This window comes from Amia ocellicauda, chromosome 12 (assembly GCF_036373705.1).
Source record: "Amia ocellicauda isolate fAmiCal2 chromosome 12, fAmiCal2.hap1, whole genome shotgun sequence".
NCBI lineage: Eukaryota > Metazoa > Chordata > Actinopteri > Amiiformes > Amiidae > Amia > Amia ocellicauda.
Genome location: NC_089861.1, coordinates 24,566,521 through 24,626,152, shown reverse-complemented (window position 1 = coordinate 24,626,152; position 59,632 = coordinate 24,566,521). Strand labels below are relative to the sequence as shown.

Here is a 59,632-nt window from a genome sequence, read left to right as displayed (position 1 = left end):
CCGTGCAGCTTGGACAGGAAGGACAGGTAGATGAGCTGCAGCAGCGCCACCAGCAGCAGGGCGCTCAGCACGACTTTAAACACAGAGCACTTTTTGGAGAAAGGCATCCCCGGATTACTGGATGGGCTCTACAGGCCGCCTGAGGTCGCATTCATTGCATGCATTATGTCCACAACACGCCGCCCCCTCCCGCCTCTCCTCTCGCCCGGTCAGCTCAACCCACCGTCCATTTTAAACGCGGGCTCCAGCTGCAGGCGGTGGGTCCCCGGACGGACTGGTGGCTGGACGGACAGCATGTTTTGGGTGTAAATATTACTTCGTGCGAGCGTCCGCAGCCCTCAGCCACTCCATCACATCAGCGGCGCGGCGAGGGCGCATGTCTGCGTGTTGTGCTTCTGCTTCTACCGTAGTGTGGATGATACGCACACATCAGACATGCACCGGGAGTCTAGCCTACAAAAGCAACATGGTTTCGTTTGTAAAGAGTTGTGGGATGTGTTTGTATCTGTCGTGAATTATCTCCCTTTTCGTGACACGTTGAAAAGAATACGGTTTCCAGTCGAGAGGAGCCTTTAGAAACAGACACAGTACCGCACGCAATAAATGCAGGTGCGCATTTAGGGAGTTATTACGGTACTGGAGCCAGGCTGTTGTGAGAGAGTGACTGCGCATGTCGGCCGGGAGGAGTTTCTGCAGCATCAGTCGTCAAAAATAAAAACCCACACGAAAGATTATAAAGATGGTATAATTCTTACAGTTAACACGAAACAAAATGCAAGCGAAAACATTTTGCGCAAATACAGCGACAGTTGTGGTGGACATGGGTTTATGATTCCTAAGTGGGAACTGAACGCATCCCATTTCAGAGAGCAGGATACGTTGTTTCGAAGAAGTAGGAAATAAGCACTCCGTAATCGCCAGCTGTATTTTCAACACATTAAAAAGAAATATCATGATACATGTATAAATATATATGTAAATGCAGGCCTACACACGCAATCCGCAGTTGAAAGGCTTGTTTGCAGGCGAGCTCAGCACGGACGAGGTGGCCGAGTGGTTAAGGCGATGGACTGCTAATCCATTGTGCTCTGCACGCGTGGGTTCGAATCCCATCCTCGTCGGGTTGCTTTTTAAAACATAATGATTCTATTATTAAATAATAGAATTAAATATTAAATTAAATTGGGAAAAAAATCATTTTCTTTTGTTGAAGTTGTTAAAATGAAAGAGAATCCCTGTAATGAACCGCACCCTTGAATCTAGTGTATGTAGCAGCTGTTTCATTGCCTCCGCAGGTCGCTGTGGCCTGGTGACACAGTGTTGATTTAGTGTTACTCAGTTTATGATTGTTGTTTTGTTTTGTTCCTGGGTAGTAAGTGTTATTTCCTAATTGCTTATGCCTCAAAAGTATAGAAAATGGCTCTTATTCACCACAAACTTTGCTTTTGTGACCAGGACAGTGATATTTTGAAATGTACCTATTTCCAATGTGAAAATGGGTGAATGTGTGTCAGAAAAAAACATCACATGCATCCAAATCAACATGTATTTATACTAAAGTAATACAAAACACTTAGAAGTGAGTAGTTTTTCGAAATTCATGATTATACTGTATTTACATGTTAATTCGGATTCATGTTTTTTTCTGAATTTATGTGAACGAAAAGACACAAATTCGCCCGTTTTCTCATTGGAAATAGTTACATTTCAAAATATCACTGTCCTGGTCACAAAATCAAAGTTTGTGGGGAACAATAGTCATTTTCTATACTTCTGAGGCATAAGCAATTAGGAAATAACACTTATTACCCAGGAACAAAAAGCGTGTTACATATTGTTATTATTGTTATATTTCAGAAAGCTGATTTTCAGGGCCAGATTCATCTCGACTCAGAGGAAAGGTTACTATTATTATTATTTTCTTAGCAGAAGCTCTTATCCAGCACAACATACAAACTATAAGAGAAATACTAAAGTGCAATACAGTATAAAATGTTATGTTAATGAGATAGGGGGAAGTAACATTTTATAGATAAATGAACAATCTTAATTTTTTCCACTGTTTTGTTTTTCCCTTTCTGGAAATGATGCGACTGCTGCCAGCATCTCACTAGCATATGGACGTTTTTCTCACATTTTGAATACTGTTGAACTGGATCTGTAAATCCATAAAAAAAAATGAACTGGCAAAATAACTCCACATGTGAAGTTGGACGGCCGATATCTGGGTTAAATGTGGTGAAATAGCAGCCCCAGAATATCCTGTCCTTGCCTGCTGTGCCAAATGCATCAACAGCCACCAGCTCTTTGACCCACTGATTTTAGGGTGACTGATAAAACAAGCCCCCATGGAAGATCAGCAGGCGCAGCACTAGAGGCAACTAGCAGAACCAGGGCCTAGACTGGAGGAGTGACGTAATGCTGGCAGCAAAAGGTGCTATACTAAATAGCCGCTGAATTGAGGAAGGGAGTGGGGGCTCTGGTTCGCCATTTGCACCCGGTAACTTCACTTCTGCCCCACTGGCTCATGGGATTGGGCTCTAAAAGACAACAGTGTCGGGGATCATGCTTCACTCCAGTCAGAGTCTGCAGATTTGGTCATGCCCTCCATCTGTAAAATCGTAGTGGCACCCTACAATCTGTGGCTAAAGATCCTGTGAACGCTCGAATTGAGCTGCTGGAGACGCAGGACACCACACAGAGATCTCTACCAATGTCTTTTGCCTCGGGAACCTATACAAAGGGTGTTGCAAGTGACTCAATAAGCCAACCGCTTCAACAGTACAAGCGTTTAGTTCGTTTTTTTTTATTCATAAATCAAAAAAAGAAAAAAAAAAACATAAAAAATTCTCTACACACAGATACAGTAACGACACGGCGAACTTCGCTCTCTGTTGTGGCCCGTCTAAAACGTTCCGCTCAGCCCTCTCTTCCGGCGCCAGGGACCCTAGGAGACCAGGACCCCGGCCCCTCCCTTGGCCCCGCCCCCTTCGCTCTCTGGGTTGGACGCCGCCGCTTTCCCCGCCCCTTCCTCCTCGCCGACCATTCGGATGTTGTAGCGTTCCCGGTACTCGTTCAGCTCCCGCCCCTTGGTCTGCATCTGTGTGTTGAGCGACTCCACTATCCTGGAGATCTGAGAGAGAGAGAGAGGGGGAGGGAGAGGTTTGAGGCGTCTCCAGGGTCCACGCCACGGGAAACAGTTTTGGTTTCTACACAAAGACTTGTAAAACTAGTCACTTTTATTTATTTTACATATATATATTACTAGTAGGCTAAACTGTGTCGGTTTTTGCCTTCCAGGTCTTTTTCCTCCACAGCACGAGAGCAAGTAGCGGCAGTAAATTCGAGGCCCGGCTGCCCGGCCTGAGCCTCGATCCATCGTAAAACATCGAGCACGCATGTGGCTCCTTGGCCGGCTTGCGGCACAATTTATTGCAGTTTGAGTTGGAAACAAGTAAAATGAAAAACGTTATGTCATAGTTTTGGAACCCAGTATCATATTTTAACATTTTATTTAAAACTCAGTGTTGTGTATTGACCAGAAACAAAAACAACACACATTACAATAAAATACACCACTTTATATCCCCCCCCTTCAATTTTACCACCAACATACTTTAATGTAAGGTAATAACTATTATTTTTCTTAGCAAACACCCTCACCCAGGCCAACTTCCAGCTGTCACAGAAACACATTTCAAAGAGGGACAGAATCTAATAAATGCGATCAGAGCCCAGTCAAATCAGATCAGCTCCAGCGAGCACCGCACACAGCAGAGCCCCCTCCTTGGTCTGAGCTGGGCACGGTGGGGCAGGAAGGGGTGTCCACATTACAGAAGCAGCGTCAGTGAAGTGCTAAACATGTCTTTTTGTAAAACATCTGACGCAAAGCACACGCATTGTTTTGTATTGATCTTCTAGTTCGTTTCTTCAGGTCACCTGTCATGCATCCGTTTACGTCCTGATTGGAACGCCCGTTCACAGTAAACTACACACGTGCTGATTTCTACTCTCGTCTCAGGTCTTTATATTTGATTATATATATATATATATATATATATGTGTGTGTGTGTGTGTGTGTGTGTGCTATACATTAATACACATCAACCAACATTTCTGGGACTGGTGGAAGCATCCGTGTCCAAAAAACAGCAGCTCTTGCCCTCGGATACAAATTTCAATACAGGGGTGGACACAATCATTTAAGTTCTGGTGGCACGTTAGCTTTTCGGATGTGCACTTTTTTGCAGATTTTCTCCCCTGCCTCCCGCAATCGCAGTAGTGGTGGAAAGTGAGTGTTCAAACTACCAGGGTGGTGACAGCCTAGGGCATTTACACATCAATATCCATCTTTCCACCATGGGAAATGACCTTGGTTAGCACTTCACATTTGTGGTTAGTTTTAGGTTATATATTCCTACTGTCACGACCCCTTCCCTGAAATTCTAGAACTCGTGCCAAAACCTTTATTTCTACCTCAACTGAAGTTTCATATAATGAAGGTTTCAGTGGCTCTTTCACCTAGGCCTTACTGTTCACAGCAGAGGGGCGTCTCGGCCTCTGCTAGCACTTGAGAAGCTGTTTTTTTGTTGTCGTTGTTGCGTTTTCATTTCCTGCGTCCTCACCTGTTCTTTGTTGCTCTCCAGCGCTGGCAGCACCTCTTTCACCGTCCTCTCCACCAGCACCCCCCCCACCAGCCGATAGCACTTCCGTGAGGGGTCCACCTCCTGCAAGGTCTCGATCACCAGGCTGTGGGGGGAGAAGCGAGCTGAGCAAGAGAGACATTGACACACACCCACTGACACACAGAGAGACACAGAAAGACAAAATACACACAAACACAGCGAGATACAGACTAACACACACCCACTGCCACACAGAGACACAAAATAAACGCACAATAACACAGACGCACAGTGACGCACAGAGACAGTACCTGTGCTCATTAATTTCCATCTCTAGTTCGGCGGCTTTGGAGGCCATGCTGCGCTGCTCCTGCCGCATGCGCTGGAAGCCAGCCACCACCTGCCAGAGAGACAAGTTAGCAAAGGCTGCACACCCCAGGGTGCCCCCCTGCCCTGGATCAGAGCAGGAGAGAGGGCACCAGAGTGTGGGCTCTACAGGGCGTGGCACCCACAACCAGGGAGGATCGAGAGCGGTCTGAGAGAGAGACAGGCCCGGCGCACTGTGGGCCTCCCGCAGCGTCCGCAGCTCTGACCCGCCCACTGGGAGCTGGAGGGTGAGAGCGCAGACCCGACCCCAGACTGAACACCCGTGTTGGAACCCGAGAAGCAGGGGGTCGACACACAGCTAGAGGGGGCTGCTGTGGGAGGGGATTAAAACTAGAGCTCACTATTAAGGAGAGGGGACAAGGCGGTGCAGACCAGTACAGAAGCAGGACTGAACAGACAGACAGTCAGGGCAGGGCCCAGCTCACAACAGGCTGCAAACCTGCACCACTATACAGGACGGCCTGTACAGGAAGGCTACGAGGGAGGATGTCAGTTTATGCACTTGAAGGGGAAAACTAACCCAAAAAAGTGAATTATTATAGTGGCAAAACCAAAGGGTAGGGGGGTTGAACGGTTCATTTGCTCCTTACAGGCTTTGCCAGGTCCGATGTCTTATTCTGCCACCTATTCAACATATGTGGTCATTTTGCGTCTGGCGTTACGTTACCAGTGCATTACAGTGCAGAATGCTACATCGGTTTTTAAATTACAAATACCAACCATTACAGTATCGAGATTTGGCGAGACTGTCTTTACGAGGGCGATCAAAGCTGTCGTGAATATCAGCGGAATCTCTGCAGCACATCCGCGTTTCCACGGCTCAGATGTGGACCCAAAACGCCGCAAAGTTATGAACCCGCTGCTCTCCGGACCTGCCCGGCCCCGGCGGTGCGCAGCCCTGGCGTGCCCGCTCAGAAGCAGCATAAACACAGGCATTTCTCCCTGACGTCTCCGGCCGCCTAGTGCTCGCTTTATCATTACTGCAGTTTATTTTAAATCTCTAAAGTGCTTAAATTACGACCGAGCCAAGCATTCCGGCACTGCCCCTGCAGCAGGAGTAGGGCACGGATACGATTACCCCCTGCGCTGCTGCCCAAGCAAATCACGGCGCTGGAGGCGTGCGGGAGGGCAGTGACAGTTAGACCGGGGGGAATGGCAGTCATTTCTGCCCCTGTTCTCGGACCTCCCGCTCTTAACCTGCTGGATGCACTGGTGGGGTGGAGTTTACCTGCTCGGCCGAGGGGCCGGACTGCTTCCCCCCGGCGCTGTTGCTTTTACTCGCCGCCGTGCCGCTGCTGCTACTGCTCGCTGCCATCTTGGAATGGGAGCTCCCTCTGCGAGGACCCCTTCTTACTACACCGGGCTGGCCGCTCGGCTGCCTGCCAGACAACAATGAAACACCGCTGTTTTGGATTGACGGTTTTGCGATGAAAATCAAACGAGAGAGAGAGAGAGAAATAATGTTTTAAAATCAACAGGTATTTTCCACTGTATTTACTGACTTATATATTGGCGTTATTGATTTGATGTGTATCGATTGTATGAATACACCCAATATTAATATATTATTATTAGGAATATATTTCAGCAGGCGGATCGATTACGCAGTTTCGTCAATGCGTAGGGCGAGTAATCAGGGATTTCATCTACCCCTGAACATAGATACATGTCATAATAGACAACCAACTCCAAACAGGCGACATACTGAGACTCCACTTCAATGCCCGCCTATGTGCGGACAGGGTTATCCTTGGGATCCCCTACCGTCAGAGCTGGAGTCAGTCGAGTGTATTAATAATACGAGTTAATGCGATCTTGACCATTTACCAAGAGACGTAGGGGAAATACACTCGTTTAAACCATGAAGCTTAAAAGCCCGATATTGATATACGCACAGTGACAGTGTGTGAGCTGTCATATGCGAATACCGGACACGCGTTTGCAGGTTAGTTTTCAGGAAAATGTTCTTTAGGGTCAAAGTGCGTTTTTGTTGTAGGCGATAAACCCTGCCTGCGCATCATCGCTGTGTCGGTGTTTCGGGTCAATGCTGTGGCGCTGGCCGCTCTGGAGCCGAGTGCGGTCCTTCTCCGGGGGACACTTGGGACACATCTGGCTGTCTGGGAGGAGAGGCCCCGGTGAGCAGCACAGGTAAACCCTCAGCTAAGCGAGCCTCCGCGGCACTGGCCTGTTCTGTTGTTTTGTCAGGTTGTAGTCTCCTCCCTTTTATGCTTTGCCATGCACTCTCCTCTGAGAGGTCTCAGGACGGGTCCCGAAGCCCTCTCTAATCCGTGATGTGTATACATTTGTTTTTACAGACGGCTTTTGGGTTGTTGTTTAACTGGGTCATCTGTATGCATGTTTTCGCAGTAGACAGAACCCCAACTTTAGCCAAGGCCAACATTTTAAACTCCAGTCAAACTTTTTTAGAACCAGTAGGAATGATGTCCCAGCTCTAGAGGTCCAATTTTTCTAGCCCAAGCCTAGAGAGGTCCGAGAGCTAGTCCTAAGCCCAGCCCAAACTCCACATTTAATTTTAATGTAGGATTTAGTTGAATTTAGACCATCCTTCAATGTAATCTTAACTGTTAAACTTTGGCCTAGACCTGTAATACAGAAATAATTAATATAAATATAACATTTGTTCCCAGGATGTCCTCCTCCAATCCTGTGGCAGCGCTGTGTCAGGTGACCGCCACACCGGACAAGGAGGCCAATTTCGAGTCCTGCAGTGGGTTGGTGGAGCAGGCCCGGGAAGGCGGGGCTTGCATGGCCTTCCTCCCCGAGGGCTTCGACTTCATCGGCTCGAGTCGCGAGGAGACGCTGCGGCTGTCCGAGACGCTGGAGGGAGAGACGATCGGGCGCTACGCACAGCTGGCCAGGTGTGTGCACTCCCTGTCCGTTGTGCCCGCCTGTAAAAGCCTGCGTTCTGGATCTCCCGGCGCCAGGGCCAGTTGATCGGTCCATGAGCGTGTCTGTATTAAACCTCAGCTTGTGAAGCTAGTGAGCATCTAAATGTCTACCCTTTTACCAGTCAGCGAGCGATTGTGTGGTCAATAACCTCCTCCTGCCTCTCTCTCTCTCGCTGTCTCTTTCAGGAAGCTGGGGGTCTGGCTGTCCCTGGGGGGGTTTCACGAGCGAGGGCATGACTGGGAGAGCGACCGACGCATCTACAACAGTCATGTGATCATCAATGACCAGGGTACTGCCTGCAGAACACCACACTTACTCTTTACATTCATATAATTGGGGAGGGGAAGGAGAGGAGAGGTGATGCACACTGTTCCTCCCAAGAACAGAGGCTCAGCCAGTGTCCCTTTCCCAGGGTGCATTGCTTCAGTATACAGGAAGTGCCACCTATTTGACGTGGAGCTGCCAGGAAGAGGCGTGTCCCTGAAAGAGAGTGCCTTCACCATTCCAGGACCCCGCATCGTCCCCCCAGTACAGACCCCCCTCGGCAAGGTGGGCTACAATATTATCTTCATTATTATTATAATTATAGTGTATGGTAAACATGATATATAATTATATTGTACTATGCTATTATTATTATACAGCTGTGGAAAAAATTGAGACCACTCCAATTTCAGAAATCAATGTTCAGTGGTCTCTTTTTCCAGAGCTGTATACGTGTCTGTTTACTGTGTAGAATAAGCATTATTGTATAACTATAGATTATAATCGAGGAGCCACATACAACAGTTTATGGAGTTTAGTAGTCTCTCTCCCAACACAGACAACTCCACAGATCCTCCATCTAAACAAGATGGTCAACGCCACCTTTTCTTCCATCTTGCATTATGGGAATGCGTGGTTTCTCAAGTGTGTATCTGATTATTACGTAGGTGGGACTGGGTGTCTGCTATGACCTGCGCTTCCCGGAGCTGTCGCTGGCTCTCGTGCGGCAGGGTGCGGAGATTCTGACCTATCCCTCGGCCTTCACTGTGGCGACAGGAGCCGCCCACTGGGAGGTGAGCCGATCAAAATCCACAAAGTCTTTCCCAGTGGGGGCTGATGGCTGACCCAAGGCTCTTTGCCACTGTAAAACCGGATGCATTTTGCATGGTATTAAACATCACATATTTGCCGATATTCAGTCAGCGGCAGTTACTGCGCCTCACACAGTACTGTACATCTCTGCATGTGTGTGTCTCTGTGTATGTCTGTGTGCAGTTTCTGCGTGTGAGTGCATGTATGGGTGTGTGTGAGACAGTATGTGTGTGTGTATGCATTTGTTGTTCTTCATTTCTGTTTTTGTGTGTGTGACTGTGTGTGTATTCTTACATATGCCTTCATGTGGCGTGTGTATCCGCCAGGTGCTGCTGCGGGCGCGGGCCATCGAGACGCAGTGCTTCGTGCTGGCAGCCGCCCAGGTGGGCCGCCACCACGCCCACCGCGCCTCCTACGGCCACGCCCTGGCGGTGGACCCCTGGGGCGAGCTGGTTGGCCGCTGCGGGGGGGCAGAGCCGGGGCTGGCGCTGGTGGAGATCGACCTGCAGAAGCTGCGCAGCGTGAGGAGAGACATGCCAGTGCAGCAGCACAGGAGAGAGCACAGCCTGTATGACTGTCAGGACTGAGCCTGCATGCCCCCCCCTAGAGCCAGCGTGCCCCTCACAGAGCCAGTCATCCCCTGCAGTCAGCACTGGCAGACATTAAATGGATAAAAATACACACATGTAGCAGGTAGTCCAGTCCAGTCAGTGAGTCCAAGATCTTTTAAATATTTTATGGATGATTGTTTTTAAAACTATTTTAAAAATGAATCTTAATTGTTTTTAAAGATTTAGTTGTTTTTAAATCACTAATTGTTTAGGGGTTTTTTGGTTTCGTTTTGTTATATTCCTTTGTCAAATACATTGTCCGTTTTGGATTTAATTTTAAATGCATTGGATTTTTTTGTTTGTTTTTTATTTTTACCTTTTTAATTGTTTCTTTATTTTGTCCAATGCATTTTCAGTTATTTTCAATGTATTTGACTTTTATGTTGGTGAGCAGTTTTGCATTAATCACATTTGTTTTGTTGTTTTGGGCACGTTTATTTTGAAGTTAATTGTTTTGTTTTTTGCTAAAATCAAAGATTTTAAAAATTAAGTGATTTTAAGAATTGATTTTTAAAGATTTTAATCATAAGTATTAAAAAATTGAATTGTTTTTATTTATGAAATGTAAAATACTACACCAAATAAAACAGTCAGTGATTCACAAAGGACTCCCTGTAAGACGTTTTGGATAACGGTCTCCAAATGAGTAACTATTGAGCATTAATGAGAATAAAATATTATTACGAAGATAAAGTATCAATTCTACAGTCTTGATGGAACAACAGCAGGACGGACCTTTTCACACACATTTTCACTTGTGAAACATCAGTAAACATTACATTTAATAAATACTTAAATAAATGTTTTGTCATGGTATCTGTGGCTTCTCTGTGAATTGAGAGTTTTGGTAAATAAAAACCATTCAGTGCTTAAATCAGATCGGGGGCATTTACCTACATCTACAGTGCATTCTGTTGTAAAGGAAGATTGTCAGAATTATAAATCATGTACTATCAGTTTATAAGATACACGAGGGTGCTGCTGCATCTTTTTATTCGTATTATGCGAGTCATGTAAGGAGAATTGCAGACTCCTTGTGTGATTTGCCTATAGTTCATTGATACAGCGCCACTGGGGTCAGAAAGCCTTTCCCTGGGAGCCGTCGGGGAGACGACTGCAGGGGGCGCTAAGCGGCTTCCTCGCCGGTCGCCACAGAGCGGCCAGCCGGCACCGCAGCGCTCTGTGTCCGGGAAGTCAGCTGTCACCGCGGCCACCAAAACACCGACGAGGCGAGGGGGGTGCTGTTGTAAACGGGAACATGAGCCGCAAAAGGGGCCAGTTCTTCCCTGCCAACAGCGTCGAGGCGCCGGGTCCGCACCAGGGATTCGCCATGGACCCGAGCAGAACCGAGGGCTTCTCGGAACTGGAAGCCGAGCCGGAGGAGCTGCTGGTGGATATCACGGAGCACCTCGGCCGGAGCATCTCGCTGGTGCTGGAGACGGCGCTGCGCGACATCAGGAAGCTGGTGAACGCCAGGATCCGCGTCCTGAAGGTGGAGCTGCAGGAGAAGAGCACGGAGATCGACGTCCTCCGAGTGCGGCTGCAGGCGGCGGAGAGGGAGGCCCGGGCTCCGCGGGCGGGGGGCGGGGATGTCGGGATGGGGGGCCTCGCCAAACTCGCGTCCCGGCGGCCCGACTATGCGGGCAGTAAACACGGGGAGCACAAGCGGTTCCGGTCGGGCGCGCCTGCGGTGAAGAAGGAGAACATCAACGCGATCTGCGACTACCTGCGGAAGGACAAGGACGCCCGCGACGGCGACCCCGGCGTCAGCGACCCCTCCAGGGCGGACAGGGAGGGCGCGTCCGACCCCTCGGCTCCGCTGTGGACCGAGTCGAGCAGCGGCGGCGAGGAGCAGGAAGACGGCGAGGCGGCCCCGGCCACCGAGGAGCTGTTCAGCATGCTGCCCACCGACAGCAAGCGCCTGGAGGAGTACGAGTCGTGGATAGCTGGCATGGACTACGTGTCTGAGCTGCACCAAGGTAGCGTATAGCCTCAGCAGTGCACAGTACACTGCACAGACGTTAATGCATTGCAATGCAGGACAGTACACTACAATGCAGTGCAGTACATTGGAGCACACTACACGACCATGCACTATATATATATATATATATATATATATACACTCACCTAAAGGATTATTAGGAACACCTGTTCAATTTCTCATTAATGCAATTATCTAACCAACCAATCACATGGCAGTTGCTTCAATGCATTTAGGGGTGTGGTCCTGGTCAAGACAATCTCCTGAACTCCAAACTGAATGTCTGAATGGGAAAGAAAGGTGATTTAAGCAATTTTGAGCGTGGCATGGTTGTTGGTGCCAGACGGGCCGGTCTGAGTATTTCACAATCTGCTCAGTTACTGGGATTTTCACACACAACCATTTCTAGGGTTTACAAAGAATGGTGTGAAAAGGGAAAAACATCCAGTATGCGGCAGTCCTGTGGGCGAAAATGCCTTGTTGATGCTAGAGGTCAGAGGAGAATGGGCCGACTGATTCAAGCTGATAGAAGAGCAACTTTGACTGAAATAACCACTCGTTACAACCGAGGTATGCAGCAAAGCATTTGTGAAGCCACAACACGTACAACCGTGAGGCGGATGGGCTACAACAGCAGAAGACCCCACCGGGTACCACTCATCTCCACTACAAATAGGAAAAAGAGGCTACAATTTGCACAAGCTCACCAAAATTGGACAGTTGAAGACTGGAAAAATGTTGCCTGGTCTGATGAGTCTCGATTTCTGTTGAGACATTCAGATGGTAGAGTCAGAATTTGGCGTAAACAGAATGAGAACATGGATCCATCATGCCTTGTTACCACTGTGCAGGCTGGTGGTGGTGGTGTAATGGTGTGGGGGATGTTTTCTTGGCACACTTTAGGCCCCTTAGTGCCAATTGGGCATCGTTTAAATGCCACGGCCTACCTGAGCATTGTTTCTGACCATGTCCATCCCTTTATGACCACCATGTACCCATCCTCTGATGGCTACTTCCAGCAGGATAATGCACCAGGTCACAAAGGTCGAATCATTTCAAATTGGTTTCTTGAACATGACAATGAGTTCACTGTACTAAACTGGCCCCCACAGTCACCAGATCTCAACCCAATAGAGCATCTTTGGGATGTGGTGGAACGGGAGCTTCGTGCCCTGGATGTGCATCCCACAAATCTCCATCAACTGCAAGATGCTATCCTATCAATATGGGCCAACATTTCTAAAGAATGCTTTCAGCACCTTGTTGAATCAATGCCACGTAGAATTAAGGCAGTTCTGAAGGCGAAAGGGGGTCAAACACAGTATTAGTATGGTGTTCCTAATAATCCTTTAGGTGAGTGTGTATATATATATATATATATATATATATATATATATATATATTCCGAACTGTGCTGAATATGATCTGTAAATATTAAAAAAGAAAACCTCAGATTGTTCTCAACCACAGTGGTCCCCTCTAATGCTCCATGATGCGAGACAAAATATGTGATGTGCCATCTTTACCCAAATAAAGCAGTGAAGTGGTGGGTATTAATATTCACACACACATCTGATCCACCCTTCACTCTCCTTTGTCCTGTTGTCACCAGAGACTAGAACTCGCTTTGGCACTTTACAGCACTTCCCAGCACCGGTTTGAGAAGTCTTTCTGACTGTCCCTTGTGCAAACTCAGTTCCCCCCCTCCCTCCTCTCTCCCTCCCCTCTGTGTCAGGTGTGAAGCAGTTGAAGTGTGAAAGAAACTCTCACCAGTACGGCGAGGACGCAGTCGCGGGGCGGGACGACTCCCAGGTTGGGGGTGGGGGGCCGGGAGACCTGCTACTGCCCCCAGAATTCCCCTCTAAGAAGGAGAGTGGCGGGAGCCGGTTCGGGCCAGGGCAGGAGCTGGAGGGGGCCGGGGCAGGAGCGGACGGCAGGGGGGAGCCGGGGGAGAGAGCGGAGGGCGCGGATCAGACCGCCACAGGTGCGTGAAGGCGAGGGGCAGAGGTCAGCCACAGGCTTAACCTTCAAGGTGCAGATAAGATGGCCACAGCTGTCTCACACCTGTGACAACACTTGGTATAATGCAGCTGATTACTTATTTTTTTACATAATGATCTAATGTTTAATGATAACTGTCGATCTTATAAAACCTGTATATCACAGGCAACGTATTGTGTACACATGCACCGAAAGATACTGATTCATTTATTTGTGAGTGAATGCAGAAATGTGACACTCGTTATATAGACGTCATTTTCTAAATCAACCAGGCTTATCAATAAGAATAATACATACGCACAAATGCGGGCTCTCCCTGAACAGCACCGGCCTGGAGGTGAGGAGGAGAAGCAGCAAAAAACACATTCAGCGGCCCTAATTGCTCAAACGAGCAATTTTCCGAAAAAAAAAAAAAACAACAACCAGTGATTACTCCTTGTTGTTTGTTCTCCATTCTGTTTGTTCCGTCTTCCACACGTCTTTCTCTCTCTCACTCCAGCCCTGCCCTATCACGCCGACGCCTGCCTCTGCCCTCGCTGCGGAACCTTCTGCCCCAGCGCCGCGTTCCTGGGGGAGCACTTGAAGGCGGCGCACGGGGAGGACACGGGTGCCGGCCCGGGCAGGTCACCTCCGCCGACCAGAGCCAGGCCGCCCAGCAACGTGCTGGGCCGGGACCCGGGAGGGGAGGGGGAGGCGGGGAAAGGCGTGCCCGGGGAGAAGCAGCGAGGAGGAGGAGGGGGCAGGGGCGGGTACGAGTGCGCCGACTGTGGCCGGCGTTTTAATTACCTGGGCAACCTGCGGCAGCACCAGAGGATCCACACGGGGGAGAAGCCGTTCACCTGTGAGGAGTGCGGGGAGCGCTTCCGGCACGCCGCCCAGCTCAAGAGCCACCGCCTGAGCCACAGCGGCGCCCAGAGCCCCTTCTCCTGCCCCCAGTGCGGCAAGGGCTTCCCCGTGCTGTCCGGCCTCAAGAGGCACCAGCGCGTGCACACGGGGGAGAGCCCGTACCAGTGCGCGCAGTGCGGCCGCCGCTTCAAGGAGCTGGGCAACCTGTACACCCACCAGCGCATCCACAGCGGCGCCACCCCTTACCAGTGCGCCCAGTGCCAGCGGAGATTCAGACACCTGGGTACCTACAAGAGCCACCGCTGTGCCGCGGCCCAGAACCCGAGTCTGGTGCCCGCGGACATAGACTGACTTCCGCCCCCTACCACCGACGCAGCTCGAGTGGCTGCGGACATATTTTGGGACACTAACTGCCCCCACGATGGGCAGAGAGCTGAGAATGAGCATCGACACACGCGGATTCCACCTACACTGGTATCGTTTCTGTTTTTTTGTGTTTGCGAAAGGAGCTTGTCGCAAAAAAGGGGAGTACGAATCAGACAACGGCCGTAGAAGGTCACTTGAGAAGAGTCGAGCGCAGTGGAAGTGGGTTCAAATCCACGCTAGGCCCGGGAGATAGAGGCAGAAACACTACCCTAGAACTCCCTGTTTGGAGGAAGTGAAACTCTAGGGATACAAGGCTGGGTTCGCAGACCTAGATTATCTCTGGTCATAGTTTACTAGTCTACTTGGACATCGCTTTTGTGCGTCAGTATATTTTTTCCCATTGGGGAGGGGGAAGCATTAAAAAGGCAACACTAAACATGCTACACACGAGAATAGAAGGAGGAATGTTAAGATGGGTTTAAAATTGAATAGGGAACATACTGGCTGCTTTACTCTGCTGGCAGGAGGCCGTGTGTTCATGTGCTGCTGTCACGATCTGAAATCTTAGTCGATCCAGCCCTTGGAAATAAAGGGGAGGTTCCCATGCTGTACAGCACAGAACTAATCTTTTAAAGCTTTTGAACCTTTAACGATGCCAACATTTAAACTTTCTACATCGTGTGTCACAATGTTTTACAACATCGCGTCTCTAATCCATCGGATGTTATTTTCAGAAAACTTAAGTTCTTAAACATTAAACAGATCACTCTTAACCTATTACATAATAATGAAAACACTACATAGAGTAATTTCTGTTTGTGACAATAGCAAATCACAAGTTACAACTGTTGTTAAACCGCACATTTTACAATCTAAAATGTGTTAAAAATGGCGCAGTGATGTTTTTTATTTTTTAATTGACAGTGAACCTCCCCTTTAATAAAATCGGGGTCTGCATAACAATAACTGCATTCTACATACTGATTTTCTGACTAGTAAGTAGTGTGGTACGCAGTATGAAGATGAATGATTCAGTGTACTATATATGTCATGTGACCTCACGTGAAGCATGATGGGATGCAGTATTCATTGTAGCAAGCTCTGGTTGTATACGGCAATTTTGGCGAATGTAGCAAGCCATCAGGGTACTTTCACCATACGACACATTCATATACTATGTCCAATATGCATACTGCAAGCATACTACTGCAATGCTGGAATGTAGTACGTGTAGTGTGGTAGTATGTGATTTCGAATACAGCCTGCGTCACACAACACCTCACGCTATTGGCTGTGGCCCGATATTCCAGATCGCCTCGTTTTCCAGGCCTCCCTCCCACGCCCCCCCGAGAGAGGGACTGTGCTGTTACTGGACTCTGCTTGTGCTGCTGGTGTTGAGTGAGATTTTTCATTTTAGGAGGAACTGCAATTCTCCAGCGAATAAAGAAGCAGACAAAAGAAACGCCCTATGCTACCGGTGTCCCTCCCACATTGACTGGCCTTGCTAGGGAATACATAACAAGGTGTGAACTGCGTGTTTTCATATGGTTTGAAGATCCCCCCCCAAAAGAAACAACACCTTTTAGATGGAGAGTTCATTCTCCCAGCAAAAAACGGAGAGATCTGAAAACAAGAAACCACTCTTCCCACACACTTCACCCCCCCCCACTGATTTGATGACGATCCTTCAACGTCGGGAGAGGAGTGTGAAGTGTGTGGGAGTGGCTGTTCATGTTGTCCATGCTGTTTCGAGGGTCCCCCACAGCCAGACAGTTCGGACAGAGACGCACCGATGAGATTGCATCTGGCCTCTAAGATGTAGGTTTTGAAAACACACACGTTTCTGGCATCACAATTTAAATAATAATCATAATTACAGCAGCAGAAGGTCAAACACACTGAGCCAGGCCTAGAGCCGCCACAATAGGCCTGGAGTTTCAAAGATCTTCCCTGCGAAGCACAGCAAGGAAGCGTGCTCATCCTCTCTTGTGACGGTGACCTGTGTTCGTGCTGGATGCATACCTGCAGCTCACTAGGATACGGCAGGCTGTACTGACCAGGCACGGGCAATGCTGCCACCTTGTGGACCGCCTCCACCACTACCCCTGGGGGGACGGCAGAGACTGTCCCCTTGCCGAAGAGCTGGCTTTCATAAAGTTTATTCGTTTGGAAAGTGATTATAAGGTGGCAGGGTCTGGTGGTCAGCCTCAATTAAATGTTATTAATTATAAGTGTTATAATTGCACTGGCGTAGATGGAGTTGTTTGTAAAGCTGAATTGAAATAAAGTTTTTCTGGTTTGTACATTGTTGATCGGACTGCATCCACAAGCATCACGGAGATCCCTTACCTGTGTGGACTGTACCCACCCAGAGCACCCACACGCCACCCACGTCAAACGGCCGGCCACCCTCTTCAGGGCCCAGTTTATCAATCAATCAGACAGTCAATCAAAATTGTTTTGGGTATAGCATGCACTTCACACTTTTAAGACTAATCAGGTGGTGGTTAAAGCAGAGGTGCAGCCTTTTAATTTCAGATTGTTTTCTAAGACATTCACGACAGCGCAGAGGTGTCTGAGCTTATTAGTAAAGATAAATACATGAATGAATAATAAACTGGGTTTATTAAGTCATTGCATGTCTCCAGCTGGAATGATGAACCAGAGCCAACTGCTCCAAGACCGAGGGGGGAGGACAACACACAGACGCAGAGAGTCCCCACTACGGACACGGGGAGGGGTGTGCCTTTAAATAAAGTCCCGAGGTGCTTTAGACAGACACCTTTGAGCTAGAGCTGGTGCCTCTTAAGACAAACCAGGCCGGGGATTGCGGGTCTGTGGTCGCCATGGCAACCGCCTCACTTCCCCCTTTCGGTCGGTGTTGCATTGCGGGGAGCGGCGACGCCAAGCCAGGAGCACTGCCTGAACAGGGGGGTCCGGGAGAGACACCAGCACAACACAGAGGGACACAGGGACACAGAGAGAGAGACACACACACACATACTCACTCACGGGCAGCACACTACTGCAATGCAGCACTACACCTGTGCCAGTCCAGCCAGGCCACCTTACTGTCAGCTGGTTGAAATTGCCCTCCTTCTTCCCCCTCCCCCCATCCCAATTCACATGAGCAAAAAGCTTATCACATGTCAAAAATCTGATCCCATATATAATTCTAACCACAAGTAATCCATAATTAAAATCATAGGAAGAATACAATAAATACTAATACACCCCCACCACCACTCTAATACAAACAACACAGCTCTCCCAATCAGTCTCTCAGCTCCCCACCCCTCCTCTCCTCTCCTCCATCTCTCCTCTCCTCAGATCTCTCCATTGTTATCTCTCTCTTTGTGGTGGTTTAATGTAATTGGTGTTGTGGGGAAAGCAGAGTCCCCTGGCTGAGGGGTCTGAAGTGCGTGAGACGCAGCAGCTGAGCCTCGAACGTGTGTGTGTGTGTGTGAGAGAGAGAGAGTGTGTGAATCTGAGTCTGTATCAGTGTGAATGTGAGTGTCTCTGTGTGAGTGAGTGTCTGTATCAGTGTGTGTGTAGGTGTGTGAGTCTATGTGTCTGTGTGGTTGAGTGTGTCTATGAGTGTGGAGGTGTGTGAGTATGTGAATGAGTGTTTGTGTGTCTGTGAGTGTGTAAGTGTGTGAGTGGGTATGTATCTGTTTGTATGAGTTTGTCTAGTGACCCAGACTCCCAGTATGGACCCCATGTGGCGGTGAGCGTGCTGGCCTCGTGTCTGCCAATGTGGTCAGTGTATCGATTATGTGTCTCATAATTATTTTTACTTTTTTTTTTTTTTCTTCTTCTTTTGAGACGGACCTGGAAAAACGAACTTCAATCCATCTCTCTTCACTAGAGATACTTCAGCCCCCCTTTGCCAATCAATAGTCTTTTTAGCAGCGGAGGGGGGGTGGGGGCAGTGTTGACATCACACCGTCCGTCTCCGTGGGGTTATTATTTCTTGTAAGAACAGAAAAGCCAGATCGAGTGTGGTATTGACAAACTGCCGTGCCTCAGACGGGGCGAACGGCATTGAAATTCACTCCTGATCCCACACTGGCATTCGCTCTGATTAAGCTCCTCGGATCTCTTCTCCCCGACGGCCTGGCTCCTAATTGTTACTGTGCCTGAACTCTGTATGACCAATAAAAACAGACTCAATGATTGACAGCTACCTTCAGATCTCCCCCCTGCCCCTAATCCACTTCACTAGGTATTTTTCAGTTGGGTCTGATAAATAATACAATAAAACTGAAATCCTATCCCGGGAAATGGTTTATTCTCAGTCTCACGCGTCTGCTTTGGAAACGAATGCCAGATATACAGCTCCCTAGAGAGTCCTCCCTGGGGGGCATCCTGGACCCAGTGGAAATCGGTACCATGTTCAAAACACAAACTGATCAGGGGTGTCAGACTCCAGTCCTGGGGGGCAACAGTGTCTGCTGGTTTTTGTTCCAACAGAAGCTCCCAATTACTTAATCAATGTCATTATCGACACAGGCTTATCTACAGCATTCATATTTTATGTTCATAGCGGATACCTTACTGTTTGCTGATTACTCAAAATATTGAACCCACAGAACATTTCAGAGTCTGGAGAGGAGTGTTCAATTCATGCATTTGATGGTTAAATTAGACCAATTAAGGAGCCCAGACTTGGGCTGGAACAAAACCCAGCAGACACTGCGGCCCCCCATGACTGGAGTCTGACACACCTGGGTTGGATAGAGCAGTGGTTCTCAACCCTGGTCCCAGAGGACCCCCTACTACTTTGTTCCAACCAAGCTCTCAGTTACTTAATTGAACCCTTGATTTAATTAATAATTTGATTACATTTGACTTTTTAAATTGTGTTACTGGTAAAAAGTTGGTTCCTTAATAAGGTACAAATTTCCTTATACAATGTTATACTTAACTTAAAATCCTACTGTTTAAAATAATGAAAAGGCTATGATTTAGGAAATTATTAGCTAAATTAAGGGTGCAATTAAGTAATTAAGAGCTTGGTTGGAACAAAAACCAGCAGAGTAGGGTCTCCTCCAGCGCCAGGATTGAGAACCACTGAGATAGACAGACAGATAGACTGACGGTAAAGCAGGCAGGCAGACAGACAGGTGCTTTTTGCCAGACAGACTGACAACCAGACATAGTATCAGATTGACAGACAGATAGATAGATAGGCTGACGGCAAGGCAGACCAGTAGATAGATTTTACTATGAAATCAGCCCCCCGCCCGTGTTTGAGTCTCTACTGCACTGCATTACAGAGCTGGGAAGCATGGACTCCTGCGCAGACCATTTCTCTCCAGGAGAGGTCCTACCCACGCACTGCGGCCCAGCTCCAGCGCTCAGTGCAGGATTGAGCTGACCTTTCAGTCAGGGAGGCCACCCTGACACAAATGTCTCCTTGTTGCTAATTAGCTTAACGAGAACGGCCTGCGTTTATGGGGGCCAATTAAGAGTCTGAGCATTTACAGCTGAGCTCCAGGGGGAAATGCAGGGAATGAGTACCAGCTTAATACACCGACAGTCAGAGTACTGCTGCTGCCGCTGCTACTACTACTACTACTACTACTACTACTGTTACTACACCTACCACTACCTCAGCTACTTCCTTTAATACTAGTACCTCTACTACAACAACTACTACTGCTATTATTACTAATACTTCTGCCTCTACTACTGCTACTATTACTACTGCTACTCCTACTAATGCTACTACTGCTAATACTACCTCTGCTACAGCTACTATTACTACTACTAGTACTAATAATACTACTACTAATAATACTACTACCTGTACTACTGCTAGTCCCACTAATGCTACTACTGCTAATACTACCTATACTACTGCTACTGTTACTACATCTAAAACTACTACTGATAAACATCACCATCCTCCTCATCACCTGTCTACAACTAGTGTCAGTTTGCAGGGGAGTTTCTCTCCAGTCATGGCAGGGGATGGAGAGAGAGAAAGATGAGAATGACTCCTGACCAAAACCAAAGACTAATTACCTTGATGTGCAAAACCACCCAAGGAGGAGAGAGTGAGAGGGAGAGGGAGAGAGAGAGGGAGAAAGGGGAGAGGGGGGGAAAGGGGAGAGGGAGAGAGAGAGGGAGAGGGGAGAGGGAGAGGGAGAGAGGGGAGAGGGGGGAGGGGAGAGAGAGAGGGAGAGAGGGGGGGAGAGGGGAGAGGGAGAGAGAGGGAGAGAGAGAGGGGGAAGACGGGGCTGGACAGAGTCTCGTTGTGCATTCCGAACAGCCACTGTGGTTGCCAGGGTAACCATGCAAGCTCGGTAAGCTCGGCTGCAGCTGTGAAGTCCTCTCTCTCCCCTGCGCAGCGCCTGTTAATGGGGGCTCAATTCAACACGCACTGCAGTTTGGGGAGAGGAGGGGGGTTGAGGAGGGGGGTGACCGGCACCCCGATCCAGTCACAAATATATAATTTGCCAAAGGAAATTTAGGTCCATTTAGGAAACTGGAGAACCTGAGTGAGAGTCTTTGCCAGGGCCGTCTGGACTGCGGCACCCTGACTGGAAGCGCCCTGCTGCTCGGACAATGAGGACCAGACTGGAACCGGACGTTTGTGGACCACGAGCGCACCCTCAGACTGTGTGTAGTGGCTGTGTCCCATGTCCTTTTCATCTTTGGTGAGTCACAGATGCTCGCACCCCCCCATCGGTGATGGCCCCGGAGGTTTCCCAATGTGACATGAGGGCCACGACATCCTGTTGACAAGACCTGGAGTCACAGCAGTGAAGAGATACCATCAGCATCCCCCGAACTATGGTGGTTTCTATGTGTGAGGGGTGGGTTAACAAAATTCTTCCATCCCTCTTAGCCACAGAAGGCCTTTATTATTATTATTATTATTATTATTATTATTATTATTATTTACTCAGTGGACTCCAGAGGGTCGTGAGTTCAATCCCAAACAAAAGCATGTGCCAGGTCAGCGCAATCAATAGCCCCACAGCGAGACAAAAGCCAGCACCGGGAGAGTGTGGTGTTGAGTACACACATGCCGGCAGGGTCTCTGGAGGTTAATAGACCTCAGTCTCTGTGCTAAGCTCTTTCAGTATTCAAATCAGGCCACACGCCGGCTCCCCCAACCCTAGGGAGAGCAGCACTGGCCGGCCATCGGATTTGCTGACGAGATGGAGTGCGGAGACAATTACTCCACAGGATGGAAACAAATCTTGACACAGATGGTTTGTTGACCAGCAGCACCGGCGAATACAGGACTCCGTGAAATAGGGCACCGAAGCGGAATAAGGAAACTCCAGCAGAGTCCGTGGAGAAAACCTCTACACTTTCGTCACAGGCTTCTCTGTGAGTTTTAGTGGCACAACCCAAATACAGCCTCCCAGGTCGATGCTGGGCTGTACGGTCCCTCCTCCCCCACCCTGGGACCAGCAGCCTGTATTGATCATCACTAACACACGCTGACCTCTCCGTCACTGTCCTGCCCCGGGCTTGGCTCTCAAGGGGACCCCTGCCGTCCACGCTTCCCCTCTCATTGCACAAGACCCCAGGGAGACGGACATGGGGGTCACAGACTCAGTGCAGGTCAAAGACCCCACACCCTGGGGCAATCCGCAAGAAACACTCCCCAAAAGCATGGCACGATACGGTATAATCAAAATCTCCAGTAGAAGGATAAGCCCCTCTATCTCACTCTGTATCTTTCTCTTTCTCTCTCTCTAGCCCTCTCTCTTATGTTTCAAATTGGATTGTTGGATTGAACTATGTACAAATTCTTGTTTTTTGATAAATAAAGATGATTCTCCATTCTTCTCGCTGTTCTACCTTTTCCTCTCCCCTCTCTCTGTCGTCTGGCCTCCAGCACACGGAGGTGGGGTAGGGCAAAGCTCCAGACACCTGTACCAGAATTACAAACAGTACTTTGACAGCCAGAGCAAGAGAGAGACAGAGAGAGGGAGGGAGGAAGAGAGAGTGTGAGAGAAGGAGGAAAAAAAGAGTGTGAGAGAGGGAGAAGGACAGAGTGTGAGGGAGCGAGAGTGTGAGGGAGAGAGAAAGGATGGGAGAGAGAGAGAGGAGAGGGGGAGGGAGGATTTCGAGAATGCATTTATTAGAAGGCGTCCTTGGGAAAAAGGGAAAAAAATATAATAATAAACCTGTATTGCAACCATTCAGTCTTCAACAGCTCCTACCGGCACTTACACTCTCTCTCTCTTTCTCTCTCTCTCTCTCTCTCTCTCTCTCTCTCTCTCTCTCTCTCTCCATAGCCCTGCTCTGGCATTTCCAAGCTGATATGTTATAATCTGATTCACAAATCAATTAAGATGGAGTAGGAGAGAAGGGGCTGGGGGCTGGTTTGGGTTGGGAGTGCTAACCATATTCCTTGATGCTGTACAATTCCCAAGGCAGAGAGAGTGAGTGAGAAAGAGAGAGAGAGAGAGAGAGAGAGAGAGAGACGCACACGCGTACACATACACATACACACACACACAGCTCGGCACAACGCAAGGGAAGGAGCTCCAGGAACGACGCTGAACTCAACCGAGGGAAAACGTGAGTCTCAGAATTACAACAGAGGAGAGTGGGGGGGTGGGGTGGGGGGGATTTTGGGAGGGAGACCAAGAGAGTAACAGTTGTGAAGATTTTGTTTCTCTTTTTTCTTTTATCTCTTTCTCCTGCGCCTGACAGCGTAGAGACGTCCGCACCAGGGGAGGGGGAGTGTATTGGCTTCTTGTCTTTCTCCTCATCACTGCCTTCGAAAGGAATCGAACAAACCGCCGCACGTCTACAAAAGGCACATATCTCTATGTCTCTCTCTCCCTATATATATATATATATATATATATAGCTGTACTGTATCTATATCGGTGTCTAGATGTAGATGCTCGCATCTTTTTGCTGCCCAGGTGGTTGAGAAGGTGAGTAGCACAACTTGCCTACTTTTCGAGCTTCTTGTCTGCTAGATGGTAAAAAAAACCATTGATTTTACAGTGTAAGACTAAGCCAGAGACAGATTAAATAGGTACCAATATCAACAAAACTGATCTTGTTCTGTCTTTACATTTACTGTTTGCCTCGTCTTGATCTGAACACATTAAATGTGTTGCTGCTTCGAGATCAAGCTTCTCCTCCAATATAATTACAGGTATCATTTAAGGCCTAGCGGGGCACTTTTAACAGTGTATGTATTAATTTTGTGGAGGGTATTGGTTATTCCTGGGGGATACTGAAGCCCAGATATAATTTTGGCGTTCTTTTTTGGTTGTGGTGGCGTCGGGCAAGGAACCAAAAAACACAGTTACCGCCATTGGGCCATTTAGATTCAATGAAAAATAAATGTACACCATTATTCTCAAGCACTTTCTAAGTCATGTTAATTAGCACTCCGGTGGTGAGGGGGAGCGGGGGCCACAACACAAGCAAGTGACTGTGCCTCGGTCCATTCCCAGCAGCCCGCGGGCCAGGTCAGTATCGCCCTCTGTTGGACTGGGTTGGAGTTACGGAGTGGCACTTGGGATGAACTTGGGGTGAACTTGGGATCCTCTTCTGTCCCAAGTCCATCACCTCACAAGGCTCAGAGAGGACAGAAGACTAGCGCGCCCCCTGTCTCCCTTGGTCCCAGTTTACCTCAGCTGTAGACCTCAATGAAAGGAGAAAACATCAGTCCATGCAGGTCGAAATAATTTTTCCAGAGACAATAGCCCTACTTTGCTTGACACTGACTCGAACCCCAGACAACACCTCGGTTGGTGGAGGTGGGGAGAGGTTGGACAGAACAAATCAATCAGGAGACGCTCAGACCGTTCCACTGGGTGTGATGCCGGGAAGGATTTGCCAGGCCTCGCGGCAACAGCGGTCCCCCAGTCCCTTCTCGTCCTTGCAGATCTTGCAGACCTTGCAGAGGCATCCGAGAGAGAGAGAGAGACGGAGGGAGAGAGAGAAGCAAGGGATTAAGCATGACAGATTAGAAGAAAAATGTTAGTCAGCTAATATTGTTTATTTTCCTTTTGTTGTGTCCAACAGATGTACACATGCATGCACACACACACACAAACACGGACAGACACATCTCAAATCTGAATCCCCAGTGCGCCGTAGGGGATTAACTCTGCTCTGTGCTGCACCAGTGGTCAGTGCAAAAGTCCCTTATCTGAAGGCAGGTGGGGCAGCACCAAGCAACGCTGTTCAGACAGATACAGACGAGCAGGAGCTTAGACCCTGGACTGCAGGTTGGCTCCTGTCCCATCACTAGCCTGCATGTGACAGCGCAGTGTGCTGTAGCCTCTACATATATATCAATAAGCAAGGCCCACCTGCGTGCTAGGATCCTATCTGTGGACAGCTCAGAGCAAAGATTTATAAAAAAAAAATAGTATATATATACATTAAATAAAACGTAATAAGTTATGACACATTGGTGAATGCGATATTCATTCAATGGCGAACATTATATACAACTTGTGTTCTGGCACGAGTTACACAGAACTATGTTTCTGGTGTTGTTTGGTGCTGTAGTCTGCCAATGAAGTAGACTGATTTTCAATTTCAACTTGCAACTCCTACCACCACCAATCTCTGCCCAACAGTGGTCTTCGCCCAGCAGCTACCCGGGCAGAAGCATGGCCGTGAGTAGGAGGCAAAGCAAAGCTGACGTCCAGACACCAGGCCTAGGTGGAGACACTTCAGACCAGCCAGTCTGTGCCGCTGCTACATGCGTATCAATTTCTCAGGAGGGGGAGAGGAAGGCCTGCCGGTCCTTCAAACTGCCGTTTTTTTGTTTTTCTCTCTGGAGCTCGAGGTTGTTATGTAATTGTACTGCGGGAGGATCTACGGAACTGCAACCCCCACCCTGATCCCCCTCCTTCGATAAGCTGAACATCAACCCAGCCTACTCTCTTCTTCCCTATCTACCTACCTCCCTGGCAACAAAGCCCAAACCGACTCGGGCAAGCATGAATATTGAAAGGAGAGGGATTGGGATGCCACACTGAACCTGAAGTTTATTTTTCACCTCCCTCTCCCATTCTCTCTCTCTCTCTGTCTCTCTCTCTCTGTCTCTCTCTCCCTGGATCACAGAAAACTGGGGCCAGGAGGTTGCCACTGCAGAGAAACAATAATCCTGCCAGCGCCACACCCCTCCTCCTTCCCCCTCTCCACACAGGATCCTGGGTATGTATACAGAGGTTTGTGTGATTTGCTGCCTGTCTGTCTGTCTGTCTCTCTGTCTGATTGACTGCCAGGGCCTATCCATGTGTCCGCCGACACCATCTCTCCGTCTGTCTGGTTGTTATTCCTGAAGTCCCACATCTGAAAGTTCCTTCTCGTCCATTGCAAGTGTCCCTGTTCGTCTATGTGCTCCGAGACTTGTTGAACTTGTTGAAAGCGTGTATTTAGTGAGTTTCACTATGCTTGGGTCCAGTTATTTAGTTAGGTAGTTGATACCCCATTTCCACTGGCCACGTGTAAAATGTGCTTCTTGCAACCGATCACAATAAAACATGCCTCTATTTTTAAGATTTTAAGAGTTTTAAGTGAGTCTAAACAAGGGAAAGCTAAAAACCATGACATTTAAATTATTTTGAGAAAATTGTTGGGACATTTAATTTAAATCGAGGTCATCATAGTCTTTCATGTTCGTGTGTATTTATACCAAAATAAGTGAATGTATTTTGTCACGGCTCACTGTATAGCAGTCTGATGCAGTCCTTTCTCCTGTAAAAGTGTTTTCAAAAACTTTTAAATGTCTTACAGCTCCAAGTAGCTCTTGATCCCGTGAGGCACTTTCCCACCATACATTAATAACTGCTCAGATTAAATCGTCTTCCCAAGGTAAACACACACATTCCTTCTTTGGAAAAGCTTCTACCGAATCTCTTGCATCGATACCGGCCGCCATTACTGTAGTTACACTTCAAAACACAGTGGCTACATAAGGGACGTCACAGTACATGCCCTGGACCAGTTTGGGACTCAGCTGGTATGATGTATGAAACTGTGCCTCCTGACACAGGTGGAGGTGCACCTGAACATGGCCAGTGGAATGGGACATTTGTTAGTACGTGCGTTATTTGTATTGCTGTCAACACACTGTGCTTCAGCTGGCCTAGTCAGTCTCCTCTTTTCCTGCACCTCCTCATGCTCACCCTCTCTCTTTCTGTCACCCTCTCTCCCTTTCTCCCTCCCTCTCTCCCCCAATCACCCTCCCTGTCTCTCCACTGCTCTGCAGGTCGTGTAATCTTTTGTGTAATCTATCAAGCCATTGCCCTAATCCACGATTAACCAAGTCTCTCCAATCTCTCTCTCTTCCATCTCAACATGATCGGATGTCATTTTTTTATTATTCTTTTCCTGGCAGGGATTCCGAGTGATGGTCGGACGTAGATTTTCATCCATCCATCATTTATTTATTTTGTCAATTTTCTCTCCCTGTAATCCTCCATCATCTCTTCACATAATCCCGTCCACTGTGCATGTGAAAGATCTTTGTTCCTGGCTATATTCTATAGCCTCCTTCTACAGCATGTTAAGTTGCCTGTGTACATTAGCTACTTCATAAACAGCATCCACACACAGGAGCTGCCATGTCCACCGTGCATCTCTCGGTAGGGTACTGATAGAGACAGACTCTGTGTGAACATTTCTCTCTCTCTCCCTCTCTATATATCTCTTTATATTTTATTAAATACATAGAAGAAAAGCCCATTGTAAAGAATCGTGCAATGAAATTGGACTCCTGTGACTTTCCAGGGCTCTGGACTCCTGAGTGGAGGATTGTGGGTTCAAGCCCAACTGCTGTTGTACCCTTGAGCAAGACAATGCACCTAGATTGCTCCAGTACAAACTCAGCTGTATAAATGGGTAATCATATATAAAACATAATGTGATATACTGCAACAACTGTACGTCACTCTGAATAATATCATATAATGATAACTGGCCATAGCAATACTAATTATCAGCTCATAGCAAGAGTATCGAGGTGTTGTCACACAGTTAACACTGTGTGCAAACAAGATAAAAATCTGTAGTAAAAAAAACTTAAACAGTATGTTTCTCTGTTAAAGGACTGGAGGGGCAATCAAGAGATACTTCAAACGCCTGCTGCTCCCACCTCTGCACCCCTCAAACCCTCAGGATTGTAGATAAGACTGCAGATCGGTGTTGAAGCCAAGCTGTGTTCCCAACCCAAGTGCATTCAAGGACCGCACCTGTCCAGGCCCCAGTGCCACTTAAGAAATCTAACACCCCCCCACCGGCCCACTCTGCCACAAACTGAGCCGCAAACCGCACTGTTGCCCAGCACTTTGGACGAAGCGAACATCACTTCCACCTCCCCCAACCCCAACTTCATTGACAAACCCTATCCCTCTCCCATGCTTCCACAGCCTCTACTTCTGCCATTCAGGGCCGTTCCAATTGGCTGGAGACAAGCCGCCATGACAGCTTGCCGCTAGCCTGAAAAGCAGACTATTCCTCCCCTTCGTCTAGGCCCCGACCCCACTCTCTCTCTGTCTCCGGCAGGGATGTCCACAGAGAACGGCACGGGCACCCCCCTGGTGCCCACCGGGCTGCCCTCCAACTCTTCCCTGGCCTACACCGGGCTGGATCAGGAGCTGGATGCCAGCAAGATCGTGATCCCCTCCATCTACGCGCTGGTGTGCTGCGTGGGGCTGACAGGCAACGCCATGGTGATCTACGTGATCCTGAAGTACGCCAAGATGAAGACAGCCACCAACATTTACATCCTGAACCTGGCTATCGCTGACGAGTTGTTCATGCTGAGCGTGCCCTTCCTGGCCACGGCGGCCGCCCTGCACCGTTGGCCATTTGGCTCCCTGATGTGCCGTCTGGTGCTGAGCGTAGATGGCATCAACATGTTCACCAGCGTCTTCTGCCTGACGGTGCTGAGCGTGGACCGCTACATCGCCGTGGTGCACCCCATCCGGGCTGCCCGCTACCGCCGCCCCACCGTGGCCAAGGCCATCAACATCTGTGTGTGGGTCCTCTCGCTGGTGGTCATCCTGCCCATCATCATCTTCGCCGACACAGTGCCCTCTGGGGATGGCGTGGTAGACTGCAACTTCCGGTGGCCTGAGGCGTCCTGGTCGGAGGCCTTCGTGGTCTATACCTTCCTCCTGGGCTTCCTACTGCCTGTGGTGGCCATCTGCATGTGCTACTGCCTGATCGTGGTCAAGATGCGGGCGGTGGCCCTGAAGGCCGGCTGGCTACAGCGGCGCAAGTCGGAGAAGAAGATCACGCGCATGGTGATGCTGGTGGTGGCCGTGTTTGTGGTCTGCTGGATGCCCTTCTATGTCACCCAGCTGCTCAGTGTGTTCTGGGCGCCCCCCAACCCCACCATTACCCAGCTCTTCGTCATCCTCAGCTACGCCAACAGTGGTGCCAATCCCATCCTGTATGGCTTCGTCTCCGACAACTTCCGCCGCTCCTTCCAGCGTGTGGTGTGCTTCCGCTGGATGGAGGGCGGGCTGGACGGCGAGCAGGTGGACTACTGCGCTGTGTCCCTGCGCCGTCCGGTAACCTGCGGGCCTCGCCACAGCACCAAGGACTGTCTGGCCTCCGACACAGTGTACCGCAATGGCACCTGTGCCTCCCGCACCACCATGTTGTGACCGGGGGGCCCCCCTTGGGGGTTGGGGGTCATGGGAGAGAGGGGATGGCATTAGTCCCCCACACTCAAGCTCACTTTGCCCCCTTCCTACAGTTATTTCAGGGGGTTTCGCACAGTGTTGCCCTCCCACACCAAAACAAAATCACTGCCTCCCCAGTAACAAATTTCACTGCTCCAGAAACCCCCATGCAACCCCCCCCACCAGCCCTGCCTACTTAAGGAGACCCATCATCGGTTGCAACAGCTCATCATTCTAGTTGCCCGCTCAGTGTCGGGTGTATCAAACCTGAGAACTTTCTCTGGGCTGCGTCTGAACCATTCCCCAGCCCCCACTGTGACCCATCTGGCTGCTGGAACCTGGACACTTCTAGACGCCGGCCTAATAGAGGAAACGCAGAAGCATCACTTCATCTACCATATATGACAAAAGTGTGTGTTTCATCCATACAGGGCAGCATAGCAGGAAGCGCAGCTATTAATTGCTCCTCTGTCCCCTCAAAGCAGAAGTTAGAAAAGCACAGACATTCCTTTGGATAAACCACCACATAGTCCGACAAAATGGCCGCCAGTGAGACATTCCATTCCCCCACAGATCTGGGCAGCAAAACATCTGTTTTCTCCATTCACTGGGCCTTTGGTTTCCTCTGTATTTCGTAAGAAGTGGGAGAGATGTACAAGAGGAATTGTGTTGGGGCAGTTCATACTTTACAGCAGGTGCTGACAGATGTGGTATCGCAAACAAAATAAAACAATCGATATATAAATACACTGGGGACCCTGAATCCAATCGTGCCGATTTCCCCTGTCAATGTCTGGCCAAGCCACCCAAAAGGAAGAATTATAAGCATTGTTATTACTTACTTATTGTGTTTGTTACATTTTCTCTCACACTGTTTTCATGGACAGAGGGAATAACAGTGTTATTTCAAGAGCATGTCAAAATAACTGAAAACAGCAGCCCTAAGGAAGGCGACACAAGAGGTGTCATGATGCATGTGTTGACACCTGATTATTTTGGTTTCTGAGGGTGAGGAGTAATACGTTCATAACACAACCTTTTCAAATGAAATAGAGGGTGATTTTTGCTTCATTCATCTAACCACTTCAGTTACTGATAACAAGAACACGGTCAGTACCCACATTTCATATCTGTTGACAAGCAGCACCGGCACACATACAGGGACACGCCGTCCTCAGGACCACACTCGTGCGATGAGTCCCCCTCTCTGTGAAACCGTGGTGCCGAAGTGGAATAAGGAAACTCTGCGGTTACAGCCAGCAACGCTCCTGTGGAGACCACACCCCCCCCCAGCACCGTCACCTCTTTCGCATCAGCAGCTGTGCGCAGGTCAGCGTCGAACATGGTGTCCCCAGGTGGACCTAAAGTTCTAAAATGCTGCTTCTGAGAGACCACAGGGGGGTTGGAAAATAGAAGTGATTCACATGGTTTGTTGGATAAAAAAATAAATACATGAAAAAACTGAAATCAGCCTGATAATTAACTGCTCGATCTGGACTTTGGCAGGCCCCTGCGCTTTTGGTGTAGACCAGTGTGACCGGAAGGTAAGAAGATACGAGTCTGAGGGAATAGTTCCCACTGCCCAACTGATGTTTACAACCTTTCTGGATTTTTTTTAAATCAACCAAGTTCACTGTAGATACTGAGCATTGATGTGTATTTTTCAAATAAATGAACAATCTAAAAATATTTTTTATTTTTCTCCTTGCCTTTTTAAAGTCCTTTTTGAAAATGTATTTATAAACTGAAGAGCATTGCATATGTATTTAATTAAGACTGGTCTTAGGCTCCACAGTACTGTGACATTGTGTATATATTTATTTAAGATTTGCCTTCTTTGGCCACAAGGGAGTAAGAACCTGGGCATTAAATTGGTGGAAAAAATAACAGGAAGTCTCTCAGCAGCTGGTTTTATCCAAACAGAGACCTTGGGAATGAGTCATGTGTAAATAACTGTACAGTTACTGACTGGACTTAACTGGACTGGACTGGACTGCTGCAGAGTCACTGACTGGACTGGACTGGACTGGACTGCTGCAGAGTTACTGACTGGACTGGTGCAGAGTCACAGGACTGGACTGGACTGGACTGGACTGCTGCAGAGTCACTGACTGGACTGGACTGAACTGGACTGCTGCAGTGTCACTGACTGGCCTGGACTGGACTGGACTGCTGCAGAGTCACAGGACTGGACTGGACTGGACTGGACTGGACTGCTGCAGAGTCACTGACTGGACTGGACTGGACTGGACTGGACTGGACTCAACAGCTGCAGAGTCACTGACTGACCTGGACTGGACTGGACTACAGTGGACTGGACTGGACTGCTGCAGTCACTGACTGGTCTGGACTGGACTGAACTTAACTGGACTGGACTGCTGCAGAGTCACTGAATGGACTGGACTGGACTGGACTGCTGCTGTGTCACTGACTGGCCTGGACTGGACTGGACTTAACTGGACTTAACTGGACTGAACTGCTGCAGAGTCACTGACTGGACTGAACTGGACTGGACTTCTGCAGAGACAATGACTGGACTAGACTGGACTGGACTTCTGCAGTCACTGACTGGACTGGACTGGACTGGACTGCTGCAGAGTCACTGACTGGACTCAACTGGACTGCTGCAGAGTCACTGACTGGACTAGACTGGACTGCTGCAGAGTCACTGACTGGATTGGACTGGGGTGGACTGGACTGCTGCAGTGTCACTGACTGGACTGGACTGGACTGGACTGCTGCAGAGTCACAGGACTGGACTGGACTGGACTGGACTGCTGCAGAGTCACTGACTGGACTGGACTGGACTGGACTGGACTCAACAGCTGCAGAGTCACTGACTGGCCTGGACTGGACTGGACTACAGTGGACTGGACTGGACTGCTGCAGTCACTGACTGGTCTGGACTGGACTGAACTTAACTGGACTGGACTGCTGCAGAGTCACTGAATGGACTGGACTGGACTGGACTGGACTGCTGCTGTGTCACTGACTGGCCTGGACTGGACTGGACTTAACTGGACTTAACTGGACTGAACTGCTGCAGAGTCACTGACTGGACTGAACTGGACTGGACTTCTGCAGAGACAATGACTGGACTAGACTGGACTGGACTTCTGCAGTCACTGACTGGACTGGACTGGACTGGACTGGACTGCTGCAGTCATTGACTGGACTGGACTGGCCTGGACTTAACTGGACTGGACTGCTGCAGAGTCACTGACTGGACTGGACTGGACTGGACTGAACTGGACTGCACTGCTGCAGAGTCACTGACTGGACATGGATTGATTCCGCCCGCCACTTCCAGTAGGCTAGACCTTTCCCAGTTCCTTTAATAATGAAAAATCAACCCCTCTTCTCTCTGTCTAAAAATGGTGACCTACAGCAGCCGATCTGTGTTGTGTTTTCATGCTGGGGGGGGGCTATACCTGCGACCAAGCGATGCCAATCTGAACTGTAGCCATAGCAGCAGAGCTATAACATCTATAGTACGTGTTCTGGACCAATAGCACAGGCCAGCCCACATATATGACCAATCAAAACAAACTGTTCTATCCCGTTGTTGTCATTACGGGTTTTGTAACGTTTATTATCTCCACTTGCTCCTCTTCACGCACTAAGCGCGCCATAAACAAAGGACAATACGTTGGATTTCATTGAAATGTCATACGGGCGATTGTGTTGAGTCTGTGCTGCACGCTTTGTTCTGAATCCAAGGGCCGCTATGGTCAGCCCCGAATCTTCAATGGCTTCTATTCTGATTCTGTTCTAATTAACACGGATTCTGTTCTTCGCCATTCTTTTCTGCCTTTCATGTGCAGCCGCGGTGGCTCTGTTGTGTTAGAGATACATTGCTGTGATGCAAGAAGATGCTCGTTGCTGTTATGACGACAATGGGGGTGGGGGGACTATATAGACGGCGGGGCTTTTATCATTGCAATTCGAGCAATGCTTTTCGGGCCGGGAAATGTATTTATTGAGCAGATAAAAGTGACCACAGGTGTGTGTGTGTGTGTGTGTGTGTGTGTGTGTGTGTGTGTGAAATATAAGAGACGTGACTCTCTCTCTCTCTCTCTCTCTCTCTCTCTCTCTCGGCAGAGATGCCGCAAGACTCATTTATTTCTAGCGCTTTATCAACATTGTAGCCGGCTCCCCGCAAACACAATCACTCCCACCCGCCTCCACTCCTCTCCTCTCCTCTCCTCTCCGGCCGCAGTTCAATTCGATTCATCCGATTCCAGCGAACCGCACGCCGCCGCTGCTTGACTAATGAAAACAAATTGAGACAGAGACACAGTGCATTACCGAGCGACACAACAGGCTACAATACAGCAAAACCCCAGGTAGCCCTGGGAAGAGAGTATTATAAATGTACACTATACAATACAGCACAGCACACACGTCATTGTAGCATAGCTCATTGTGACGTGTATACCGGTGACAAGTGATGTTAGTCAGACACAGACATCCGACACTGTTTTTCGTCTTTACATGATGGTAACCATTACGGTAACCACTAGACTTAGACCTTCTGATGTGGGTTTTATCGGGGGGAGTTTGGCATGTTTGTCTTTCCTCTGCGCCTTATAGTTATATGGACTCCTAGCCACCGCGACTGTATTGGAACCATCTTTCTTTCGTCCCAAATCTGCGACAGCCAGCGCAGTTCCCACAAATTGGAAGCGTATATACTCCATACAACTTGCTTGATTCATTGATTCATTGGTTGATCTGTCTTTATAGGACAGGGATTCCCAAACCGGTCCCTGTGGATCCCCTGGTTTTTGTTCCAAATGACATGAATTGTTTAATTGAATCCTTAATTGAACTAAGAATGCAATATAAGGCTCAATTATGTAATAAGAGCTCTGCTGGAGCAAAGACAGCAGGGCAGGGGGTTCTCCAGGACAGGTTTGGGAATCCTAGAAGTATGGCAAGGACGCTATAAACCCTCATAGCCTCCAGGAACGATATACTGGCCAGAGCGGGCTGGCTTTGTGGCTCCAGTTTCACATTTCAGACAGACCGCGTCTCAGCCCGGGGGGGGGCAGAATAATAGAAACTGAGCGAAATGCTATTTTAAGTGATTGTATTAGCGATGCCTGGCACTGATACATCTGGTTCTAACTATAGAGGATAATGAGCCATTGTGCACTCTCCGAAGTTCCAGGGAGCAATTTAGCGCGCATTAGCAACACAAACTGTAGATCCTGCGCGGTCTTCAAGATTAACTTATATCGGCGGCGGACAGTTTATTGACGCAGACGCACACACAGAGCAGGGGAGGCGGTAAAGCAATGAGCGCGTATCCCATACGGGGCAAAGAATGAGGCCACGCCCCCTGTCCCCATAAGCCACGCCCATTGTCCCCTGTGACACGTTGTCCTCTGGAGAACACTTCTGTGGACTAAAGTAGTATTATAATGAGGCTATTTTATTATTATTATTATTATTATTGTTGTTGTTATTAATTCAACTAATCCCGATACTCCACACAGTAGTTCGACATCGTACACAATAGGCTGCTTGCAAAATAACTTACCATTTCACGGTGTTAGTAAACTGGGCCCCCAAAACCTTTATGGTGCGTCTTTCTATACCATGATCCACATTGGACCCTGCGGTCTTACGAATTTAACAAGCCTTCATTTGCACACATCCACACCTGTTATACTACGACATTCAAGACAGAAATAACCATATTGACGGCTGTTGAAGAACTGTAGGCCTACTCACCCGCGGGTGGCTTACACAAATTGCGTCATCATTCTGCGCCAAAAGAAGAATTGTCATTAGATGGCCATAGATGCGGGGCACAGTGCATAATAAAGCAGGATATACCATTGAGTAAACCCATAATAATTATGTTTCTAACATGAACTAAAATAATAATGATTAAAATTAATTATTATTTTTATATTTCAAAATATAGTATTGTCATTTGGCTCACACAAGCACAATACATTACTCTTATTTTGTTTGTTTGATCTGTAAAGCACTTTGGCTCAACTTTTGTTGTTTTTAAATGTGCTCTATAAATAAAGGTTGACTTGACTTGACAGTACTTTAATTATAATACAGCCTGTATAAGACAGTGAATCACAGTGCAGTGTGCAGCACATTGTAGTAGATTGCAGTATAATACAGCACAGTGTATGACGGTCCAATATAATACAGCATAGCTGTAGTCGATAGGCTTCTCTATGGCAGCAGACTAGGCCGTAACAAATTACATCAATATATAAACAATGAAGACGTGTAACAAGCATCTCCCTTAGACTTGTAACCACTGAGTATGCAACAATATGGATATCTATTTGCTGTCCCCTCTCTGTTGTTTCGGCCATCTTGTATACTATATGACCCAGCTTTACGCTACTGTATTATATTTTTTGGTCGCATCATATGACATGTTCTGGTCTACTATGATATGGTCACGTATGACTTTGTTTGGTCACGTATATGCCAGTCTCTGGTCTCCTATGACATGTTGGTTGATTTGCGTATTAAAGGTTTTTGTAAAACATCTCGGAACTTTTTCCACTGTATGATCAGTATAATAATCATAATCATAATAATAATGTGTTACAATAATAATAACTGTAATAGATGTAAGCTTATTAAAAAGTGTTAATGAAACACAAAGTGGCAGATTTAGGGGAGGTTTTGAACATCCTTGCGGCCCACACCTGAGAAGCATAGTTTGCAGTGACCCTCAGAGCTGCAGAGAAACAACACGAGAGAAACCCGAGAGCAATGTCTCACCCAGAACAAAGGACAGTACTGTGCGCATTTCCCTACCACTCCACTCCTACCACTCCACTCCTGTCTTTTCAATATCCAGTGTGTGTGTGTGTTTTATGTCAGAGAGAGCGAGAGAGAGAGAGGGACTGTAAGCTATTTTCTGTATCATAGATATTGTTTATTATTTATTATATTGTTTCTTGTATCGTTTCTGTAATGCTTTGGCAATACCAGTACACTGTTGTCATGCCAATAAAATGAAATTGAGAGAGAGAGAGAGAGAGAGAGAGAGAGAGAGAGTATGTGTAAGTGTGAGTGTATGCCTAAATCCAGATGGTTGCAGGGCGGGGGGGTGCTGCTGAAATTTAACTTTTACAACTGGACCTACATTTCCCATTACAGATTATATTTCCGACTGGATCACATATTTTTCCGATCAGGGCTGGCAGTCGACCCCCCCCTCTTCCTCTCCCTCTCCCTCTCCCTCTCCCTCTCCAGCTACTGCCCTTTCCTTCCCCTTTTCCTCAATCCCACACACTGCTCCAGGTGCCCGACATTGAGTACCCCTCAATGGCCCAGGGCCCCACAGTGGCCCCTCGGCCAGAGCATTCCTTCCACCTCCATTACCTATGCTTCGGTTTGACAGACCGCTGCTCATAAACAGAGTGCTCTAGAGGAGTCAGTAAGCGCTCCTGGCTGTTTGCTCTGCCATGTGTTTTCAATATACTCCTGCCCTGCCTCCCTCTTGTTCTCACCGTGCCTGCACTGTCTATGTCGGCAAAGGAGGATGGACCGACGATGCTCTCGGCCAATCCGGCGGCGATGTGCCAGCTGCAGCTGCCTTGTTTCCATGTGGATGTGAACGACTTCTCTGCGGTTTTCCCGTACAGCTATACTCTACTTTGACACGGATACCACTTCAAAGTGCTGGGAGCAGAGCGGCAATTTTGCAGACACTGAAATTTGACCATAAGCACAAAAGTAAAATAGAAAGAGAGAGAGAGAAGAAAAGACACAAGTTTTGTAGTTGCACTGAAAAGCAGTTGATGAGGTTTCCATTCTGTGGGGGGCCACATGATTAATACAAGCAGGCAGACCGCAGTATCTTCTGATTTCAGTTCTAACAGAGTTATTAAATTATTAAATTAACAGAATTATCTAATCAGTTAGGCTTATGTAAGATAGATATCGATAATAACAATAATATGTTTAAATATGTAATATTATTATACATTTAATAGCGTACAGTTTGTTCTGCTGTACACACAAATCCTTTGCAGTCAGGACAAAGGAGTTGCATTTGTCTGCTGCATCCTGTAATTACAAGTAATTAGAAGTAACTTAAGTGCACAACTGGAGCTTAGAAGTAGGAATGAGAAGGGGCCACAAAGAGTATACACATATGCACATGCACACAGAGTATACACACAGTAAACACACACACATAGTATATACACAAAGCATACATTCGGGCAGCTAGAACAAGGGTATTTGAGCCTATGCCCTCGGATCGCCCCTGGTTTTTGGAAGATGACCCCTATCCCTCAACCAGGCTTACATGTGCCAGTTGTGACTCAGCAGTCATCTTGCAACTAGGGCCCTAATGAGGCGCTTGACATTTCAGTGGCGGCGGCACGGCAATCAAAACACTACAACAGTTACAAAGTACTAAAGAGGCCCGATTGTGTGTTTGAATGTCATCCATGAGCTGAAAGGGACAGTGCAGAGACAATAGACACTTAGAAATAGAACAGGCTTTTGGGGGGTGGGGGGGACGAGATTCAAAAGCTTCTGGCATATTTGAATAGAGGAGAAATGACAGGAGAACTACACACACGAAAGCAAGCAGGCTGGTCCAGCATCTCAGGAGACGTGAGCCTTGTGTTTATCCACAGAGAGAGCAGGCCCAGATACAGACACACACACACACACACACACACACACACACACTGTTCCTTTTTATGAGTCAAGGTCTGAATGTCATGAAAAAAAAATACGACTGGCTCTCCCAGATCGGGGGAGGTAACCCAATCTCTCTCTGTGCTACATTGCCTTCCAGAGCTTCCGCAAACAAGACCGCTCACACGTCCCGGCCGCTCCCTGCCGTCCCTCTGTGCCCCTCACACTCCCAGCATTCCCACAGCATTCCCACAGTCCCAGCATTTCAGGAGGGCAGTTTTCAATTGCATTTAAACAAAACGCAGGGATGAGGGGACAGAGGGATGAAGAAAGAAGGGCAGAGAAACTGAGAGGGAGGAAAGGAACAACATGAAAAAACAAGGCAGTTTGAATTTATTTTCCTTTCACTGTATTGTCCTCATATATTTATTATAATGTATATTATCATTATTATTATTATGACTGTTAAGCAGAGTTGCCCACTCAGGGACCAATTTAGCAGCTACAAAGAGTTGCAAGGATTTTTATGTACTTTTCTGTTTGTACCGGTTTTTTTTTTTTTTTTTTTTTTAAACCAGATTACAGTGTATGTGTCCAGCTTGTGCAGTCTGGGGGTGGTCCTAAATAAAGTTATCTTTCATCTTGCCAAAAAAGCTTGTAATTACCAGGCTTTTGATCACCAGACTCTGGCGTTGCTCCCTGATTAAAGTTCAGCTCCAGACCTAAAGGAAACACCTCCAGGTTGACTTCTGAGAGGTCTTGCCATGGAAGGAGAGGAAGCTGGCCCCTGTTTGGTCTGCCGCAGATAGATGTTGGGGAAGGGGGAAAATATTTAACTGTGACACCTTGCTCTGAAGCCTATTGATGCATTGCTTCCCTTATCAAACAGTGTTTTTCATATATATGCACATTATGTGCCAATGTAGGACCCTAACATGTGATCATGTAGAAAAAGGGGCCCCTGTTTGTAAATGTCAAATATGTGGAACGTGGTTTGAATATAGTTCAGTCTGTAATCCACACTAATTCATATTTTACAAAGAAACACATTATTTACACACCTGTTTGTTTCACTATAGGTTTTAGTCAGCTGCAGACTCTTGCGCTGACAAAACCACTGACAAAAAACACTGCTGTTGTGGCCTTGAGCAAGGTACTGTACCCAGATTGCTCCAGTCAAACCCAGCTGTATAAATGAGTAGTTGTATGTTAAAGATACTGAGATATAGTGTAACAATTGTAAGTCACCCCGAATAAGGGTGTCTGCTAAGAAATGTGATATGAAAACAAGTTCGCAAGATCCCCATGGAACAAATATATCTGTTAAATATATGGTAGATGATGTATGTTCCTTTTATTTTTCATACACCAACATTGCCCCCCTTCTATGTATATTTAAAACATACAGAATATATTTGTATATGTTTTAGTCAGTAATTAATATGTTGAAAACTATATGGTAGAATTTGCCTTGTCACATATTTTGAATATAATGGATGGATTGCAGACTAAAATCTATTTAAAATATATCCCATATGTTTCAAATGCTACCAACAAGGGCTCATTTGGTTCAATCTTGGAAACAGTTGAGCTACAACACAGTGTGGGAGGGCAGCGCCTTCTCCTGACCCTTGATGTTTTGCAGATTACAGGGGCCTGATGGGGTCAAAAAAGACAAAAAAACAAACAGACAATCCATCAGTGAGACAAGACCTTTGAAGAGTCTGTGTGTGTGTGTATGTATGTGAGTGAGTGCGTGTGTGTGTGTGTGTATTTCAAATTCACGATAGCAAATTAAAAGACAACTTAACAAGAGATCAACACTGAAATCCCAGTTTATTCCTCAAAGGTAAAAATTCATAAGTCAGCAAGCGCCACCTTGCCTCCACGGTGTCTGTTGAGAGATCTGAACCAGCTGCCTGATATATCTGTGCCTGCCCCAACCTCCAACCTCCATTGTTCACTCCTGGACGCAGTTCCCTTGGGATGCTACTAGAGGGCGCTCTTGGCTTCAGGCCGCTCAAAGTTTCAGAAAACCCAAGTCTATTGCGAACTGTTACAGCGACTGTCTCCTCAGCAGATTTACAGATGTGCAACAGAGTCCAGCTGTCCCAGATTCCTGTGAACCTGGGCTGGGGAGCAATGCAAATAAAAACAGGAGAAGAAACCAAACAAAACAAAGCAAAACAAACAAAGTCAGTTGAGTGAGTATGTGTCCCAAAGTTTGCAGGGGCTGCTGGGTAGGAATCTCTCAGCGTGACATGGAGCCATGGTGGGAGATTTGAGATCGGATCAATGTTTTGATCCCCACAATTCCTGGGCAGGGAGAGGTGCGGGATGGCACTCCCACAAGGATTGAGGGCTTCCCTGGAGCGCGTTCGTGAAAGATGGGCAAAACTGTTTTTGAGCCATGTGACCGGTTGAAAAAGTGTCTCCGGCTTAATCCACATCGAGAGCGAGTCGCGTTGACAGACATTGCAATGAAAGGAAAGGCAAAACCCACAGGATAAACATTATATACATACAAACATACTCATAGGTAGGTAGATACGTGAAGTGGTCAAGTGAGGGTATTGAAGTGGTTCCTTTGAATTGGCTACATTGGCTCCTCCATCCTGGCCCTTCATCACACAAGACACCCATGTGCTTTCAGACATACACACACACACACACACACACACACAAGAGCACATTCATATTTATATACACAGATTCTTAAATTACACACCCAAGGTTCCTCGGTTGAAGCCCCTAAAGAGCAATTTTGCAAAGTTTTGAATTTAATTTCAGCTCTTAATTGACTGGCATATCCAACTAGTCAACTATCAAACATTTGAAACATTAACTAGCAGGACACACGCCTTCCCCGAGGTCTAAGGCAGGATCTGGAAAACCTTGCCTTAAGCCTTACCACACCAGAACTGAGGGGACACTTATATACTGATCCAAGCAGTACACTATACATAAGGTAATCAATATATTTAATTGTTTTTTGTATTCATCAAGCCATTGCTCACCCCCTGAAGTCTCCGCACGGGGGTCTGGGGAGACTTGCCACGGTGAAAGATGGGCAAAAGAGCCAGGAACGTACCTACCACAGTTACAGACATGTCACAGATTCTGACAAGCAGATGTGCACACTGCTTACAGCAAAACAGCGGATTACCTGATGTTTCAGCACCGCTCCCCCCCCCCAGTGTACAGATGTTGGTTAATTAAATCACTCTCCCCCTCTAACTGCGACCTTGGCCCTTCTTCATTACCACCGGGTGTGGAAGTTATGAGACCACTTGCAAAAGCACAGCAAAGGAAAAACAAACCAAAAACAAACCAAAAAAGCTATCACAACAAGACATTGCATATGATACAGTCAGCCGGAGATACACGGCTATTGTGAAAGGTGAGCCTTACTGAGCATTGCTGAGGCAGGTGTTTTATACTAAGAAGCAAATGCTGGATTGAATACCAGTGGAATGATAAAGCAGGCCTGTCTGAAGATCTGTGCAAATACTTTGACTACAGAAAACGGAGGGATCGTCCTTTTTAAGAAGAAGAAAAAAGGTCCCCCCACCCTGAAAAAGAAAAGGAATAACCGATATCTAAATCCAATCACTCATCATGCACATGATTGCAGTTTTACAGAAGAAACTTGCATGTGTGTGAGAGAGGTGTGAGTCAGGTGTGTGAGTGTTTGTGTATGTTACAGAGTGTGTGTGTGTGTGTGTGTGTGTGTGTGTGTGTGTGTGTGTAACTGAGCACCATACCACAGCAGAGAACAGTTTGGATGCCAGAGAGGGGCTGCAAGTGGCTGGGGCTCCACAGTGTAATTCCACAGACAGGAGGGAGCAGTCTGAATGTGAATACGGGAGCTAGCTGAGCAGTCCTGGCTGGCTCTCCCACAGTACAATTCGTTTACGCTCCATCATCGAGGAGAACGAAGAACGGGGTCACACCCGCGAGCTGCCGGTTTTCTCTGCACCCGCCTTGTCCCCCGAGTTCGTGACCCAGCGGTAGCAGTCCGCCACACTCTTGCTGCGTGGCCGCACAGCGCAGCGGGTGCAGTAGACGATGCCCAGCGCCAACATGACCACGACGAAGATGGACAGGGGCACTAACAGGGCCACCAGCAGCCAGTTGTTGTCATGCCTCTGCCTCGACCCGCTCCTTGGGGGCCCCTCGGTGCCCAGGGGGGCGGTCACAATCCACTCCGAGCCAGGGAGGGTGGTCTGGGGCCCCCCAGAGGCTGGGGAGTTGAGTGGTGGCCCCTCGGTGCCCAGGGGGGCGGGTGGCGGACTCTGGGTGTCTGGGTGGGTGGGTGGTGGACCCTGACTGCCCGTGGGGACTGGCGGGGGGCTGGAGGGGACGGCGTGCTCCGGGAGGGTTGTCTGTATATCCGCCACCGTGATCCCCTCCTCTTCATAGGCTAGCACTTCCCTCTGGTTTTCTGGGAGTGCTCCCCCCTCGTGGGGCATGGGCTCAGTGGTGGGCTGCCACTCCCTGGCTCCACCCCGGGTCCCTTTGTACACAGACCCTCGCTGCACTGCCTTCTGTGTGGTCGTCTCAGCAGCCACCGCCTTGGCAGTCGGAGTGTCCTGGTCCAGCCAGGCCGTGGAGGGATGGGTGGGAGAAGGCCACACTGTGTCCTCCTCCTCTTCTGACCAATCAGGAGTTGGTGTGGTGGGCATGGCGGTGGAAGAGGTTTTGGAAGGCCAACCGGGTGTCTCTGTCCAGTTGGGGGGGGTGGGGGTAGTGACGGGGGGGGTGGGGGAGGGGGGAGGGTGCTTGAACCAGTCAGGGCGCAGCCAGTCCAGGCTGGGCAGCACGGTCAGCCACTCGAGGGGCGGTGCCTCGGTCAGCCTGAAATCGGGGACCAAGCCGAGGTCAGGGAAGTCAGTGACCCAAGGGAAGGAGAAGGTGGAGGAGGGGGGTGGCGGCTGCTGCTGCCCAGGGTCCCCAAACTTCAGAGGGAGGCAGGAGAAGCCGTCAGCCTGGAGCTCATACTGCTCCTCGCAGTGGCACTGGAAGCCGCCCACCTCGTTCACGCACATCTGCTGGCAGGTGTCCGGGATCTGGCACTCATCCACATCCAGGCAGCTGGCAGGGGCCTCAGGTGGGGGGAAGAAACCCAAGTGGCAGTGGCAGGTGTAGGAGCCCGGCGTGTTCTCGCAGGCATGATCACAGGGGTCCTCCAGGCACTCGTCCACGTCCATGCACAGGCCCCCCTCCTCCAGCTGGTACCCCTCAAAGCAGCGGCACTCAAACGTGCCCGGCACGTTGACGCACAGCTGCTCGCACGGGCTCTGCAGGCACTCATCCACGTCCTTGTCCACATCCCCCTCCATGTCCCTGCACAGGCCCCCCTCCTCCAGCTGGTACCCCTCAAAGCAGCGGCACTCAAACGTGCCCGGCATGTTGACGCACAGCTGCTCGCACGGGCTCTGCAGGCACTCGTCCACGTCCATGCACAGGCCCCCCTCCTCCAGCTGGTACCCCTCAAAGCAGCGGCACTCAAATGTGCCCGGTGCGTTGACACACTGCTGCTCGCACGGACTCTGCAAGCATTCATCCACGTCCAGGCAGTCCTGGCCATTGGGCTTCAGCAGGTAGCCATCTGGACAGGAGCACATGAAGTCGTCCTCCATGCTGTGGCACTGGAACTCACACGGGTTCCCCTGGCAGAAATCGTCCGGGCGGCAGCTCTGCCCATCTTCGTCCAGCTCGTAGCCATCCAGGCACTGGCAGTAGTAGTGGGGGCCGTCTTCCTGGCAGTAGTGCTCGCACCCGCCGTTGTTCACCTGGCACCAGCTCTTGGTGGCGACTGAGCAGAAGGGGGCTTCCTTGGACCAGCCCACATGGCCACCATCCCGCATCATGCACAGCGCTGACTGGTCCCCCTGGGTGCCTTCCGGGCAGGGCACGTTGACCACTGAGCCAAAGGGCACATGAGTCAGGATGGTGCTGCGCAGCTTGAAGGGGATGTCGTACACCGCGGGCCCCCCACCCTCGCTGGCGACACCTGGACACATGCCCTTGTAGGTGTAGCGGCAGAGGTACCCATCCACAGGCAGGGTGCAGGAGCCGTCCAGCCACTTGAAGTTGAGCAGCTGGTCCTCGGGGTCCCGGCTGTAGGTCATGACCACGCAGCGGGGCGCAGCGCAGGTGCTGGGGGCATCATCGCGCTGCCAGTTGGTGTATTGGGTGTCCTGGTCGCCCGTGATCCAGGTGTAGCCCCGCAGGGGACGCACGGCCGAGCACTGCCGGGGCTGCCGCTGGAGCCCGATCCAGACCCGCACCCTGACTTGCCGTGTCCGGAGCTCGACATTGTAGAAGAGCTCCTCGATCAGTTCAGCCTCCTCCTGTCGCTTCACCGTGGCCAGGTTGCCGCCCCGGTCTTTGCAGCTCCTCCAAGCATCCAGGAATGTCTTGCGCTGGAAATAGACCGCGTAGCAGCCGTCCTCGTTGCACAGTGCGTCCCTCTCCTGCAGCTCCTGGCTCTGCGAGAAGCCGGCCGTCCACAGGACAGAGAGGATGAAACTGGAGAAGGAGAAAGTCCCCATGTCTTCTTATGTTTCTTGTTTTCTGAATTCTCCTTAATTATATATTCCACAACTTCTTCTCCAACTGTCTGCCTTTGTTTATTCCATCCACCCCCCGTCCACTTTTTTCTTTCTTTCTGCCGTTCTCTTTCCCTTCTCTCTCTCTCTATTCCCTTCTTCTCTATCTCTCTCTACTCTCTCCTCTCTCCCTCTCTCACTCGCGGAGTTCTCTAACAGTGTTGAGTGCTTGCAGCTTGTCCCTAGACCTTAGGAGGGAGGGAGGGAGGGAAGGAGGGAGGAGGGAGGGAGGGAGTTAGGAAGGGAGGAAAGAGAAGTGAAGGGCATTGTATGTTTTAGGGAGAGGGGAGAGGGGGGGTGGGACGTATGTGCCTGGGGGGGCCGTATGTTTTTCATAAACACCTTCTAAGGGAATATTCTGGGACTCTGCCATCTATCCCATCACTTCCACAAAGTCATTCTACTGTGAGACTTTTCTTTAAGTTTTTTTTTCTCTCTTTTGAACACATTTAGGAACACAGACCAGAGAGTTTAGCATACACAGGACCAGCGCTATTCCAAGAAAGCATTGTTCTCTTGTTAAACTTTTCCCCCTCCCTCCCTCCCTCCCTCTCTGTCTTTCTCTCTCTATCTCCCTCTCCCTCTCTCTCTCTCACATCTCGGCTGGGCTAAAACCTCAGCCCGGTAAGCAACACTCTCGACACACAGCAGTGCTGCCATTAAGAAATCCCACTTTGAGGGGAATTGAAAAGTTTGATAACCAGACCGGTCTCTTGCTGAACTCCTCCTGCTGCCAGCAAATTTGTATGAGAGGTTAGGGCAGCACGACCGGCCAGCGCAGATTGGGAAACTCTTGCTGACTTTGCTGGCAAGGGGACTTGGTCACATCTGCCTGCCAGGATAACACACCCTGTCTCTCAGCTGGGAAGAGGGGTGGAGGGGCAGAGGAGAAGCAGTGGCGAAAGCCTTACGTAAGACTGCCAACTGATATTGAACACCAATGGGATCAACTGGGAAAGGGAACCAGGCCAGGAGTTGCCCCCGTTATTTGTGGGGGGTGTTGGGGATAGGGCTCAGTATTACTCTAGCCTATCTGTGACAAAGCCTAGACTTAATCATTAAGATAAATACAGAGTACTGTCAACCTGTTGCCTGTATTGGTAGTGAACAATGTGTGTGTTTTGTGTGTATTGGTGCAGAAAATAGTTAAATGTTAAATGGCTGGATTGTGAACTCCAGACGGGATCGTTTGTATCATTTATTCCATTCTCAGCTCAGGTAGCACAGCACCGGAGGGAGGAGGCGGCCTGAACCCAAACTGCAACAATCACTGCCTGCCAGGACTGTAACCCTGCCAAAAAAAGTGCAGCCGTCCCAAGGGGGCATTGAATTCTCCCGATTTTTCCTGGACAGAATTGCCTCCAGTCCATAAATCAGTCAACATGCGAGAGAGCTACTGCCCTCCGCACCGCACATGTGTTGGGCGTCTCGCTTTGCTGGTAACGGTCACAGGGGGGCTCAGCAGCGCCACCTACAGGGCTGTGACCATCATCCCACGATGTTGTGGTTTTCTGGAACAAGTCTCTGTTTAAATATAACAGGAACAATTTTGCAGATTAAATCAATTGCGATATCTTAAATCAAAATGAAAATTACAACTGTGACTGCGCTTCCCTCCCCAGTCTCCGTGGTCACTGCAGGACTGTAAGACAGGACAGGATTTTACAATTAAAAGGAGACACGTTAACGTTTAAATCATGTGATAACGCAGTAATAAACTGAGTCACTGCAATAGCATTTTTGTACCGTGGAGTATTCACCCGTTTTAGATATTTGCTGTTGTGGGGGTCATTCATAGAGTGGAGTCGCCGTTTTCCTGTTATTGTATAAGGAAAATAAATAAAAAGGTAATGTAAGTGTTGTCTCCAGATGATGTCAGTTATGCCGATCAGCTTTTCAGTTGATCGTTGTTATCTGTTCGCGGCACACAGAGCAGCCCGCATGGATCTCGGCAGGGCTGTGGTGCTATAACAATATGTCACTTAGGCTGTGTGTATCTTTGTGTTTGTTGAACCAGGTTGCTGTGGGGATGGGGCTGCCACCACATAAAACATTACCGTTGCTAAGAATAAAATAACAGAATTTATACTAACAAACTGTATTGAAGAGTGAAGCAACCGGCGGACGATCCCGGGGCTGCAATGCCGTCTTTCACCCAGAAAACCCAGCGTTTCAGCACAAGCCATGTCTTTTGTGTTGACAACCTCTGAGGTCAGGCTGCACTACCGAGCGAGCGCCGAGACAAACCTGGATCTGATTATTGGGAGTTCTGTGACTAAGAGTAGGCGCTGTTTGGGGGGGTATTGGGGGTTGCTAAGAACTTGTTCAAAATGGTTTCTCTCTCTCTCTCTCTCTCGCTCAGGGGGAGGGTTAATGCAAAACAACATTCTGGTTGAAATCCAAACTTCCCCTCTCCTCCACCCCCCCCACTCCCATGCTGGTATTGTTTCAGTTTTGTCTCTTGTTTGTTTGCTTGTGTGTTGTTGCAGTTTCTTTTGAGTTTTTGAGGGGGTAAGGGTTGTTTTTGTGCTTTCTGCTTTGATTACAGATCTCCTGGCTATAAGCTGGGGAGCTAACTTGTGAGGAATCCTAGGTCTCCTCTCTCTCCCTCTCTCCTTCTCTTTCTTCCTCTCCACCCCCTCTCTCTGTCTGTCTCTCTCTCAATAGAAGAAGTTCCCCATACCTCAATCAGTCAATTGTTGGGGGGTATAGCGCCACTCCCAAGGTCCTAATATATAATGATTACTTCAAAGTCAATAAGTGTCACCCAGGCGGCACGAAGGATATAGAAAAACACCAACTCCCACAGAATCGACCGACTGGTACAGGAAAGAATAGCTCTTGGGGTGGGGGGGAGCAGATTGAGGTCTAGGCTCAAAGGCTGACTCCCCCTCCTTCCAGGCAGGGTAACAGACACAAGGAGCTTGAGGATCAAAAGGCTCTTGTACAGCGCTGCTGGGGAGGCCTGCCTGCCATCGGGGGGCACTCTGAAATGTTATACAAAACCATACATCCTCCTCCTCCTCCTTTGAGATGCTCCCACTTGCTGAGCCTGGAGAGACACACAGATATATAGGAGTCTCTCTATCAGGAAGTCACAATACTCTTAACTGGGGTGGGGAGGGGCATACTGATTATAGGGAGTTTTCATATGGACAAGAATGACCCGGACCACAGAGAGAGCTGCAAGACATATTCAACTGGGTGCATGAGTGTGTGTGTGCGCTCCAAGTTGGACTGAACAGAACCCGTTAAGTACCTATTCTTTCCATAAATAAATAAATAAATAAACAAAATACCGTTTGCACTGACTGCAGGTACTCTTTAACTGTTGCATCTGGTGCCCTGCCTGCTTCAGCACCCATGCACCACCACCCCCCACCCCCCGCAAATTTGTGGCTGAGGACATTGTGGTGACTTTGTGGGTAGGGGGAGTGCTGTTGAAATGTTCTAAGATGACATTATAAGTTGACACTGGCGAGGAACCACAATCGCATATCAACACACGACCACAATGCTCGGGACAGATGGGTCTCCGTCAAAATGAAAATAGATAAATAAATTGTGTAAGAAAATATGCAGTACACACACCTGCAAAATGATATCGTTTTGCGCTGGTTCAAGAGAGGGACCGCTGACACGGACCGACGACGTGATGGCACCAAAATCAGGGAACATCGACGACTCCGTGGGGGTCGGGGGTCACAGGAGTGCGCCATGTTTTTCTCACCCCCTCTTTGTCAGGTCCAAAACACACCCCCTCGGCACGAAAGGCTCTCACTGGGTACAGTACCATAATTGGTGGGACTCGCAGATGCCCTGGTCAACCCCCCTCCCCAAATTCTCCTCCTCCTCCTTCTCCAGACACAGACTGGAGAGAGGAAATGGCTGGGAATGCATTAGAGAGACCCTACACTGACCCGCTCCATAATCTGCCTCTGTACTGCTTCAAATCACCGTCTGCCCCTCCCGACATGACTACATATTATCTCATGCTGTAACCTAATTTTTTTGTTTTGTTTTGTTTTATAAATGGATGTTTGGATTTTACATTACGATCCCATGGTGGAATGATCGGAAAATGATTGAATCTAGAATGATTCAGTGTGTATAAACAACAGGGTTTTAACGAGGAGGGCGGGGGGGACGGGGGGGTTAATTTGGCTGCAGAATGTATGGACTCAGTGCTCACAGCTGCAGCATAGCCACCCTGTACTGGTGAGCAGCAAACTCACTGTGCCTAGGATAAACCTGAGACAGCTTTTACTGTACACCATTATACATGAGAGATGAGGAGTGAGATGCTGGGGAGACATTTGGGGGAGGCCTTCATCCAGCAGGCATAGATAAAGTGTCAGACGATGAGGATCGAATCTGCTCCTGCACGTTGTGGGGTTTCTCTTCCGATCTTGAACCCCCTGCCTCCCCTGGGGGTTTTCGCCTGTAGATCCACCAAACCTGGCCCACATCAGCACTACTGTAACCAGACAGCCCTGGCCTGGTTCCATCCCAGCCCTCACCCCCCCCACAACCCTTTCACAAACACTTTGATCTGGGGTGACGGTTGCCCCTGAACCGCAACTGCCCCCCCACCCCTCCCTTTGGAATCATAAATCCTTACAGTACAGAGGGGAGTGCAGTCCAGGCGCGTCTCCGGGGAGCGGGCCGTCTCGCTCACACAAGCAGGAGGCGACGCTGTGCACCTCGGCTGACTCAGTGCAGGTCGTCTGGCTTTGCAATCAACCCCCCCCTTCTCTCTCTCCCCTATTCAATCTTTCTTTCGCTCTTTCTCTGTCTCCCCTATTCAATCTCTCTCTCTCTCTCTCTCTCTCTCTCTCTCCTATTCTCTTATCTCATCTCTCTCTCCCTCTTTCTTTCTCTCTTGTTCTCTGGCGCCAAAGGGCTCTCTCTCAGGGCTGCAGGTTTCACCCTCAGTGGCTGGGGCAGGGGGGTGGGAAGGTTGCCATGACCTCTCTGGCTGCCCCCGGCCCCCGGTCTGATAGCTATAGCATGTGCGTGCAGGTCTCCCCACAGACCTCTCCTCCGTGATCGCTTCCCCATCCCTGGCTCCGGCGCAGGAACTTGGAAGCCGGGTCCCGGTCTCATACCTGAGCTCTCTGCTTTCAGAGAGACGGTCGGAGCCCCACGGGAAACGACGTCTGTACAGCCCATTCGCAGCGTCTCTGCTTCTGCAGTAGAAACTATAACACGCACACACAAACAGAGAGACACACACTCACATACTCTCACTGATGCACAGACACACACACACACACACACAAACTCCCAGCTCAAGATGCTAGACTTCATGGCAGACTCTCTCTCTCTTTCTCTCTCGCTCTCTCTAAAGACTACAAATCATAGATCAATCGAAGCAAACAAACACACACACTCAATGTATACAACTGCGAAATGTCCCCTGTGAACGGGCACCTCCACAGTCCCCAGCGGAAGCCTGATCTGGGAACGGAGCTGTTTGACCTCAGTAAGTGCTAGTGCTGGCCAAGGGCCCCAGAGAACCCCCCACCCCCGTCTCTATTTAGATAAAAATGGCAGTAAACGGGGGTGGGGGCAGGCGAGGAGCGTTTGATGTCGGGGCTGGAATCTCTGCAGGGCGGCCGGGCCCCAGGAGACAGAACCCAGGCGTTGAGCGGGGGGCTGCGCAGCCGATGGGCCGCAAAGATAGGAGCCCCGATCGCCGCCCCCACACACTCGTCTGCGCGGCCCAAGTGGAAGCGGACGATCACTTCTTAGCGTGAAGGAGGGAAAAGAAGAAAGGGGTGTGGGGGGCTCAGATTAGGATGTCTCTTTATTTGAAGGAGAGAGACAGGGCTGACTCACACCTCATCAGATATTTCGAACATAAATAATTAAATCTATGTAACACAGACTAGAGTGGGTGTTAAAGTGTCTTGTTTATTTTAAGTGTATATGAAAACATTTTTGGTATATGAAAAATGTAAGGAACACAGAACACATACAATATATTGAACATGTGTGTTTGTGGTCATGTGGGTCAACGGTTCAGTGATGATACGCTGGTCAATGAATCCCCCCAGCTGTCAACCACACAGTGTGAATTGCTGAGTCTCTCCCCGATTCTGGGAAATTGGAGGGCACAGGAGATATGGAGATGGGCATCACACACACACTGACTGATAGGACCTGGAGGCAGCGCCTTGGCCTCCACTGCAGCCCCGCACTCCCGTGGCCACGTTGAGCTCCGGCCTCACTGAGCGTCTTCCTGTCAGGCGTCCAAGACGGACCTGTGAATGGCTCCATTGTCAGCAGCACTGAGGTGGAAGCAAGCCTCCCCTTAAAGTCAGGAACTGCTCTGTTGAATATGTGCACTGCGATTTGTGTTGTATGTGTGCGTCTGTATTTTTTTTTTTCACATTTTACTTTTTATGAAGGCACATAACTCGTTTGCAATTTCTCCTACCCTTGCAAGATTTTATGTTTCTCTCAATTAATCTATTAGAGACCTTTGCCAGGATGTATGTGTGTGTATGTGTGTGTGTGTGTGTGTGTGTGTGTGTGTTTTGCTTCAGGAAACTGCCAGGAATGCAAGTGAGTCACTGCAATAAAGGGGACGAGGGGCCAAAGAGAGACAGATTGAGTCTGTGGTGTCTTCTCACAGATTTATATAACAGAGAAGGGAGAAGAAAGAAACAGGAAAAAAAAAATCACAGTCCCGGTACATAGTGTCTCATTCCCCAGCAGCCTGAGAATCTCAGTGACTCAACAACTGCATGGCGCTGTGTGACAGGGAGAGTTTAAGACTCTCTTGTGACCCCCCGGGGCCCAAGGAGGAGTCAATGAGCTGCTGGTTTCTGTCCCCAGGAATGAAAGAGCTTGAGTATGTCGGCTCAGCTGTGGGTGCGATGTAGGTTGAGAGCTCGCTATTCTAGGGGAAGGGTGTGGGGCTCTCACCTGGTCAATCACTGGGTCTTTATTGGGAAGTGGCTGAGCATGTGGCCTCCGGGACTAGCGTGGTAAGACCGAGTGGGGGGGGGTTACAGATCTGCCATCTCTTTTCAGAAAATATCCGCTGCTCCCTCCCACTCCAGGGACTGCATTTGTCTTGTGCGCTCGGCCTGAACAAAGCACCAGCATCTCTAGTCAGGCTGTGTCTCTGTCTCCTTGCTATTGTTCTCACTCATAGTTAGTGATCCCTCCCGGGGGCCCGTGGATCCAGACACATCCGTCCACTCCACACACTTGACTCTCCCCCTCTGATCACTCCACTGGGCCACTTGAGATGCCGGTCGGTAATCTGTGCCATTGTCAGGTATCATGAAGTCGCTTTACTACTGCTTGAACCAAAGCTCAGCAAGACGGGGGGGGTAGCAGCAGAGTGGAGGAGGACAGGTTTAAGGACACAGACTCTCCCAAGTGTAGCAGCTCCCCAGGCAACACACGGGTTTCCCCAGGCAACACATGGGTCTCCCCAGGCAACACATGGGCCTCCCTTGGCTTGGTGTGGAGCTTGAGGTGACCAGCTTCCAGCTTTCTCCCAACCTTCCCCATCTCCTTGTGCCCATTCATTTGATTTACCATCCCACTCCACACCCTCCCCCTCGGTTTTCCCGGGTTCACAGTGTACCTCATGCAGGCGTGCCACTGGGGCCAATTCCTGACAGACGACTGGCCTACAGGTGTCCAGCCATGCCTTCAGGAGTCTTGTCCTCCATCCCCCCTGTTCCCTCTGGGCCCATCTTGGGAGACGCTGACAGGGGCTGGGAGAGAGAAACGACAATCTTTACATTCCAGCATAACGGACGTCTCTAAGTGTGGGAGGAGAAGGAGGGGGAACTGGGGTGCCTATTAACTAGTCCAGCTGCAGTGAAGTGTCAGCAAAGACTGCAGAGTTACCAACAACAACCCCCCCACCCCCTCCCACAACACATCAGTTAGGCGCGGGCTGTTTATTTTGCTGGAAAATTTGCAAAACGAGGAATGTGATCCTGTTCCCAAGACCCTCCAGGGTGTAGGGTGAATGAGCAATGGTCAGAGAGAGGCTGACTGGACCGTGGGGACATTTCTCCCTATTGCATTATTGCCCCCACCCAGTAGGATAACACATTCCCAGCATCCAAGACTTCCCAGGTGGAATTTAAATTGCCCCCATGTCCATGTTGGCTGCGTTCACATCTCCTCTGTCTCTCAATCTGTTAAACCAAAGCAGGGAAATGCTTTGAATTATTCAAAGCACACTCTCACCTGCCCATCTCCTTCATGCGGACATATCACTAGGGCCAGATCACCAGGTGTGTACGCTCACCACCTGGAAGATCCAAGAAACAAACCCATATTCCATATTCCAAAAGACACTTAGAACAGGGGATGTGCCAACTGATTGGAAAACTGTAATTGTCATACCAATCCACAGGAAAGGGGACAAAACTGAGCCAGGAAATTACAGACCAATCAGTCTCACCTGCATTACCTTTTTTAACATTTTTGAAAAAGTGATTAGACAGAAAATTGAGGAGCATCTTAATGCAAACCATATTCTTGGAGATAGTCAACATGGGATTAGATGAGGCAAACCATGTCTTACTAATTTATCAGAGTTTTGTGAATATGCAATTCCAGCTGTAGATCATGTGAAAGCATATGATATGATATACTTAGATTTTCAGAAAGCTTTTGATAAGGTTCCACACCAAAGACTGATCTACTATACTAATGTCCACTATAATTACACTATGGGAGGAATAGAACTGGATGAAGTAACACATGAGAAAGACCTAGGAGTCTATGTGGACTCCTCACTTTCTCCATCCAAACAATGTGGGGAAGCAATAAAAAAGGCAAACGGACTGTTAGGGAAATTTGTCAAAAGTGTAGAATTGAGAACAAGGGCAGTGATGGTAAGACTGTACAATGCACTAGTTAGAGCTCATCTGGATACTGTGGACAGTTCTGGGCTCCACACTTCAAGAAAGATATCGCTGCTCTAGAGGCAGTTCAGAGGAGAGCAACCAGACTTATTCCAGGTCTGAAGGGAATGTCCTACTGAGAGACTGAGGAACTGAACCTTTTCACCCTGGAACAGAGACTACGTGGGGACTTGATTCAAGTCTGGCCACTTCACTTCACAAATGGAAATTGGGCTTCAAGGCATTCAAGACAGAAAACAGGAGACACTTCTTCACACAGAGAGTCGTCACAATCTGAACAAACTCCCCAGCGATGTGGTTGGAGCTGAAAATGTGGGAACATTTAAAAATAGACTGGATAGGATCCTTGGTTCACTTCATTATTAATGGACACCAAATGAGCACGATGGGTCGAATGGCCTCCTCTCGTTTGTAAAATTTCTTATGTTCTAAACCCAGGTGTGTTCTGGGAAATGGCAGCTATTTTGTGTCCTTGTGGGCATCTAGGAAGAGGCTATCAAGAAACCTGAGTGGGCACAGGGGAGAGCAGGCCGCTCCACACACACAGACACACGGCAGGAATCCACCCCAGGTCCCAGGAGCTGGGAGGCAGTGGTGCCAAACCCCTGTGCCAGCACACCACCCTGCTCTTGAACTGGAACTGTGGAGCTAAATTTGGGAATTGATTTTACAAAGCAGAGCTTTGCAAAAAAATAAACAAAAAAATATCATGAAACAAGGGATTGACTGGTACTCCAGCTGGCACTGCCTGTACCGGCTGCCGGCCAACCGCACTTCAGCCGGCGCCCGGCCATGATTCCACCCAACCTGGGACTAACAGCTCATATAAGTATAAACTAGTGCAAGCATCCCTCAGGGTTCAATGCAAACTCGTACACTTCAGTAATGTCCTTACAGGATAATATTTATTATTTGTAGGGTCCAGAAATACTGACTCAACACGATCGCTACATCTGGATGAACACACGCTACACAACACTGACAGTGGAACTGTGCGCCCCAGAAACATCTCCTAAATAGACAGCGCTGGTTAACAGTCTACAATTCACTCTCCCAGACCAACATTTATCAGCATTAGCATGTTTAACATAACAAATGTTACACTAGAGGCCAACGTTCGACTTCTCGTTCATGACCTTTTGTAATGTTCTCGCTGGGGGTTTTATTACCAACCCCCACCACCGCCTGTCAGCAAAGGACATTAGTTTCTCACTAATTTACCACAATCTGCGAAGCCTGCTGACGTGACTCCGGTGAGCTGCAGTGTACCAGTAGAGCCCTGTCATTAGCGCTCATTAGTCACATTGAAGCGATTAGCAGAGGGGCACGGGGGCAGTTGCCCTGGGCAGCTTTGTGCATTTGGATTTTAACCCCTTTGACAGCAGCAGGGAGACAGAAATATCTGTTTCATGGAAGGTATTCAGACCCCCACAGAGTGCTGTGGCCCCGGGATCGTCAGGTCAGTCTCACCCAGCTACTTCCAATAAACAGCGCCTTCCCCGGCCTATTGATGGTGAGGGGCAGCGTTGGAAGGGAAATGGACTCAGGGTAAGGCTTTATTTGTCGCACCATGGGCTGCCGCCACCAACAGAGAGAGAGAGATTAAATGTGCAAGCGGACGCAATGGTTTCGCACCGTCGCCTGCTCTCTCTTCCCCATCACTCCTAACACCCCTACTGAAGCTACAGCCGCCGCCGTCTGTCAAAGCTCCCCCCGAAAATACGCCTGCAGCGCTGGGAGAGACGTTTGGCGTGGGGGAGGGAGGAGGCCGGGCTCAAGCCTGGGTGCAGCTGCAGGCGCTTGCCCCGAAAAGACAAATGTTTCTCCCTGATGCTGCGCTCCTCTTGGGGTTCGGCCCTGCCTGCCCACTGGCGATTCTCACGGCCCTCCTGAAACATCCCGAAATAAAACAGGAAGTTGGGGGGGCAGCGGAACACAGGGGAGGGGGGGGAGTGTGTGCGTTCGGTCCTGTTCCGTGTGTGAAAATGCCTCTGTCAAAGCTAGACTGATATTTTTAGACACATAGTTGAACTTTCACCCTCCAGCTCAGTGTTCACACAGCGCTAATCCAGAATGTTCTGTCCCTACTTTTAGGCCAGGGTTTGGATATTTTAGGCATGATTGCACTGGAGGACCCCTACTCTGACACATTGCTTCTCAAACCCTGGTCCCTGAGGGAGGCATGTTTTCCTACTAGTTCCGGTCCCATCCGAGCTCTTGGGCTTCACAGAAACCTTCGCTCACACTAACTAATTGAGGTTTTTCATTCTTAAATTGTTGCGCTTCCTCACAATGTTGGAGAATTCAAGGGTCTGTGATCATTTTATCATTTTAAGATTGCCCCTCAACTGTTTAAAATCATGAAAAAGCCCGCAGGCGGAGCTGGGAAAGATACTGCAAAGAAAAATAACCAACGATTCCACAATGGCCGACAAAAGATTCCCAAGTGCAGGGGATTAAATTGAATTTACTTAGGCCCAGGGACTAGAGATAGAGATTACAGATGCCCCCCCCCCCAAAAAAAAGGCACTGTGAAGTATAGTTTTTCATATAAAAACCCCACATGAGCTCAGACAGACACACGGCAAAACGCTCAAGCGTCGCAAGACAGCGGTGTGTGTGCAGATCGTAACCCAGACCTTCACCAGGCGGGTTACAGCTACAGACAGTGAAATCTTGTACACCTTGACCACCGGCCATAAAAACTAAGAACGTCCGTCCTCTGCTGTTGATGCTCCCTGCGATTAATCATATATGCCTTCCTGATCTTTGTTTGTCACACTTCTTTAACCCCCGGACTCTTGCCAGCTCTGACCGCTCACGGCACACAATGTGCGGACTGATTAAGGAGGGTGTCGCGGTGCATCACAATGTCACAGGAACCTCTGGTCCCCGTTTCAGTTTTCCCCCAGGCAGGACACAGAGTGGGAGGTCAGGCTTATTAAGTCTAGTGAAGTGAATTGGGCTCAATTGCTCTCTATATCATCCCTTAGGTTTGGGTGAAAGGCATTTTGTATTCGATGGATGACGGTTGTTTATGCTCTATTGAAAAAGAAAGAAGGGAAGAAAAAAATGGAAAGAAGAAATAAAAGAAAAAGTAATATGAATAATATAAGTAATATGACAAATGACTCACTCCTGTCCCAGGCCACCCTGCCCTGTGGCCTTGTGTCCACTGGGTTGGGCTCCGGCTCTCCCCCCCACTGCGCTGGATGGAGCGGCTGTTGTGGAGGCCTGGACAGACACATGACTAAGCACTCGATTTTGTAAGAAGACAAATCCAGATGTCAGGGGAGGCCGTGCAGGAGCTAATGGGCTCCCCTCGTTCACTTGCAGGAGAAAGCAGAGACACACATCTTTACCAGCGTCACCTCAGATATCCGGGCCTACGGGAGAACGAGCAACATCACATCAGCTGGGATCTGACATGGAAAGAAAAAGAAAAGGAAAGAAAAAAAAAACATTCTGTTAATTTCTTCATCTGAGATCTGGCTGCAGAGACGAGGAGGAGGGTGCGGCTGCACTGCAATGTTGGCCCTGCTGTGCGATTTCAAAAGACGGAAACAAATGAATAATAATAATAATGAAACAAAAGGAAGAAAAGAAAAATAATGTATTAAAAAAAAAAAAACACGCACATGAACCGTTTCCTCTGGGGAGCGGAGTGGTGGGCGGTTCCCAGGCCACAGGGAACCTAAATCAGGATAAGGAACGACACACAGGCCCAAACTGACCGAATCCCCTGGAGAGAGGGCTGTGTGCATTCTTCAGTTTTCCAGAGTCAACTCTCCACCCTCCGGGCCTGGGGCTCCCCACGGCTTTAAATCTGTATCCGGAGAAAAATATCCTCAGAGGGAGAGAGGGAGGCTATCGTCCCAGTGCTCTTGGTAACACAGGCCTGGATTAGACGGCGGTCGACAGCGGCGGACACAGGAGAAAGCTGCTCGACTGTGCCGATGTGTTTGCTGCAGCATTTGTAAAATTGCTCCAGTGTTTGGGGGGGCGGGGGGGTTGGAAATATCATACACATTAATCAGACTGAGAAAAAGACATAGGAAAAAGCTTTTGTCTGACACTGGTCTCCTGCCCCACTGTGTGCGGTAATATAACCAGTGCTAATTAGTTAAAGAGCCCATAAACTTCATTAAGTGGGGTCACTGTTTGGATTCGGTGTTGCGGTTGCGGGGGCATGTGGAGGGCCCTGCTGGTCTGTGCACTCGTGTGTGATGACACCATCTTAAGGCCCCTAGACCAGTGTGTACGGGACCTGAACACCACTGTGTGAGCACACAGCTACAGCACTGAAGACCAACCTGGCATGCCAGCAGTTTGGCGAAAGAGTGCAGATTAGATATAGACAGTCAGACAGACAGAGACAACATAAGAACATAAGAAAGTTTAGAAATGAGAGGAGGCCATTCGACCCATCATGCTCGTTTGGTGTCCATTAATAACTAATTAAGGGGTTACTCTTACAACTGACAACCCCATTTTAAAACAAGAAAACTGTTGCGACCCCAACACTATATATTAGCTATTTGCCAGCGAAGTGCAGTCCAGTGGGGGGTAGCGCTGGTAAAGTGCGGTGCGGGTGAGGGGAATGCTGGCGAAGTGCAGCAATTTGTTTTATATGTAAATTTCGGCCATTCGGCCATTCACCACTTGCGACCCCAAGTTTGAGAATCGCTGAACTAAGTGATCCAAGGATCTATCCAGGCTATTTTTGAATGTTCCCAAATTGTCGCCTTCAACCTCATCGCTGGGGAGTTTGTTCAGATTGTGACGACTCTCTGTGTGAAGAAGTGTCTCCTGTTTTCTGTCTTGAATGCCTTGAAGCCCAATTTCCATTTGTGAAGTGAAGTGGCCAGACTTGAATCAAGTCCCCACGTAGTCTCCTCTGTTCCAGGGTGAAAAGGTTCAGTTCCTCAGTCTCTCAGTAGGACATTCCCTTCAGACCTGGAATAAGTCTGGTTGCTCTCCTCTGAACTGCCTCTAGAGCAGCGATATCTTTCTTGAAGTGTGGAGCCCAGAACTGCACACAGTATCCAGATGATCTAACTAGTGCATTGTACAGTCTGAACATCACTGCCCTTGTTCTCAATTCTACACTTTTGACAATATACCCTAACATCCTGTTTTCCTTTTTTATTGCTTCCCCACATTGTTTGGATGGAGAAAGTGAGGAGTCCACATAGACTCCTAGGTCTTGCTCATGCGTTACTTCATCTAGTTCTATTCCTCCCATAGTGTAATTATACTGGACAAACATAGAAAAAGATGGTGACTTGCAACATTCTACTGACACAATACTTTTAATAATATCACCCCAACACGGCTTCAACTGCCCCAAATGTATCTTTGTCAATATAGCACACATTAGATAGAGAGAGCCAGAAAGAGATGAACACAGTATAACATAAGCAAAGAGAGGCAGAAATAACTCAAACCATATATATATATATATATATATATACACACACACATGAAGCCAGGAGGAAATTGGCCTGTTAAAACTCTCACTGACCGTGAACGTGCGCAGGCCGAGCCCATGGAACAAAAACAAACCAAGGCCGGTGATAATCACAGGGGGCCACTGGAGACGGCAGGAGGAGGGGGAGAGAAAAAAGAAGAATGAAAACACGATTAAATATGAAGCAGAGTGGCAATCAGGCAGCTATTAAGTGAAGTACTCTGATATGGGAGAGCACACATTCTCGCAGGGGCCCCAGAGATCGCCGCAGTCATTAGCCACCAGCCATAATGTGGGAGCGAAAACAAACCTGAAGCCCAAATCCAAACAGCGGGGTAATTAGTGGGCGAACAGGGTGATATCAGTCAATCTTTGCTGGACCTGGTACTGTTATCATACCCCCCCACTCTCTACTTACCCCCAACACACACACACAGACATTGACACAGTCCTGTCAACTGTCACATTCCACAGAGCTTGACTGGACAGAGGTCAGACTGCTTGATAGGGGGTTAGTGTTAGTGTTAGTAGTTTGGGCTGAGAA

At 48.8% G+C, this 59,632-nt stretch overlaps 6 protein-coding genes and 1 non-coding gene across 7 annotated transcripts in view; 4 read left to right on the top strand and 3 right to left on the bottom strand.

The window, feature by feature from the left end:
* Positions 1-581, bottom strand: part of b4gat1 (beta-1,4-glucuronyltransferase 1) — a 3,510-nt gene extending 2,929 nt beyond the window's left edge. The window contains exon 1 of the mRNA XM_066718908.1: positions 1-581. This exon is cut by the window's left edge and continues 1,024 nt beyond it. Within this exon, the coding sequence (XP_066575005.1) occupies positions 1-107 (107 nt within the window). The 5' untranslated portion in view covers positions 108-581.
* Positions 582-1,039: 458 nt separating this feature from the next.
* trnas-gcu (transfer RNA serine (anticodon GCU)) lies at positions 1,040-1,121 on the top strand. The gene has a single exon. It is a non-coding gene; the product is annotated as a tRNA-Ser (tRNA).
* Positions 1,122-2,774: 1,653 nt separating this feature from the next.
* On the bottom strand, positions 2,775-6,370 carry pfdn2 (prefoldin subunit 2). Its single transcript, XM_066718907.1, has 4 exons — positions 6,241-6,370; positions 4,937-5,025; positions 4,626-4,749; positions 2,775-3,133 (listed from the first exon to the last, which is right to left on the bottom strand). Exons 1-4 carry the CDS (start codon positions 6,325-6,327, stop codon positions 2,948-2,950), a joined length of 486 nt encoding a protein of 161 aa, XP_066575004.1. The 5' UTR covers positions 6,328-6,370; the 3' UTR covers positions 2,775-2,947.
* A 7-nt stretch (positions 6,371-6,377) lies between these two features.
* nit1 (nitrilase 1) lies at positions 6,378-10,484 on the top strand. Its single transcript, XM_066718906.1, has 6 exons — positions 6,378-7,160; positions 7,661-7,891; positions 8,108-8,211; positions 8,335-8,471; positions 8,855-8,980; positions 9,326-10,484. The coding sequence occupies exons 1-6, from the start codon at positions 7,057-7,059 to the stop codon at positions 9,584-9,586; spliced, it is 963 nt and encodes a 320-aa protein (XP_066575003.1). The 5' UTR covers positions 6,378-7,056; the 3' UTR covers positions 9,587-10,484.
* Positions 10,485-10,782: 298 nt separating this feature from the next.
* On the top strand, positions 10,783-17,110 carry znf16l (zinc finger protein 16 like). The gene is made up of 3 exons (XM_066718904.1): positions 10,783-11,589; positions 13,330-13,578; positions 14,095-17,110. The coding sequence occupies exons 1-3, from the start codon at positions 10,869-10,871 to the stop codon at positions 14,790-14,792; spliced, it is 1,668 nt and encodes a 555-aa protein (XP_066575001.1). The 5' UTR covers positions 10,783-10,868; the 3' UTR covers positions 14,793-17,110.
* An 11,079-nt stretch (positions 17,111-28,189) lies between these two features.
* sstr1b (somatostatin receptor 1b) lies at positions 28,190-29,434 on the top strand. Its single transcript, XM_066717938.1, has one exon. It carries the CDS (start codon positions 28,328-28,330, stop codon positions 29,432-29,434), a length of 1,107 nt encoding a protein of 368 aa, XP_066574035.1. The 5' UTR covers positions 28,190-28,327.
* Positions 29,435-39,917: 10,483 nt separating this feature from the next.
* LOC136764663 (endosialin) lies at positions 39,918-44,883 on the bottom strand. The gene has a single exon (XM_066718903.1). It carries the CDS (start codon positions 44,653-44,655, stop codon positions 42,046-42,048), a length of 2,610 nt encoding a protein of 869 aa, XP_066575000.1. The 5' UTR covers positions 44,656-44,883; the 3' UTR covers positions 39,918-42,045.
* Between the last annotated feature and the right edge of the window lie 14,749 nt (positions 44,884-59,632).

Bases quoted from the DNA above. Each gene is read 5' to 3' on its own strand.
- sstr1b (XM_066717938.1), top strand. From the start codon at position 28,328: ATGTCCACAGAGAACGGCACGGGCACCCCCCTGGTGCCCACCGGGCTG.
- LOC136764663 (XM_066718903.1), bottom strand. From the start codon at position 44,655: ATGGGGACTTTCTCCTTCTCCAGTTTCATCCTCTCTGTCCTGTGGACG.
- pfdn2 (XM_066718907.1), bottom strand. From the start codon at position 6,327: ATGGCAGCGAGCAGTAGCAGCAGCGGCACGGCGGCGAGTAAAAGCAAC. The intron at 5,026-6,240 runs GTAAACTCCACC...TCTCTCTGGCAG, and splicing joins CCGGCCCCTCGGCCGAGCAG to GTGGTGGCTGGCTTCCAGCG. The intron at 4,750-4,936 runs GTACTGTCTCTG...CTCCCCCCACAG, and splicing joins ATGGAAATTAATGAGCACAG to CCTGGTGATCGAGACCTTGC.
- nit1 (XM_066718906.1), top strand. From the start codon at position 7,057: ATGCTGTGGCGCTGGCCGCTCTGGAGCCGAGTGCGGTCCTTCTCCGGG. The intron at 7,161-7,660 runs GTAAACCCTCAG...ATTTGTTCCCAG, and splicing joins GGCCCCGGTGAGCAGCACAG to GATGTCCTCCTCCAATCCTG. The intron at 8,981-9,325 runs GTGAGCCGATCA...TGTATCCGCCAG, and splicing joins CAGGAGCCGCCCACTGGGAG to GTGCTGCTGCGGGCGCGGGC.
- znf16l (XM_066718904.1), top strand. From the start codon at position 10,869: ATGAGCCGCAAAAGGGGCCAGTTCTTCCCTGCCAACAGCGTCGAGGCG. The intron at 11,590-13,329 runs GTAGCGTATAGC...CCTCTGTGTCAG, and splicing joins CGTGTCTGAGCTGCACCAAG to GTGTGAAGCAGTTGAAGTGT. The intron at 13,579-14,094 runs GTGCGTGAAGGC...CTCTCACTCCAG, and splicing joins CGCGGATCAGACCGCCACAG to CCCTGCCCTATCACGCCGAC.